This window comes from Nicotiana tabacum, chromosome 1 (assembly GCF_000715075.1).
Source record: "Nicotiana tabacum cultivar K326 chromosome 1, ASM71507v2, whole genome shotgun sequence".
In the NCBI taxonomy this organism is placed as follows: Eukaryota; Viridiplantae; Streptophyta; class Magnoliopsida; order Solanales; family Solanaceae; genus Nicotiana; species Nicotiana tabacum.
The window spans coordinates 82019617-82091705 of NC_134080.1; the positions used below are offsets into that span (position 1 = coordinate 82019617).

At 37.1% G+C, this 72089-nt stretch overlaps 2 protein-coding genes and 1 long non-coding RNA gene across 23 annotated transcripts; 1 reads left to right on the plus strand and 2 right to left on the minus strand.

The window, feature by feature from the left end:
- Positions 1–5952: 5952 nt before the first annotated feature.
- Positions 5953–20369, plus strand: LOC107823741 (pentatricopeptide repeat-containing protein At5g10690). 2 transcript variants are annotated; one of them, XM_016650429.2, is made up of 12 exons: positions 5953–6486; positions 6770–6952; positions 7777–7909; positions 8475–8572; positions 8691–8852; positions 8960–9028; positions 9340–9475; positions 12955–13187; positions 15628–15705; positions 16822–16890; positions 17275–17451; positions 19770–20369. In XM_016650429.2, the coding sequence occupies exons 1-12, from the start codon at positions 6199–6201 to the stop codon at positions 20043–20045; spliced, it is 1902 nt and encodes a 633-aa protein (XP_016505915.2). In that variant the 5' UTR covers positions 5953–6198; the 3' UTR covers positions 20046–20369. The 2 variants fall into 2 exon arrangements, with proteins under 2 accessions (XP_016505915.2, XP_016505916.2); XM_016650430.2 differs by having other exon boundaries at positions 8475–8551.
- Positions 20370–25026: 4657 nt separating this feature from the next.
- On the minus strand, positions 25027–32749 carry LOC107823744 (uncharacterized). The gene is made up of 2 exons (XM_016650452.2): positions 32630–32749; positions 25027–26441 (listed from the first exon to the last, which is right to left on the minus strand). The coding sequence occupies exon 2, from the start codon at positions 26410–26412 to the stop codon at positions 25162–25164; it is 1251 nt and encodes a 416-aa protein (XP_016505938.2). The 5' UTR covers positions 26413–26441; positions 32630–32749; the 3' UTR covers positions 25027–25161.
- Positions 32750–39319: 6570 nt separating this feature from the next.
- On the minus strand, positions 39320–59724 carry LOC107823742 (uncharacterized). 20 transcript variants are annotated; one of them, XR_012708776.1, is made up of 9 exons: positions 59540–59724; positions 57936–58191; positions 55608–55840; positions 53356–53435; positions 45914–45982; positions 43165–43253; positions 40124–42697; positions 39952–40032; positions 39320–39576 (listed from the first exon to the last, which is right to left on the minus strand). It is a non-coding gene; the product is annotated as an uncharacterized LOC107823742 (long non-coding RNA). The 20 variants fall into 20 exon arrangements; XR_012708774.1 differs by having other exon boundaries at positions 40124–40445; positions 42627–42697; positions 43165–45982; XR_012708780.1 differs by having other exon boundaries at positions 40124–40158; positions 40380–40445; positions 42627–45982.
- Between the last annotated feature and the right edge of the window lie 12365 nt (positions 59725–72089).

Below are 72089 nucleotides of genomic sequence, written 5' to 3' on the forward strand. Positions count from 1 at the left end.
GATCCCTTTTCTCTAGCTCCTCCCCAAGAGATTGATTGCCAGTGCTTGCTCTGAGCCACTCATGCATCTCACGGCATTTGTTGCGATAGCGCCGATACTTTTCAAGCATCATCAGAAAAATCTTGGACCGAGTCTCGGCCCTGCGCGCACTCTCGATCTCCCGCATGTAAGACTTAAAATAAAGAAAAAAGTTAGTGAAGGCCAAGGCCGCAAAAAGGGGGGAGAAAAAGCAAAGAGAAGAAACCCTCAGGCCCATCGTGGCCACCTCCTGCGATAATTCGATTTCACTGACGTCCTGAAGAGCCTCACACTCTGCGGCAGAGCATGGAAGATCGAACTGCGGCACTAGATCCACTGTGTCTCGCAGAAGATTGAGGTCCGATGGAATCTCAATTATTCAGGAAGGACCTTCCGCTCTTAACCACAGTCCGAGTAAAGCCTTCCTCGAACATCCTAACATCATCAGGATCAAGATCAGAGTCAGACTCATAATCATCAACCACGACACCTTTTCCCCTCTCTGTGGACAAAGAAGAGGCACAATTCAGTCCGGATGACGAAAGGCCACCCAAGATGGCAACGACAACCTTGGGACTCCGTCCTTCTGCCACAATAGTCTGTTGACCACTCACAATGGGCGTAGCCTCTGCTCCCGGGTTAGCGCCGCTGTCAATGTCGGACACCGCCAAAGGAGGGTCGCCCCCCAAAGATGCTTCGACTGGAAGAGCCACTTCTAACACCACTCTCCATCTCTTCGAAGGGCCCTTTCCACTATTATCACCGGAAGATTTGCCCGTTGAACAGATGGTAGGAGCCGGGGTCTCAAGTTGAGGAGTTGCCTCTGTGCTCACGGCCCCAGCCACAAGAGCAGATTGGATAGTAGATCTCGATGTAGGACGGATGGCAGCCCTCAGTGCAGGACGAGTAGGAGGCGCCGATTGACAGAACGCAAGTGGAGGAGCCCTCGCCCTTCGCACCCTCCCTGTTAGTAAAGAAAGAGATTCATACAACGACGAGATCGAACAATAAGGCAAAGAAAAAAGAACTGTAGTGGGCAGACTCACTAGTAAGAGGCTTATGCCCATATCTCTCGTAGAAGGACGCCCACTCGCGAACCCTCACTATACAGGGAAGAATGGCGTTTACCCACTCACGGATGTCGTCGACTGGAAGCGGAGGTAGTCTCTCAGCTACGAAAGTGAACAAAAATTATCAATGCCACCTAAAGAAGAATGATTGGCCACCGCCTCAAGAGGAATCACGAAATAAACAAAGGAAAACTTACATGCGAAGTTCCACATCTCAGGGAACCCTGCCGAGTCCACCACAAGGTGTGCCATCCGCACGTAAAAATAGCTTTCCCAAAAGTGGCGATTAGCCTTATCGTCCATCTTCACCACCAAACTCTTTGTTCCTCGATGGCGCATATGGATCATCATGCCTCGAATAAATTGAGGGGAAAAAATATTAAGCATGTGCCCCAAAGTGATCCCTAGACCGACAAGCTCCATGTACTTGAGAAGCATGAGGAAGAGCTTATACACGTATGGTGAAAAGCTGAGCCGGGCACACTTCGTAGAAGCAGCAGAAGTCTATTACCAAAGAGGGGAGAGGAAGCGTATACCTGACAACAAAAGGATACGCGAAAATGCGCAGTACCCTGGGCGGTGCAAATGTATAATGTCCATTCCCGTTGCCAGCACCATTTCAATATGGTTTGGAATTCCCCACTTGGTCTTGAGCGCCACTATCGCCATTTCATCCATAATAGAGAGTACAGGTTTCAGTTCTTCTCCGGCAAGGCTGTTGAAGTCAGTCCATAATTTCCCCGGACGGGGCAGTATCTCAGCCACTGTTGGAACTCCCTCATCTTCCGTCGCCTCCACCCCCTCTCCGAGAGGAGGTGTATCATTTTCTGGCACCGGAGCTTCGACAAACCTATCAGTCTAGGAAGAAGTACCAGCCATTTGTCTGAATTGATTGGAATAAACAGGTATGCTGAAGGAAAAGAGAGGATAGTAGCGTCAAACTTTGACAAGAGCAGAAATATGAAATCAGAAGTATGAAATACTGAAGAAGGCGGAGGTTTGAAAAATTCCTCAGATGAATCGAAAAGCATAACAATCGAATGGGGGATTCCCCTATTAATAGGAACACAAATGTCCTGAGCGGGAAACCCAAGAGCCACCAATCAAAAAACTGAAAGGGCGCGGAAACAATACGGTGCCTGGGAAATGTGCGCCATAATGATGCATAATGGGTATTCATGATGTCTCGAAGCAATGCAACGATTCAGCTCCGAACTGATATAACGGTCCGATGGTACCATTGAAGCGTCATGTCGCCACCTCGACCTAGGGATCTCGTTCAACGCATAACGATCAGATTTATCCTAACTTTTGAATCAACAAAGTCCATCCGTTGAGCCCGCCAAGAGGCAACCCCGACGGACGGAGGCACTAACTGTATGGGTCAAAATCTGACTAGGATAGTTGTCCTAAAGAGGAACGATAAGGGGTCGACCAAGCCCTAATCATGCCCACGGGGCGAGATAGCAAAGAGCACCTCAGCCATCGCCGGGGTCAAATCATCAGAAAGCTCACATCACTGAACAAACGTAATGTTCGAGCAAACGACAAAAGATACAATCGTAAGAAAGTACACTGGTCAAAGACCATTAGATAAAAAGGGAAGATTGTTAATATATATAGGGGGAGCTGAACCTAGAGAAATAGGATTGTTTTTTGAGAGCTTCCACTACAGAGCCAACAAGAGGAATTTCTTCGTCATCAACAGTTCCCTCTTTTCCCCTTCCTAGCTTCCACGATTATGACGCAAACCTGTCTTAGATGTAAGCTTATCATTCATGTTTTGATGTATGATTCTTACATTAAGAAACATTACACATTTTTGTTCTTTTTTGATTTTCGTACTCTGTACATTTGGATCTAGGATTAATTATGTTTGGCTAAAATTTATCTTCTATACTTCTAATAATTAGTTCGATAAAAGGGTTTTATACTTTTTGGTCGAACAATCACCTGTTTCATTGTCTTTCACACATAACTTCGCTTGAATTTAGTAAACGTTACTCTGAAACTCAATCATTCTCTATTAAGCTTGTTTGGTTAAGCTTTTAAAATCTGTTTATTTTAAAAAGTATTTTTTTTTGTCAGAACAATTTTCCAAAAAAGTACTTTTGGAGAAAAATTATTATATTTGTATTTGAAAACACTTTTTCCAATATTGAAGTCGCAATTTGTGCTTGGCCAAGGTTCCAAAAGTGTTTTTAGGAAAAAACTATTTTTTTACTTTTGAAAAATGTGTACTGCTACTCAAAAGTACTTATTTTTGTCTTAAAAACTTGGCCAAAAAACTTAATTCTCCAAAATAAGCACTTCTTTTGGTTAAAAAAATTAGTATTTTTAACTTCCCATAAGCTTAACCAAACATGCTGCAAGTCTAAAATGATCCCTATCTTACAGTCGCCAAAGATTAGATATGTTAGATTGGGCACATATGCTTGTCGGAGCATGCGCCGATGCTTAAGTTAGTGCAGTCCTTAATTAGATCGCACGATAATAGTAGAGGCAATGGAAATCCAAGGAAATAAAACAAGTAACAAAGAGAAGAACAATGTCACGGCATGCCCAAGTTATGTCTAAGAGGAATTAATGGAATGTTTGATTGTTCTTCTGCCCAAATTATGTCCTGGAGGAATTAATGGAATGTTTGATTATTCTTCCCATGATGTTGCTTGACATTAGTTCCTACATTCTCTTAGTAATGCTTTGTATGTCGCTATGTAACTAAATCTTTTAAATATATGGTCATCTAGATGAGATACTTAGATACCTAACCTCTTATGTCAATATGTTACTGTTGGGATTAAAGATTGCTGAATGGGAAATGGAGGAAAGAAAGTGGAGAAAAAGTGAGCTCTCTTTTGCTTTGGAGGGAGCAAGTGTCCCTCATTGATGGTGGAAAGAAAAGTGAATGTGCTTATATTGAAAAAACACTTCTCTTGGTGTTAAATGAGTCGGAAAGAAAGTAAGCCTCGCGTCGTCGTTGCTCGACTCAACTTGATCAATCTTTTAGGACAATTTTTTTTAATTATTTAATTAATTAACGAAAATTTAACGTTGAATAAGCCAGGACACGCGACGCGATCCAGTCCGTTTTCTTTTCTGGATTATTTTAAATCCTTTTTCCCCAAATATTTCAAATGTGATGTTCTCACCTGTTCCAACAGCCATGACTGTTCTTGAAAGATTCAAACCTTTTCAGAAACAGTGCCAGAAAATGACTATAAATATACCTTGATCACAGATTTTTTTCTTACGAAATTTTTTAATCTTCTTCTTTTTCTGCACAAAATTTTCCAGTATGTTTTACAACCATTGAGTGGTTCGAAGTTCATCAGAGTTTTTGGTACCAATACACTGATGAGTTAAATCGTTCTATCCTGAGAGGATAATTTTCCAGCACATCGGATACTTGAGGGGAATAATTTCCTTAAGAATACACTGTGCATTCATTGGGCTTTTCAGATATTATTTCGACATTCTGTTGCTGCTAACTTTCAGTTTCTGTTTCAGAAAGTTTACTGTTTTATTATTCATTACAGTAACACAGATTGGCTAACAGTTACTTCATCCACTTTTTATGACATATGATCTCTATTGCTATTATACGTTCTTCTCTTTTGCTATTTCATTTTGAAGGTATTTTACTGTATGTGATATATATATATATATATATATATATATATATATATATATATATATATATATATATATATATATATATATAATCTTGAGCATAATTATTCGAACTACATCTTAGAATTCACAAATTGACAAGTTGGTGTGGTCCTCTGTAACCATGTAATTGATGGTAACAGTTCTTTGATGATAACAAGTGCTCAGGTATCCATTTCACATTTGGTGATGGATTAACCAATTGACATCCCTCGAGCTATCCATTATTTATTATTTCTGAACTTCTTCTCTGATTGTTGGTAGTCGTTGAACGTTAATTTCTGGTATTCGCGCGTCCAGATTTTCCAATCATTCTCTAGGACAAGCTATACACCAAAATGTGCATACAATCTAACTTGGCTTTGAGGAACTTTTGATAATCATATTAACATGAAACAAAGCATTAAATGAGAAGTTTTGTGCCCCTCCTTTGCAGCGGAGAAACACAGAACTAATTGTCACCAAGAAATTGATCACAAGTTGAATACTTTTTTTTAATACCGGAAATAAAGTTTTCCTACAAGTATATTGAGTTGCAAACATGGGCAAGAAACTTGAAGAGGAGTATTTAATGTACGTGCAAGCTAACCCCAATATCATTATTAAAAAAAGGTTTTTCAAGAACCTTGTCACTCAAATTGTAAACTCTAACTTTTTAAATCGAATTAGGAAATATATGTTAAAATTTCTCTCAATTACTCATAAGAAGTAATTACAATGTTTAACCGCCTTAAATTGAAAAAAGAAAAGACTTACTCTTTTTTCTTTCGAATGGACGGATTTTGATCATTCTTTTTGTATCACTTATTTCAATCAACGGGTAAAAACTTTATCGGTAACATTTGATATTTAAATTTATCAAAAGAACTGCACGATCTCTACGGAAGTATAAGTTACCTAACTAATTAAGTGTACCAACAAAGAAAAAGTTACGTAACTTAACTACCCAACAAAATCTAGACAATTGATCTGTTTGTTTTCCAAAGTATAAATTTTTCCACAAAAAAAAAAAGGAATCATAAAAAATTGATACTGCACCAAATATCTACTAGTATTAGTTTTCCAATTTTTAAAAATTTCCACCATAAAAATCACAAAAAATTGATGCCATACTAGACGGTACATCCTAATTTAATGATATCCATGCAAAATAACGGTTAAAAGATCGAGTGCGGGCAGAGTTTACCAAAGAAAATACTTGTCAAAAAAAGAAAAGAAAAAAAGAAAGAAGAAGCAGCAGCAAAAACAAAAGAAACCAAAAAGTAATGGGTATTATATGTTGGCGATAAAACGCATAGAATCTTTCATTTAGTTACCCGCCAATTGTCCAATTCTGTGTTCCACATTATCCATTGGTGTGCTCCATTCACAGCTCTTAGAAGCCAACTGAACCTTCAATTCCCCCCAGAAATTGCAGCCACCGATCAAATGTGGAGCAATGGTTAGTTTTTCTATCAACCAAATCAATGCAAATATGCATCAGTTTCACGCCTTGCCTGCTCACGATATTCATGTGCTGTTTCCTACAAGAAGATGCAGCTGGAAACAAAATTACTCTTTTTATATACCCGCTTTATCGTCGTCGTCTTGTTGCTTGCCAGTGTCTCGCCGTCAGTCGAGTAGGTATTATTTGGGCAGATTCAAAAGACGCTTCCGTTCTGAACCTAATCTTAAAGCCCTCACTTCCCGCATCGTTGAGCTCACTCGCCGAAGACAACTCCACCAGGTACAATTCAATATAGGGTTTATTTTCCTCAATTTCTGCTCTCATTGCTTTTATTGAACAACTGCTTTTTAACTTCTAGTAGGACTCTAAGAGCTCGTATGAGAATGCTAGGACGAAGCTTAAGAGATATACCTAAATTGGATAAAACATGAAAAATTATATATGGTGACCAAGAGAATGTCAAACATTGCAGTAGTATACAACTAAATCGAACTGTTAACCTTGGAACATTTGATTTTCTTACAACTTGTTTTAACTCTCAAAATTGTTAACTCGTCTGTAGATATTTGAGGAAATTGAGATTGCGAAGAAACGACATGGGCAGTTGAACACCATTGTGATGAATGCGGTGATGCAGGCTTGTGTTCACTGTGCTGATATAGAATCGGCCTTAAGGGTATTTGATAAAATGTCAGGCACAGAGGGTTGTGGTGTTGATTATATCACTTATGCTACGCTTCTAAAGGTATTTGGTGCACAGTGAATTCCCTATAATACTACATGAAAAATTATACCCGATGAATAGGTTTAGGGGTGTGCATCCGAATCAGTTTATCGATAAATCGAATCGATTATTTGTTATCGGTTTATCGATTTATCGATTTCGATTTCGAAATTTTTCTTATCGAGTTATCGATTTCGATTTCGATTTTGTCCTCTTCGATTATCGGTTTATCGATAAACCGATAAGATATACTTAATTTTTTTTTTCTTTTTACCCTTATTCTATAATACCCTTTCCTTTACCCTAAGTCCCTAACCCTATTATTTTATCTACCACATTTAAGAAATGATCATATTTAAAGCTCAAGGGAATGAAGTTCAAATTAATGGAAAATAGAATTAGTGATGATGTATTTTTATTTTTTTTATACCGTTGGAGTGTTGGTGGCATACATTTGATCCCTTACTTTAGTTTCGTTGCATGTGCTTGTTGACACAGCTTTTATGTTATAAACGGTGTTCGTCTTATTTTAGCTTATTTTTGTCCATATTAGCTAGGCGTGTTTATAGCAATATACTTTCCGTGGAATCCCGCAAATTTTCTTATTGGTGTAATCGATAACCGAATCGATAAGCCCCAAAAATCGATAAATCGAAATCGAAAAAATCGAAACCTTATTGAAACGATAACGATAAGCATATGTACAAATCGATAATCGATAAGTAATTATCGATAAGGGTCAAAATCGAATTGATAAATCGAATGCACACCCCTAAATAGGTTATAGTCTGGAAGCAATTGAAGTATTGAACATATCTAAGCATGCTTACTATTTTTCCTGGAAGGGTTTGGGTGATGCCCGAAGAATTGATCAAGCATTTGAATTACTTGAAGCTATTGAGCAAGGTACTGCTGTTGGAAGCCCAAACCTTTCGCCACCCCTTATTAGTGGTCTGCTGAATTCCCTAATTGAAGCAGGTAAGTTTTTTCTTGGAGTAAATGGAATTTCATTACATGCTTTTACTGTTCTCCAAGATCTATATTGCTGGCGCAAAGTTTGGAGGCTGTAGGACTAACCCGTTTTCCGTATTGCACATGTACGAGGTAAAGCTGGATGTGTGCGCGCACACACACACACACACATAAACAGACATGAATACGTACAATATAGTAATGCCTCCAAGCGTAACCATTTAACATAGCTATATGCCTTGTTTATTGGTATATTTTTGATAACAAAGGCAACAGCGCGAGATAGTTTTTCTACACTAGCCTTGTTGTAGCATCATGTATCATGCAGTGGCCTTTTCAAGAATGAGATGGCTGACGAGTTTGTGGAAGAAATAAAACAAGAGGGAAAACACTTCTTTCATTTTTCTTTACTTTCTCTACTAACTACTCTTTTTATTTCCCTTCCTTTTCTTTTGAATGCTTCTACACAAAATGTCAGGTGGTGATTTATTATTGGATATAGTTGCTTGTGTCAAGATTAATGTCTTGGCTTTCTGAATATACCTCCTTTACTTCTGCCTTTCTAGTGCAGGGGATCTACGCCGTGCTAATGGTCTTCTTGCACGATACGGCTTTGTACTTAACGAGAGCGGATATCCATCCGTCTTGGTATACAATTTATTGATGAAGGTCTTCTGCCTACCCACGAGTTTAACTTCCCAATTTGTTAGATCTCCTGTTTTTATCATTCTTTTTAAAAAAAAATCATACATCGAATTATTTCTCAGAGCCATTTCCAAAATTTCAGGGGTACATAAGCACAGGTTGTCCTGGGGCAGCATTAAGTTTGCATGATGAAATACTAAGACATGGACTGAACCTGGATAAGCTCACATATAATAAACTAATCCTTGCATGTGTGGAGACTGGAAAGTTGGATGTTGCAATGCAGTTCTTTGAGGACATGAAGGTTTCATCTTTGATACTTGAAAGGCCAATTTAGAGCCTCATTATTTGCTCAAATGATTTAGCGCACATTATTGTTTACCTGAAAAAGTGTATATCTAACTGGTGCAGGACAGAGGAAAAACTGTTGGTAATGATGACATTTTTCCGGATGTAGTCACCTACACTACGTTGCTAAAGGTCCGTGGGCATGATACTCTTTATACACAGTTAAAAACCATTGCTTTGGTCTCCTTCTATGGAAATGAGATAAACACGTGACGGATAAAGTGAATAATCGTTAAGAATCTGAGATGTGGTGCTAGGTTTTTTAATTAGATTCACAATGTAGTAATTCTTTCACAATATAAGTATATTGTTTTAACGTAAAGACTAAATTGAAGCTCTGTCGGGAAACCTACATATACTCTTACATTAATATAGATGAAATTAGGTTTTCTGCTATCATTACTTGTTAGCGTTTAGGAGTTTTGCTTCTTTTTTTTGTGTAGGGTTTTGGTCATGCCCAGGATCCTCTTTCAGTTCAAAAGATTGTCATAGAAATGAAATCATCCAACAACTTGCGTATTGATCGAGTTGCTTACACTGCAATCATTGATGCCTTTTTGAACTGTGGGACAATAAAAGGTATGCTCTATGCACAGATATTACTGAAACTTCTATAACTCATGGTTATGAAAGTATACTTGAATAACTCATGCCAATTCCAAATGATAATAAGAGTGAGGTGGCTATCACTGGTGAAATGGAAATAACATTTAACACACAATTGTAAATATTGAATCTTAGTATCTGCGATGAAAACAAAAATCTTAGTATCTGCAGAACAAAGTCTAGAAGGCATGGAATTGAGACAAATTGCTACCACGAGAAATTTATTGTGTATATCATGTGGCGTCTTCTATGTGCAACTGCATCTGCTTGCTTTGAGTTCCTCCACTCACAATTTGATAAACTGATTCAGGTCACACACGAGAAATTTACTGTGTATATCATGTGACGTCTTCTTTCTATGTGCAACTGCATCTGCATGCTTTGAGTTCCTACACTCACAATTTGATAAACTGATTCAGGTCACAAAGACCAAACTGATCAGTTTGGAAAGCAACTTTAGATGTTGACTGGTATGTCTTTCTGAAACAAAATTTATAGATTTAGAAGTGACATATAAACTTATTTGGGACTGTGTGCCTATGAAGTGATAAGTGTGAGATTTATTGAACATCCTTTTTCGAATTCCGTAACCCCAACTTTCTTGGGATTGAGGTGTAGTAATTTTTATAGAGAACATGTACAAAGTTCTATTACCACAAGTTTTCGCATTAAGAAATTTTCAAAAGATTATTTGAAAAATTCGTGGCAGAAGAGAATTAACTTTTCGGATTGTAAGTAGGTCAATTAAAATAGGATACAGTGAGCACCTCTTAAGTTGTCATCAAAAGTACATTTGTCTCTATGAAATAAATAAGAAAAAAAAAAATGTAAAACTCCAGCTGATAAAAGAAAGAAGAGTAGCGTTCCTTTTTGACCTTTATCAGTTTACCTCCTCCTATCACTGCCTTATTTTCCAAGCATAATCAGTAATCTGTTGTGAGGAGTCCATTATTTGAGTTCAGTTCTTCCCCGGTCTATGCCTAAGTCTTTATAAACTGGTTTCAAAACAGAATAAGTCCTTAAAAACTGGAACCTTTTCAGCATTGTCAAACTATTTGATTTTCCCACAAGCAGACTGCGTTTAAGTTTTGAAGTTTCTAAAATTCAAACCCTGAGAGGTTTAGTGGTTCAGATTTCAGATTTATGTGTCAGTATGGAAAAGTAAGTTAAATGACGAGCTTTCAGTTTAAGAAGCAAGGTTTTTAAATTAAGTAGCTAGAAGATGCAGATCAGGAAACAGGAAACCGGATCTTAAGAACCTTCAGAAGAAAGGTTAGACAAATTCCAATGTTCCATTAAAAATGTAACTTCATATGACATATGCCACTAAAGAAATACAGCTAGACAAAAGATCTACTGTTTGTTTGGTAAAATCAGCAGGAGATTTCACACTTTTAGTTCGTTCAGTAATCGAGTAAAAGCAACTGTGTTAAGGTTTTGACAAGAACGAAAAACTTGCTAGAGTGCAGAAAACATTGGTAAGTGTTGTTGGCAAGCTTCTTTCCACAATGATGAGCTTCTTGACAAGTCTAAAGCTTTTATGTAACTATGTCGCACTGGCTCTTCATTTTCGGCACCACACCAGTGTCGACACGACACTAGTAGTGTGGGTTTTGTACCTGATGTGGTCAACCCGACATCTGATACTTTGACCACAATCCATGGACAAGTTTGAGGAAAAAATTGATACTTTACTTTCTCAAGATAAAAGCTAGTACAGATTTGAAGACATGGGAAATGGCATTCCTTCAATATTAGCTACTTCCCGGTAGCAATTTATTCTAGTCCTTTTGTCTCCTTTTCAGATATTCCTCTTTGTCACCATGTTTCGGCCGAACAGAAAGTAACCAAGAGCTCAAGGCGCTGTTCTAGAAGGTGTGAGATCTGTACCAAGAGTTAGTGGATGGAGCTTGTGGTTGTGGGTACGCCACCGCTGGGAATGCCTTGAATGTGTTCTGTATTTCTTGCCATTTTTTCTTTTTTGGGGGAAAGAACAGAGAACTTTAAAGAGGCAAGTTGGGGAAGACGACTCAGATGTGAATGGGAGAAGTTCAATTCTTAAATGACACTGTAATTGTGAATTGGAGAGTTTGTGTGTTAAAGTATTCCACCCCTTATATCTCCACTATATGCAATGTGGTGACACGTTTACACATTGCATTACTGAAGACACATAGTATTACTTATTATAGTGCGGCTTAGAGAGTTTAATTTTTATACTAATTAGAGTTTTAATCTAAGGGAAAAATCAAAAATTAATTACAAATAAAATATAATTATACAGATATTATTTCTTATAAGTATTGACTTAAATTACAAGTAAGTTTTCCACAAAACATCTCTCGTAGTTTAGGATATCTTTATTAATCTATTTTTAGAATTTTAAATTTTTTTTTCCAGATCCCTGCACTGCTATCCGTATCTGGATCTCATATCCCCGAATCTTAAAATTTAGATTACGAAGGATCCGCCCTTTGGATCTGCACCCGGATGGGATACCCACACCCGAGTCCAAGCAACATTTTAGGTAAGTGAGGCTTCCTCCTGCTTCAGAGTTGTTCTCAAAGAACAAAACCGCTAGCCCAACTGGGATTTGGGCTGAAATTGAGAGTATCACCTCTCCCACAATAATATATCAGGCATAGTAAGTGGTGCTTGTTGCTAGGCCTCCTGGCTTTCACAGATCAACCAGTACTATATACAACAGGAGGTCATTAAGCTTTGACAAAAGTTCGTTTCGTTGAAAGGCTGATATCTTGGGACAGTCCCACATTACTAAGGTAACTGAAGTTTAATTAACACCTTCATAAGGGTGAGGTGCATGTTAGTCCATAGAAGTGCCTTATATAAAATGGAAAAAGTGAGTGACTCCGGTAATACCTCTCATGCTGCAAACAGATGTAGTCTATTAAGATCTGTCGTCATTTATAAATATGAGTATTATTCTTTTTGAAAGAATTAGTAATCACTTAGTTGTTTATTGTTATCGGTATTATGGGTTCATGCAAATGAATTTTGGAATATTTGCCAGGTTCGTATGTACAATATTCTGAAATTCCTATATTTCTAGACTAATGACCTTTATCGGTATTAATTGGTTTATGTGTTTAGATTGCTAAACAAATTGATGCACAAAATTATTCGATGAGGTGAATTAATCTCTTAATGAAGCATGTTTCCTATAGCATGAATATGCATCACCATCTCTTAAGGAGTTGAAGTTCTCCATATTGTGGAGATTCTTGCTTAAATGCTAAATTCAATGTGCACTCTCTTGTTGTTTATTCTGTTTCAGTAGCTTATAGTGTGTAAAATTATCTAATTAAAGAAAAGGAGTATGTAAGTTATAATTTTGTTGATCATTCTCAAGAAAAAGTTATAATTACGTTGATGGTTTTTCTGCTACCTCCATTGTCACTTTGCATATTGAATATTTGTACTCAATATAATAGGCGCTCTGATTGTATATGGGGAACTAGTAAAGAGAGCTGGAGAAGATTCTTGCTTGAGGCCAAAGCCTCATCTCTTCCTTGCTCTGATGCGCGCTTTTGCTGTTAGAGGAGAGTATGAAATGGTTAAAAAGCTGCATGGACGCATGTGGCTGGATTCATCTGGAACAATCACCTCTAAAGTTCATGAAGAGGCTGATCATCTCCTTATGGAGGCAGCATTGAACAATGCGCAGGTACTTCCTGCATACAATTGGTCTTGATTTTGAAGTTCTTATACACCATCTCAAGTAAGTCTAGATTGTTATATATGTACCACTTCCCATGGAAATCAGCTTGCAATGGTACACTCTTTCATGGACATTGTTCTTGATTTAGGTAAAGAAGAGGTTACGCTTGGTGTTGCGGATGAAATTACTTTATAAAGTAAAAGCAACGCTAAATAAGTTGGAGAAATCGAATGCGCTGGAGGTGAAAGGTGGATATCCCCTCCTAGTAGAGACAATTCATATTTGCAACTTGCAAAAAGTCTAAGATGAATTAAATGAAAACTTTTTCACTGATATTATTGTCACCACCCAAACCCAACTACCAAGGTATTATCTGATTTGACCCGACCTCTCTTGGCAGTTCAAGGCTTTTGAGCCTCATGGTTTAGTCCCCTTGGGGTTTAACCCAAAAGGTGCCTCGACAGTTAATTCCTGAACTCGCCTTTATATGGTCACTAAACTTTTCCTTCATTCTAATGTAGGATCTGCCTAAGGCAAGTTTCATAGTTAACACCCTTTCGAGTTCAACCACAAATGATCGGGGCGTTGTTACACTCTACCCTCTTAGGGACTCAGCAGCCAGCATACTTTTTGAGGTTTGCCCACCACCGTACTAGGGCAGATACCGGCTCTGGTACCACCTGTCACGGCCCAAACCCAACAACAAGGTATTGTCCTCTTTGGTCCGGCGCTGTAGGCCACCTCACGGCTTTTAGGCCTCACAGTTTTGTTTCCTTGGATTTTAACTCAAAAGGCGTCTTAACGGTTGAATCATGAACTCGCCCTTGTATGACCATTAGCTTTTCACTCATTCCGATATGGGCTTTGCCTAAGGCAAGTTTTACAACGAAGCCCCCTATCAAGCTCAACCGCCAGCGGTCCGTGGACTATTACAATTATGATGATCTCTATTGTTTAATATTGATTTCTTTAAGGTTCAACTGCCAAGATCTCAGCTATAGGAAAAATTGTTCCTATGAGAAAATTTGGACCATAACAAGTTCATGAAAATACCTTCCACTATGATCGACTCATCTACAACTCATCTTTGAAAACAAGATGTGCTCCTACACAGGAGTGGGGAAATGAAAGAAAGTGTCATGCACATGGATGGAAGAATGCACTTTCAGGTCCTACTATGTTGAGGCAAAGCACCCAATCTGCTTGCTTGTTGGCACGTTATGAGGTGGCAGGATTGACCTAGAGTCTTATGGGAATGATGGTTGGTCTTACTACTTCAAATTCCTTATACGCTTAGCATAAAAAAGAGGCGCTTCTACAGCTAAGGTGGTAAAGAAGATGTTCTTCAAGTTTCCAAACCCACTTCATCTTTCTAAGATTGGGTTGGTGTTCTGGTAGGCAAGAGGTATAAGCACTGGGAAGTGTGAAGGCAGATTGAGAACAGACTGCTATTGACGCTTCACCTATCTTTTCTGGAGATATCAGTAGAAGACCATCATCTCTATCCGTGTACAAGCAGATTAGGATCTTATGCCGCCACCCATTAGTCACCAGCCTGTCTATTTAGTATCTAGTACTAGGACTATCTCAATGGTTTAAGTTTCTTTAATCCTTTGGCCTTTGTTTTTCTTGGGTTAAAAGCAAGTTCTTGTTAAGATAGTGGTAATATCTTTGTTGTCCCAACTTTCAAGATAGTTTGAGAAAGTAACTAAAGAAACAATGATTTATTTCTCCTTCTTTCTGACACAAAATCAGTTTTAGCATTTGTTTGAACTTTGATCATCATCTGGACATTTTCTACTGTGTAAGCTGAGCAGATATTGGAACCTATTATCTGGTTATTTCTCTTACTGTTTTATCTCTTTTTGTCACTAAATAATCCATCTTTTATTTCAAAATCATGAGTGGTAACAACAACAGTTGCTATATGAAGTGTTACGCACAACTCTTTTAATGGTTTCAACATGAAACTATCGCTGTTCTTCCTCTATTATGCTTTCTGATTTTTCATTGAATGAAACTCTGCTTGGTTGCTCAAAACTGGATTAGAAACACCATGCTTCTACTTCGTAAGCCATTTGTTTTTTGTTGAATTATGTGAACCGTCTCATCCGGTTAAACCATTAAAAGATGATCAATTTGTATATTTTATTTAGGTCTGCAACGTGCCCCTTCATGTGACCTATTCTTTTTCCTTGACGATGATCAGTTTTATACAGTTATTTTGGGTCTGCAACGCTGTATTTCCACCCATTTGACATGCAACAACCTTGCGTCAATTTAGTTGTTTTTATTAAATCAATCAGCTCATGGACTTGTTATATCTTATCTTTAACGTTTAATTATGTTCCAAAAGCGCACTTCTCAAGTTTTGGATCCACCCTGTTGTACATAATTTATGGACATAATTACCTGTGCTAACTGTTGCTCAACTGTCCTTTCTCAGTTGGATTTGGCCCTACAGTACATGAAAGGCATTATTGGGAAATGGAAGCAAATACCATGGGCTAGTCGAGGTGGAATGGTAAGCCCTAGTCTCTAATGATTTCATCTATTTGAGCTCCAAATAATAAAATTACTTGTCACATATTTTTAATAACCCCATTACTTTGCTCCTTTATGATATGCTAGATTTAATTGGTGCTTAAGCTTAGCGTTTTTCAACTTCATGGGCCACATGTTAGTGCCGACCTTTCAAAAATAAGGGCTCTAGAAATTGCACCGAGTATTTATCCATGTTATAAAGTGGTAGATCGTATCATGTTATCCTTGACACCTCTCCACATGGAAAAAAGAAACTAAAATTAAAAAAACCACAGTAAATCTGTCTGGAACTGGAACTTTATTCCCTTGGAAATCCTTTTGGCTGTCACCAGTTCCTCTTTAGAGAACAAACTCAAGGCTTATCAAGGAAGAAGTGTCCATCCTTTGGTCATTGTTTCTCTTGTACTTTGTGAAATTGATAGAACCGACTGAGCAATGCTTTTAACAATCTTCCAATCATGTCTAAGAAAACTGTCAATGGTCTGAAGCTGTTTGATGCTACCATATCTCTGAGTATCCAATTTTTGTGGAAGATTCAGGAATGTACTCCTGATTCCTTATCGTTCCTGGCAGTATTCCTCATCAGAGAGATTATATTGTTGTCCAGTTAGTCTGACTCTTTGATTTTTGGTTTCTTTCTAACGTTGGCGACTTGTGCCCTTCTATATGTCCCAGAACATGATTTCTTTCATTCTCTGGAGTCTAGATTCTCCAACTAATCTATGCCTTGGGTCAGTATGAAAGTGGGGCTCCCAGCAATTAATTCTCCTCTCATTCCTAGGTATAGAAATGTATCAATTGAACCCAAAATGAGTTTCTTGTAGTCTTTAAATCTTATGCAGTAACTTAGAATCCATAAGAGTAATTCATGAAAACTAGGGTAAGAAAGTGTATAGATTTCAAGTTTTCAGGCAAACAGAAGCTTAGACATGGGATAGTTTTCTCTTGTTCCCTTTTTCTTTTCCTTTAGTTTCTGGTTTTCCTTCTCTTTGGTGTTTCACGTGGTATTTTTGCTGATTCTAGGACTTCCTATTGATATCTATTTTCATATTATTTCACACCACCTACGTTATATTACAGTTTAGTACTGTTGCAGGTTGCTCTGCGAATTGAGGCATTGCTTGGTTCCAGTGTTTCTATACTTAGCCCTTGCATATTGCCAGAGGTATGCTATCTCATTTTGCACTCGCAGATACATTAATGTCAACCAATTCCTTTCTTTGCCAGGCAACCACTGTATCTGTACTTATGGTAGAGATGAGCTTTCATTACCTTTTCTATTTCAAGCACCCATCATTGTGATATCTGTAATATTTGCGTTTCTCCTCTGAAACTGAGCTGATACACTCCCCCTTAAGTCTCAAATTCAAACTGAAGAATTTGTGTAGAGAATTAGGTAAATGCAGTAGAAGTTGAGTTTGTGCTATAGATTGCTCTAAAGATAATATAAGTTGGCCATCTTCAGTCTGTTGGTAGTAATTTTTTGGTTTTGTTTAGTTTATATGTATATAAACTGTTGATACATTAATTTCCTCTTTTTGTGGTCCAGCTGTCAGTACGTGATACTATCGAGCATATCATGGTGCCATTTTCTGAAGCACGGCCACTGCAAGCTACCCTGAAACTGACGCAAGTGGTCATGCGTTTCTTTAAGGATTTGACTGTTCCAGTCGTAGATGATTGGGGAAGTTGTGTTGGCATACTTCATCGTGAAGACTGCAATGAGGTACTTTATCTATGACCTGTATGATCTATTTGGCTATATTGGTTCACTGCATGACATTATTCTCTAGTTCGTCTCCATGTGCTTCTGAAACATTACACACTCTTGTACAGTTACAATCTTAATATCTTTGGCATTCGGCTACATGGACACTGTATGTTTAGGTGCTTGCAGAGACTGTTCATCTATTAGCAGCTTGCGAATTTTATCCCTGACCTGGCAATCTAATCACTACCACTCTTCATGCGTGACAAAAAGTTCATACATCCTTGAGAATATAGAGTTTTAATGGTGAATGACTGAATTAGCTGTGGGCCTGTCACCTGTGGGTTGAATATTGGTGTGATAGTTTCTATGATGTTGGGTCTAATAGGTTTTTGACTTGAATCACACGGGGGGGGGGGGGGGGAAGGGAAGTCCCAAGCATGAAAAGACAGGCTGCTTATATAAACTGGCCATCCAAAAAATTCACTTGTGTGAGGACTGTAAACTTAAACATTACAGATACTCTCTCAATCAGCAAGTCATAGGACATTTTTTCAAGATGATGTAAGGGATTCAGTTACTGCTTCAGTCAGCCCTTCCTAAATATCTCCATCCAGTCAATGGCATCCATGTCACAGAGAAAGCAAAAGAACGAGAGCTTTTCACTGGATACTAATAGAACACAAGCCAAGGAACATTTATCATTTGTTAACCCCAAGGAAATAAGCAGGAAAACAGAAGCAGCTCTTATTAATTCTGCATTTTTCACCCTTCCATTTTTTCCAACTTCATGGAGAGGAAATTTATGATCATTCCTGATGGAAAAAGTCAACCTCCTTGAAGGTATGCTGGTTGTTCTTATCCAGATAGTTTGAAAAAAATACAATCGACTAAGGTGGGAAGTATTGTCTTCATTTTAAGCAATCATCATCCTACCTTCTCATAGGGTGGAGTTATCTGCTTCTGCATTGGTTATAAAAAATTTATAGAAAATATCAAGCTCCAGAAGACTAGTGAGTGAGAGAGTTCATCAGTGGATCAGACGACAAAAGCTGCTTAAGATTGTGACATGTAAGAACAGATACTTACTGCTCTATTTAAAGGTCTTTGAAGAGGTGCAGCTGGTTCAATGTGAAGAAGAAATGCAGAAGCATCATAATGAGTGAGTCCATAGTTGTTCTAGGATTGAAGGAGGATTTTAGAAGGAAACAAACAAGTCTGGAACTGGAAGATAGTTATGAATTTGAAGACAAAAGATAACTAAGGTAGTGCCATAAATAAACTTGTGAAAAAGATCTTTTATGTTTTTGGGAAAAAGATCATGTAGATTGTGGAATAAAATGGAAAGAAGCATCTTTTTGTCCGGTGGTAGTTAGGCCAATAGTGGGACTATGTTATGTCACATGGAAGTTGGACTAGATGTATATACTGAGGTAGGCCTTTGAAATGAATTCCTGTTATTACCTAGTACCTACCTAATGCCAATCTGAACAAGCCAAGTATGTGTATCTTTTGAGGGTATGAAGAGCATCATGACCACATATTTTGGTAAAGTAATAAAAAGCATAATTGGCTGCACATTTTTGAGCTATAGCGCCCAAGAAACAGCTTCCCAACCAAGTGGCTTTCTACACCATACTTGTTAATATCTGGATGCTTGGTAACAACTCTTGGAACTGTTAGGAAGAAGACTGTAGTAGGCTGATTTCTGTTTCCTTGTTGCTCTGTTCCTTTTCCGTACCATCTTGGTACCATTCAATAAAATCCTTACCTTATCAAAAAAAGGGGTTAGATACTGCTGAAAGAGAAAAAGAGTGAAAGATATGGTTGATGACTTCTTGTCCTCTGTCAAGTTGCTTTAGAACCTGTTCATAGTCATGTTAGTAGTAGTATCCTTGCTGGTGCCATAGAGACGATTGTGAAGATAATAAGAGTGCTAGTATGCTTTGGTGGAATCAAAGGGAGGAAGGAAAGCCATCAATGAACATCAGACTACTAGAAGTTCAGTAGAAAGACGGCGATCCTAGAGCAAAGACACAGCTAAGTGGTTGGCGTATTCTAATCTCCACGCCTTCACTAATATAGGGCTGTGCGGACTATTTCTCATCCTTTATTCTGTTTATCATTTGCATGAACTTGACTTTGAACTTTGGTCTCAGAAAAATTTTCTTGAGTTCATTGTGGAATATTAAAGAAGTTAAATAAAAACAGTAACCAACATCCTAGGTTCATGCTTTGATTGCCTTACTGAGTAGTTAATTTGGTTGTCTACTAAACCACTGATAACCCTGGGCTGTGGAGTTAATTCTAATGCTTTTTGATGCCTAATATGGCAGCTGGATGCGCCACTTTCAGCAATGATGAGAAGTCCACCTCCTTCTGTAACAACCTCAACATCCATCGGTCGTGTTATTGATCTAATGCTAGAGAAGAGGTACAAAATGGTTATTGTAGCAAAATATGAAAATGTGCGCGGAATGTTTTACAGCTCCAGTGTAAGGGCTGTCGGAGTTTTTACATCTGAACAGCTATATAAGCTTGCTCCAACTTCATCAGAGCTAGCCGTTCAAAATTCTTCTGCCTGTAGGGAACCTATTGAAATTTATAGATAGTATACCTCAACAAAGGAAATTTGCATGAGCGTATTCTTTTTCAGTTTAGAGTAGGCTATCATTTCTTTCAGGCTGCTGAGTTCTTCATGTGTCTTTTATCGCATTCTAGATTGCAATACTATCGGCTTTGAGTGGTTCGATTATCTTCTCAACTATATATAATGTTGGTGCTGGGTTGGTGATAGAAATATTCATGTATATGCGAACTTTGGAGTTGTTAAGGCATGATTAAATAAGTAAATTGTTCCGGGCAGGCATGGTTGAGCCTCGACTGGACCAGCATTAAGGTTCTCTTTCACGTGATTATCAATCAAGTTTTTAGATGATTCAGGAAATTTAATATGGTGTCAAACCAGGTAGAGTTTAAGAGCCTATTTGGCCAAGCTTTTGGGAGGTCAAAAATATTTTTTCTTACAAAAAAAAGTACATTTGGAAAATTTGAAGTGTTTGGCCAAAATGGAAAGTGCTTTCAAGTTGCAGCGGAAGCAATTTTTTTTTTTTGCTTTTGGGGAGAAGCTACAAATTCTGGTTTCTTCCAAGAAGCAGAAGCAGAAAATTAATTTATTCAAGATAAAAATAACTTACAATAAATTTATATATTTCAAATTATCCCTCATTATTTAACCTTTTTCTTTTCCTTTTTATTTCTCCCATACTTTTCTTCTCTTTTTTATTTCAATCATATTTTTATTCTTTTTCTCTTATTCCTCTTTGGAATAGTCTCGCACGAACAATTTTTTATTTATATTGAATGGTGTATTTTAATATATTTAAATTATTATGTAAACAATAAGCGATACTACATACTAAATGTTGTTACTTTGGAATAACTATATTGATTTGAATCTTTAATTTATGTTTTTACTTTATGTTTTATATTTTAATTGAATTCCTTTATAGCAAAAAACTAATGTCTTTTTCTAAATAATACTAATTGCAAATTGAACCTTTACTGTCCTTTTTAATTTGTTACTTAAAAGTACTTTTTGGAAAGATTGACCAAAGACAATGTGCTTGCAAGAAGTACTACTCAAACGAATTGGTCAAACACATTATTATTTTGCGGAAGTACTTTTTCAGAAAGGACTTTTAATTAAAATCACATTTAAAAATAAGCAGATTTTGACGGCTTGACAAACGGAATCTAAGTACCTTCACATAGTTACGAAAAAGAGGGCGTGTCATGACATAATCAATTAAATAAATGTGTCATTTTCAACAATTTAGACTTTAGATAAAAAGATGACACAATTGAATATGTATATTGATCATTATGTGACTTAGGCTTCCTCAAATAAATTTGGTTTGATTGAACTATTGGAAACTAGAAAAGTGGTGCCCCAAGAATTTAGACTTTGGATAAAAAGGTTACTTTTTAATTTTTTTCCTTTTCATTTTTATTTATTTTCTTTATAACTTATTTATTATTTCCATTATTTTCTTTTTATTTTTTATTTTATTTTATTTACTTTTTAATTTTAAAACATATTTTGCTTTGTACATTATTCATCTTTTATTCCTTTACTTTTACTTTTTGTGATTCCATGTAATGCTTGTATATTTTTATTTTCTTTATTTAGCGTAACTGCGTTATTATTCTAGTTTTTGAAACTACACCTAATATTAGAAATAATGAGTCACTAACAAACTTGGCAATACAATGAGTGATGTCATTAAAGTATAATTTTATTGTTGAATGAGGTTATAAACTTATTATGTTTGCTAATATTAAGTTGTATTGGAACTTATTTTTATTATGTTGGAATTTGACATATATATGTTAAACTTTTTTTTTTTTGGATTTTGATTTTGAAATTGTGTTATATTTATGGTTCCAGTTTATTTCTTTTAGTAGTATTGGCTTGTTATTTCACATTGCATGTTGTTCATTTTTTAGTTAGAATTGATAAATTCGTTTTGTCAAACATTTGAATAATGTTATGACATTATATTTATAGATATTAATTTATTTTATCAAATATGCATTCCATGATGTTCTTAGAATACGTATGTTTTTAGTTTTTATAATTAATTAAACTAAATATTATTAATTTGAAAAATATATATTAGTTATTTTTACAATATTAGTTATAAATATATGATTACTAATTGATGTATATTAGAAAAAAAAAATGCATCTTAAATACCAAATCTAATATCATTTATACTTATACAAAATCATTTATAGGAATATATTTATTATATTAACTTTTAAATTTTGATAATTGCTTCATTTATAATTTAATCTAGTTATGTAATTACACTTGTGCAATCAAACAATATACTTGTAATTACACTGTAATTACATTATGACAAACAAACAAATCGTCGTAATTACTATATTGTGTAATTACTAGGCTGTGTAATTACACCAATTTCAATTACCGGGTTGTTAGGATTTGCCCTAAATTTTTAATCTATTAGGACTCTCTTTCTTGAAGGACTGGAAAAAGACTCCTAAAAAGATTAAATTTCCTTAATATGGCTTATCCTTTTCTTGGAGGACAAGTTTTGCATATCTATAAATTAAGGATCTCTACTTCTCACAAGAGGACAACAAAAAATATCTACAATGTAATCATTAAAGAGCTTTGTTTAGGGGGAGATTTTTCTCTCGATAGTTTTCTTCTTTTATATTAGTTTTATCATACGTAGATCCATTGACCAAAGCATTATAAACTATTATGCTTAGTTTAGTATATTTTTCTTTTGTCGTCTGATTTATCGTCCACCAAGCTTTGTATTGTTAGTTTCCGCATGCACCATGTTATTTCGATCCCAACAAGTGGCATCAGAGCCAATGATTCAGAGTCAACGGTTGAACGAGGTTGAAGACAGATTCAATGCGTGTTTAGATCAGGACGATAATGAAGATTTATTCAACATACTACATGTGGAGATAAATTTACAATCACAATTGTATTCAAAACGCCTGCTGCTACATCTCTCTTTTTAACCCATATTTTGGCACTTTTAACCAATGCCAGTTTTAAATCATGCCTACTTGTAACGCATGAGTTCCAATTAGGGGTGGACGTTCGGTATTTCGGTTCGGTATTTAAGAATTTCGGTTCGGTATTTCGGTATTCGATTTATCAATTATATATACCAAATACCGTACCATAATATTTCGGTACGGTTCGGTATTTCTTATTTTGGTTCGGTACTATTTCAGTACGGTTTCGGTTTAAACCAAATCTTCATTGTCTCCCCCTCCATTAACTAGCAAAATCTGGCGCCAACATTATTTTACCTTCAATTACTTTAATATTGTGCTTTCTTTTTCTTGATCCTCTAAAGTTGTTCACAGAATCTTTTGCCATTTGTTTGATACCTACATTTATGTGCTTGAGCCTTCCACAAAATATATGGTTTTAAAAAACACAATAGTAAATAACAGTAGCAGCTAGCAAGGAAAAGGTACTAAATAAAATCATGCCCCTCAAAACTTTATCAACCTTTTGAAAAACGTTAAAAAAAAGGGGGAATCACCACTATGCAGAATTAATTTCCTGGAAACATCATAACTTAATAAACAAAATCAAAATTTTGTCGTGCAATTTGCAAAGCAACAGGAGAATCTTTTTGGAGCCTAGTGCCATTTTAGCAATTTCATTTATAGTGCTTGTACAGCAGCACTACCTCTATAAAACCCAACACAATTCAAGATTTTTATTTCAGCTATAACACAGTTTCAACATATATATAGAGAGAGAGCTGAGAAAATTATAATAATGAGGGTTGTAGCCACAAACTCAACCTCCATCTCTAATGGTAGTACTATGGGCTCAAATGGTAGTACTTCATTGTTGCATTGGAAATCTCCACTTCCTTACCTTTTCGGAAGTTTAGCATTAACGTTAACACTCATCGCCGTGCCACTTCTCTTCCTCGTTTGTTCCTATCGTAAACGGTCGTCTTCTACGGCAACTGACGAGGAAAAACCTGCATATTCTGATCACAAAACAAGTGCAAGTGTGGAGATGACCGAAATATTGATCTCACCTCATTAAACTATTTCGGTATTTCAGTATACCGAAATACCGAAATATCAATAATCCAATACCGTATACCGTACCGAATTACCGAAATACCGAAATTTTTGTACCGAAATAAACCGAAATACCGAAAAAACCGAAACCAAAATACCAAATTAATTCGGTTCGGTTCGGAATTCGGTTTTTCGGATTTTATGCCCACCCCTAGTTCCAATGTCAGTTTTAACGCACGCTTCTTTTTAATGCATGAGCTTCTTTTACCCCATGTTTATTCTTAACACGTGGGATCCTTTTAACCCATACTTGGGCTTCTTTTAATCAATACCAAGATTTTCAACCTTTATCGATTTTTAATCATGGCAAGCAGCAGTGATGAAGATTATGTGAAGAAGGTGAATAAACTTTGTCAAGAAAATTCAGACCAAGGGGAGATTGTTAGGATTTGCCCTGAATTTCTAATCTATTAGGACTCACTTTCTTGAAGGACTGGAAAAAGACTCCTAAAAGGATTAAATTTCCTTAATATGTCTTATCCTTTTCTTGGAGGACAAGTTTTGCATATCTATAAATTAAGGATCTCTACTTCTCACAAGAGGACAACAAAAAATATCTACAATGTAATCATTAAAGAGCTTTGTTTAGGGAGAGATTTTTCTCTCGATAGTTTTCTTCTTTTATTTTAGTTTTATCATACGTAGATCAATTGACCAAACCATTATAAACTATTATGCTTAGTTTAGTATATTTTTCTTTTGTCGTCTGATTTATCGTCCACCAAGCTTTGTATTGTTAGTTTCCGTATGCACCATGTTATTTCGATCCCAACACGGGTGACTTTCCAAACATACCCTAAATGAAAAAGACAACCAATCATCAAACTGTAAATGCATGACTTAATATTGGGACAAAAGACCCCTAGTTGACCTTCGGGAGCTTATAGCGTCAAAGAGTGATAATAGTAACCATGACATTTATAAGTAGCATTAAAATTAACCACCTTTTCACATTATGTATGAAAATAAATACTACAATTCCCACTTAAAGAATTTAAAGTACATAATTCCGAAAACTATAAGCACACAACAAGGGATGATTCCCAAGCTTAATAATAGAAATACTCATTTTGGTTCTTGCAAGGAGATGACAGTTTCAAAGGCACCAGCCAATGCTCTTACTTTGTTCTTCCTTTGCTCCCTAAGTTTGCTTGCAGTCTCTTCAATCACATTATTTGAAACCACAGATTCCTTATTCTTGCCTTGCACCACTTGAAGTTGAGATTTTGATGATGCCACTGTCGTTTTTTTCTCCGGCACTGCTTCAGTTTCTTCAATGTCAACTTCAACTTGCTTGGGATTTTGGCATAATTCTTCTTCTTGCACTGCTTCAGTTTCTTCTACCATAGGAGTTTCTTTTCCTTCATCTTCCTCTTTCAATTCTTGATTCTCCTCTGATGATGTATTTATAACCATTTCTTCCTTTTCCTTCTCTGTTGAATCATGTTTATTAGGCTCATTTCTGATTTTTTCTTGTTCTTCAACTTGTACTTTTTTATCTTCTGCTTCTTCATATATGAATTCTTGCTCTTCCTCAACTAAAGTTGATGATTCAGCTGCAGCCTTGATATCCTCCAATTCAGCATTGTTTATATTTCCATTATTCTCTTCATGATCATCCATGGCTGAATCATTGTCCCCTGCATCAGAATTAGAAGCCATTTCGCTATCACTCATGATCATTTCCTTTGCGCTCTCATGGATTGTTACTTCTTCATGAACTTCTTCTGGCTCTGACTGTTCACCTTGAGAATTTGTTATTATTGATGCTTTTGTATTTGAACCATTAGTACTATCATGTTTCCTTATCGTGGTTGTGGTCATGATCGTCTTCTTTTTGGTCACTGGCCTAGAATTTAGGCCAGCGCTACGTTGTTTCCCAATGGCATCCTTGCTAGTATTCGAGAATTTATCCAAAAGGGGTTTCTGTGAAGTGGAAGTCTTGGACGATAAAGATGACGATGAACGAGGAATTCTCTCCCTAGGATTAGGGGAAATTCGAGTTTTTGGGGAGGAAGAAGGAAGTGGAGGCTTATTATCAAATGATCTTCTTCGAGTTAGAAGAGAAGATTTGTTATTATTATTGTGAATGTTGTGAAGGTCACTTGAGGAAGCAGACTTCTTGGATTGAGCAATTGTTGGTTTGAGGTAGCTGGGAATGTTATTGTTTAAGGTAGTTGTTGGATCAGCTTGTTTTCGGACAGGAGAAGTTGTCTTTGATGTGTTGGTGGTGCTTCTCTGGTTATGTATTGGAGATGGAGATGTCCCTCTCTTCTCCTTTCCAGGAGGAGCAGTGTCCCTTGACCTTGTTGCCATTGTTTTTTGCTTTTGGAAAGATTTTACACCTGCAGTTTGTTGCGAAAACAGATAAAAAGGTGAGGTGGAATTTTCAAAAAGAGTCTAAATTGTATGCACTAGTAGGAATAAGATATGTACATAACTAAGTCACTATAAGATAAGTACAAGCATGCTTGTACGATAAGCGTTATTTTAATCACCTGCACCTGCAGTATGGTGGAGGTAAACATTCATTCAGCTTTAACTAGAACGGTCGAATTGGAGTTTAGGAATGAAGTTATATTTTATTGGGACTTGGGAGCTCGAAGTGCACTTAGCGGCGAAGCTAAAAATTTATTCAAAGGTATCCAAATTTGAAAGAAGTGAAAAAAATTCTGATAAATGGTGTTCAATATATGTTATATACCTCTAAAACGTAATATTTTATTTATATACACAATATAATTTTTCGACGAACTGACCACCTTTGTAACCATGTGGCTTTGCCACTGAGTGAACTAGTAGCTACATTTAAGCCCGCTATTTAAAATATATTCACAATTTACAATGCATTTAAAAATTAGCCAATTTATCTAAACTTCAGGATTAAATATCCATTGTATCCTAAATTTTTGAGCATGCTAATTTGAAATTTGGGACTAAATATCTTGAATTTTTGAATTGCTAATTTGAAATTCAACACTAAGTATCCTGAATTTTTGAATAGCTAATTTTAAATTCGGGACATAAATTTTAATTTCTCGGCACAATATTCGAACTTTAGGACACGATGTCCTGAAGTTTGAACCTCGAGGTTTAAACCTCAGGACGCTATGTTCTGAAGTTTGAGCATTGACTAATCTTTAAATACATAGTAAATTGTGAATATATTTAAACCAATATGCTTAAAAGTGACTATACTTTATCATCTCCACCGCTAAAACCGAACATAGTGGGCTTCCCAATCGAATCCAAGTTAGTCAAGCTAGTGAGGTTCAAACTTCAGTATGTTGTGTTATGAAGTTGGAGCAAGTTGGCCAATCTTTAAGTACATTATAAATTTTGTATATATTTTAAACAACATGCTTAAAAATGACTACCTGACCGCTAAAAACCAACACAGTGGGCTTTCCGGCCGAATTCAAGTTAGTCAAGCTAGTGCATTCCAAAATCGGATGGTTAAAAAAATATAATCATTACTTCCTCCATTTCATTTATATGAAGACGTTTGACTAAATATAGAATTTAAGAGATAAAGAAAGTTTTTAATACATACCAAAAGTACTGTTACAATTTGTAATCTATGTCATAATATTCTTATAGTTGAACATGTTATTATGGTAACTGAGAAGTCCAAAGTTAAAACTACATAAAAATAATACTTCCTCCGTTCCAGTTTACGTGAACCTATTTTCTTTTTGGTCCGTTCCAAAAAGAATGAACCATTTCTAAATTTGGAAACAATTTAGCTTAAACTTACAATTCTACCCTTAATGAGAAGCTTTTACAACCACACAAATATTTTGGGCCCCTTTTTGACTTGTTTAGGACCACAAATTCCAAAAGTCTTCATTTTTTCTTAAACTTTTTGCTCAGTCAAACAAGTTCACATAAATTGAAACGGAGGGAGTAGTTAATTAACATGATATCACAAGGGTAAAACACCTTTGCGTTATCAGTATATATTGAGTATGGCCGTTCTTACTGTCCAAGCAACTAATATCACGTTTAAGTGCATTAAAAAGTCAAATTTCTTTCATTACTTTTCTATATAAAGCACCACAAATTATGTACGTACTAGTAAATTTGTCCGCGCTTCGTGCGGTTAAATTATTGATATATTCCTTTTTGAAAATAACTGAATAAAAACAATGCTATTGAAATAGCCATGTTATTATAGAAATTATTTTTATCTAACAAACAGTTAAGTCAAAAAATATTCTTGGTCTACTTCTTTGTATCAAAATTCTATGCATTTCTAGTTAAAAGGGACAGTTGCAGAAATTTAAACATAACCCTCCCATCTCACTTTTGTTGTTAAGATTTCTAGTATTTCTAAAAACTTCTATTCGATTTTATATATTTTATAAAGGAAAAGCAAAAAGAATGCTTTTCATTTGATCGTATTCTCATTATCTCCTTGATAATTTTTAAATTTCCTTTTTCCTTTTTTGATATTTTTTCTCTTTATCAGGCCTTACTTTCCTTATATTTTTCATATTTTTTCTTGATAATAATCCTTTCACTTCCATATGTATATTCATTCAAAATACTATTTATCGATTCCTATCCTTCCTCACTCTCTTTTTCATTTCATTACCTTTTCTAATCCTCTTATTTTATTCTTTTCTTTATCATATTCATGTCTTTCTATTCCTGGAAACAGCCTCTCTACCCTTCGGGATAGGGGTAAGGTCTGCGTACATATTACCCTCCCCAGACCCCACTTGTGGGATTATACTGGGTCGTTGTTGTTGTCGTTGTTGTATTCATGTCTTTCTATTCTTCTGTAAATTAGGAACTACTATTATCCTTCCCAAATATAATCAACTCAATTCTCATTTTTACTTCTACCGATCTTATGAAAAATTACAAAACTCGACTTCTTCCCTCTTGATTAACTTTTCATCGCAATGTTCACAATTTTTGTGATACATTAAGAGATCCAATAGTCATTTCTTCAATAATCTTAGTTATAATTCTTTATCTTTCTCTTCTTTAACTGACATCTCTTTTTTAATTTATAAAAATCACATGCTAATAAAATGCATAATTGAATGCTCGAATATTTCTCAAGTGTTATTTTCTTTTTCTTTGTTCTTCTTTTCTTTTCTTTCTCATTTTTTTCAAAACCTCAAGCAAATGAGAAATTGTTATCCTTTCTTGAATAATCAAATTAATTACCTTTTTTTTTACTAATCTTACAAAAGTTCTAAAAATCAATCTTGATTAATCACTTATGGCACTACAACACGTCTATCTTATATATTAATAGAGAGGAGTCAAGAAATATATATATATATTTTGAAGAAATTGGCGAGATAGTCTCTTTAAAACTGTCAAAGTGCCACCAAAAGGTACCATAACACAAATCATGTCATTTATTTTCGGATGAGAAAAATAATCTTATTGTCGCAAATTATCATTTGTTTTGAGCATTTTGTAGTCATACTTTATCAATTCTTTCTAAAATAATGAAAAAATATTAAAAAATTCAACGTAAATCTATCATAATCATTCCTAAATATTTTTAAATAAGTATAGCATTTTACTGCAAGACAAAAAAGCAAATTTATTACTTATTACATGTATATTCATACTATAACTATAAGCAACATACTAAACGAGTAATAATAATGGTAGTGTACTTATCAAGGTTAAAGTTGAATACCTACAATATTATCCACAAATAATACGATATGTTCTTTTCTTCCTCACTTCCTAAATAATAAAAGTTATGCACCAATATCATGTATGATCAAATAATCGTGACAGAAATACCAACAATGAGAAGAAAAAGTAAAAAAAACGATATGTTCTTTTCTTCCTCACTTCCTAAACAATTAAAGTTAACTGTGGTAAAAACACCAACAATGAGAAGAAAAAGTTATGCGCCAATATTGTGTATAAACAAATAACTGTGGCAAAAACAACAAAAATGAGTTTTTTTTTTAAAAACGATATATTCTTTTCTTCCTCACTTCCTAAACAATGAAAGTTATGCACCAATATCGTGTATGAACATACAACTGTGGCGAAAACACTAACAATGAGAAGAAAAAGTCCAAAAAAAAAATACGTAGAAAGAATTTCTTATGAAAATGAGAAGAATGGTCAATGAAGAAGAGGTCAATGAAGAAGAGACAAAAGTGGCAAAAAGGAGAAGATGTGCTTTAATATTTATAGTAACCAAAATACAAATAGTAACTTACATTGAGTAATAGAAAAAGAAAGTGTAACGGATATTGAGTAATTATAATAGAATGGGTATTAAATTTACTAATAATCGTAATAAATGTATTTATTAAGAATGGGCAGAATGGTTAAATCAACTAAATATTTAGGAATTCTTTGAGATCTTATATGAACTGGTGGTATGCATAATGGAACCCTTTATGGACGAAGGGAAGTTATATGTGGTATAAATGGTAACGGTTAAGTGAGAAAACGATTATGAACAGAGAGTGGCTAATTAAATGGACTAAAAGGCGCAAGTTTTGGTTTTTATGCCATTAAAACATGATGTTTGCTTAATTTAGTAATGATAGAGCAATTTCCAATTACTAACAATTTAATTTAAATGAAAAGAATGAAAGGGAAAAGGCAAAAAAAAAAAATGAGAAAAAAGATAAATAGGATCCTTGGCTAAAGAGAGGTGCCAAGTCACCTTTTTAATTCTCTCCTTTATATATATAGATATATAGATTAGAGAATAAGAACTTTTCTTAAGGTATAGATTTGTATATATTGCAGCCTAAATTCGAAATTGAACTTTATGTGTAAACAAATACGTGGGAATGTAAGAATAAAGAGAATCACACTACAATTAAAAGAGCAAAACGTATATGGCTCTGCCCTCTCATTTTATTAAGAAATTCAGCTTTCTTTATTAGTTTAAGGGCGGAAGGTTTTCTTTCAAACTTTGCCAATGGATTGCGTATATCACCTAGCAGCTCAAGCGATGACACTATTTTCACTAAGAAAAGGAGAGATAAGTTATTTATGATGTTAACTAAAGAATATTAACTCCTTAACCTTTCGAGGTTGGAAAATAACACTCCCGAGAATAAAACCCCTTTGACCAAACACTAATTCCTCAAAGATAAATTTGAAACTCTAGAGAAAAAGGTCCCACAAAACACAAATTATTTTTGGTACTTAGAACATCTCATAATCCATAATAGGGGTATTACTAAGGGTTGTTTCTTACCTTTTGAATAGTTTACAACTATTATCACCTTTTTTATGAACATAATGTCCAGATCAATTTGTGCACATCTCAGTTAATTCTACGGAGACAACCATCATTTCATTTTGCTTGTTGACTTTAGATGCAGTGTCGTTTTCCACCCCATTATATTAGTGAATGGAGTATTCAATAGGGTTGTTCCTTCGGATCGGATATCCGAAATTCGAACCGATCCATTCAATTTTGAATTTCGAATTGGATCGGATTTCGTATTATGTTTATTAAAATTTCGGATTTCGGATCGGATTTCGGATTAGTATATTTTAATCCAATCCAATCCGAAATTATTAGGACATGTATAAATACTACACTTTAATTTACATCAACCTCCAAGTTATTACCTTTACAATTGCTTTGCTAGATTTAACTATATTGGCATCATAGTACTCTCATAATTGCATAAACATGAATTTTTTTTAATGTATTGCCTCTTTTACAAAGAAAATATACATATTAGTTTAACTTTGAGGCATAATAATACGATCCGATATCCGATCCGATCCAAACTTTAAAATCCGATCCGATCCGATATAATTCGGATCGGATTCGGATTGTATTTTCTAGAATCCGAAATATGTTAAATCCGATCCGTGCACAGCCCTAGTATTCAACATGTGAATGAAGTATTTTTTCCAAACCTCAAAAAATTAAAGGGGTTCGCTACGCCAAAAAAAAGAAAAAGAAAAAAGAATTCTTATATCAAATATAATTCTTTTCCATTCTTTCTCTTTTTTTTCCCCAATTCATAACATGACTCGTGAGAAGAAACTTTGCACGTACTTTAGTCCCAACCAAATTTACAAAAGAGGACAACTACTTCTCTGACCAAATTTCCAGCCAAATTCACTTGTGCACATTACAAATATAGGTATCAAGTTCAGCACACTGGAAATACACTTTAAATTAAATATCAATATTCTCAATAATTGATGGCGAAAAGATTTTTATTAAATATTCCTTTTTCTCATCCTAATTAAACCATTTCCTTTTTATTCATCTACCGCTGAGGTGAATACTTTTCCGAAAAGGCTGTTTCCAAAATGTAGATTAGCCATTCCCACCACTAACCAACCCATAAATGAAAAATGTAAAGATATCAAATCAATTTTCTTTTAAGACATACACTTTCAAGAAAAGTTGTATGAATTAAAGAATGTAAAAGACGATTCATCTGAGTGTTCATATCTAAAGCAATATCACAAATTTTTGAAACAAAATGCATAAATTCCAAAAACAAGGAGAGGGAGGAAATTAAAGGAGAAACTGAAAGATAAGAGGAAAGCGCACCTTTTTTAATGAAAGGAGATTATGAAAATCCCTCATCATTAGAGATAGTTGATTGTTAGGGAAGAAAATAAATTAGGTATTTAGGAGCAAAGGAGCTTAAAAGAAGGAAGAAAAGGAAAGCAAAATATTGATTTGAAAAAAATTACAGCATTTTTGGTATTTTGGTTGTTATATTTCACGCGTAAATTATGGACATCCCAAGGTTGTGAGAAACACATAAAGCACAGAGATGGGATCCTATCCAGATAAGAGACAATACAGTATTGAATTGTTTTGGTTTGATCATTTCAAAAAGTGTTATGAATAGAATTCTATTTACAGTGAATGTCTATCTTGTAGAGAGTTTCAAGGCTAAGTCATTTTTCCCCTATAAATAGAAGGGTCTTACCCCATTGTAAATCATCCCAAAATTCAATAAGAATTTCCTCTCTTTCTTTCTCTGCAATATTGTTCTTCTACTTTTATTGTTTTATCACACGTTATCAGCACGAGACTCTACCGTCTCAAGAAGATTAAGGCACAACTTTTCTCCTCTTTTAATTATGACTGATATTATGAAAAGAAAGTTCGTTGCCCTTGAAATTTCGGGCAAGAACTATATGACATGGGTGTTGGATGCTGAAATCCATTTAGATGCAATGAGTCTTGGAGACGCCATTAAATACAAAACTAAAGCATCCACCCAAGACTGTGCTAAAGCCTTGATTTTCTTGCGCCATCACCTTGATGAAGGGTTGAAAATAGAATATCTCACAGTCAAAGATCCACTTGTTTTGTGGAATGACTTAAAGGAAAGATATGACAACTTAAAGTTGGTCACTCTTCCACAAGCACGATATGATTGGGCTAATCTGAGGCTCCACGACTTTAAGTCTGTTTCTGAATATAATTCTGCGATGTTCAGAATTGCTTCTAAATTGAAACTCTGTGGAGATACTATCACTAATTATGATATGCTTGAAAAAACGTTCACAACGTTTCATGCCTCCAATATGGTCTTGCAACAGCAATATAGAGAGAAAAGTTTCAAAAAGTACTCTGAGTTGATTTATCTTCTCCGTGTGGCTGAGCGAAACAATGACTTGCTCATGAGAAATCACGAAAATCGGCTCACTGGGTCTATATCATTGCCTGAAGTGGATGAGGTGTATTCCCATTATGCTAAGCGTGGAAAAGGCCGTGGCCCTATTCGTGGTCGTGGCCGTGGCCGTGGCCGTGGACAAGGAAGAAATTTTCCTAGTGCTGATCAGCTCCCAAAGAAAAATAACCACCAAAAGTGGAAAGGGAAAGATGAGAAACCAAAGGCAAATGGTTCAAAAACCGAATGTTATCGTTGCAGTGGAAAAGGCCATTGAGCAAATATTTGTCGTGTACCAAGACATTTGGTTGAGCTTTATCAAGCATCTCTAAAGAACAAAGGCCCTGAAGCTAATTTTGCCTCGACAATGATTTTGACATCACCCACTTGGATGTGGCAGACTTCTTTGAGCGCCCTGATGGGAAAATAGATCACTTGATCGGTGATGAATCCGTGGTTAAAGATAATTGAGTAGTTTAATTTTTATTTTTCCTATTCGTAGTAGCTAGTGAATAAATATCATGTAATCATAATTTTTTTTACATGAGTAGTAGTCATTAGTATTATTTATTTTATAAAATAGTGTTAGTTCATTTTGATTAAATATAATTTTATGGGATAGTATCAGTTCGCTTTAAAATAATGTTTCGGCTTGCTTAGTCTTCTCAAAACAAAGTATCCAAATTGATCAGTTTGCTTAATATCCGTTTTAAAACAATGTGTGTTAAATCACGTTACATGTAAAACTTACATTATTCATACTTCATTACATAATCTGTTATGATCCCTTGTTACTTTATCCTTACGTGTTCGTACTTCCGAGAACATACAGTTATGGTTTGCGAATGTTTATATTTTATACATTTATTATAACAACAAAATGATACTTCAAGTTACTAGTTTTGTACCAACAAATAAAGAAAAAAATGTGTTGTTATTCGTACTAATGTTTATCGTATATTTTTTTTTGTATGTCAAACAATGGGAAGCAAATATGGATATCTCACAAAACAAACTTGGATCAAAGTTCAATTGTAAAAATATTTGTTTAATTGATTCATGTACGGCACATACAATATTCAAAGAGAAGAAATATTTCTCTCATTTAAATATGTGTAAGGCAGATGTTACTACAATTTCTGGTAGTAGTAAATTAATTGAAGGCTCTGGAAGAGCTACTATAACTCTGCCTAAGGGAACAATACTTATCATAGAGAATGCAATGTTCTCCTCCAAGTCCAAGAGGAACTTGTTGAGTTTTAAAGATATCCGTCGAAATGGATATCATATTGAGACAATAGATGAGAATAATCTTGAATATCTCATCATTACCAAGAATGTCTCTGGCCAAAAGAGGGTTATTGAGAAGTTCTCATCTTTATCTTGTGGTCTGTATTAGACAAGAATTAGTGCAATTGAAGCACATTCTACCGTAAACCAAAAGGTTACTGATTCCAATACTTTTGTACTTTGGTATGATCGATTGGGACACCCTGGATCAATTATGATGAGACGAATTATAGAAAACTCAAATGGGCATCCATTAAAGAATTTAAAGATTCTTTTAAATGATGAATTTTCTTGTACTTCTTGTTATCAAGGCAAGTTAATTATTAGACCATCACCAACAAAAGTTGGAATTGAGTCCCCTGCGTTTTTGGAACGTATACAAGGGGACATTTGTGGACCTATTCACCCACCTAGTAGGTCGTTTAGATATTTTATGGTCTTAATAGACGCATCTTCTAGATGGTCTCATGTGTGCCTATTGTCATCTCGCAACCTCGCGTTTGCAAAATTAATGACACAAATAATTCGATTACGGGCACAACTTCCCGATAATCCAATTAAGTATATTAGACTTGATAATGCTGCTGAGTTTTCATCCCAAGCATTTAGCGATTATTGCTTATCAATTGGGATAAAAGTGGAACACCTTGTAGCTCATGTTCACGCTCAAAATGGTCTTGCAGAGTCTTTAATTAAACATCTGCAATTGATAGCAAGACCGTTACTCATGAAAATGAGGCTGCCCACTTCTGTTTGGGGTCACGCCATTTTGCATGCAGCAATGCTAGTTTGTCTTAGACCGATAAATTATCATAAATATTCCCCGTTGCAATTAGTTTTGGGTCATGAACTTAATATATCCCATTTAAGAATTTTGGATGCGCAGTATATGTGCCTGTAGCACTGCCATATCGCACCAAAATGGAGCAAAGAAGGTTAGGAATATACATAGGGTTTGAATCGCCTTCCATTATTCGCTATCTTGAAACATTAACGGGGGATTTATTCACTGCTCGATTTGCAGACTGTCGATTCGATGAGACACTTTTCCCAAAATTAGGGGGAGAAGTTGGTGAAACCAAACGGGAAATTTTGTGGAAAAATCCATCATTATCTCATCTTGATCCACGTGCCTCTATTTGTAAAAAAGAGGTGCAAAAGATTATCCATTTGCAGAGAATAACAAATCAAATGCCAGATGCATTTACGGATTTGAAAAGGATAACAAAATCACATATCCCTGTAGAGAATGTCCCAATCCGTATTGATGTCCCTGTTGGACAATCTTCTAGTGTCATAGCTAATGAGTCAAAAGTACCCCTAAAACGTGGTAGACCATTAGGTTCTAAGGATCGAAATCCTAGAAAAAGGAAAACAAATGATCAAAATGACACTACGAAAGAATCTCATGAAGAAATCCACAATTTAATAAATTCTGAGATTCATAAGGAATCCACTAAGCCCGAGACTCAAGAAAATAAGGAACTATCAATAAATCCAATCGATATTGAGACAAAGTTGAATCGAGTGGATATAGTGGTGGATTATTTCTTTGCATATAATGTTGCATCTAGCATTATGCAAGAAAGTGAGTATCTTGAACCTCAATCTGTTGGAGAATGTCGACAAAGACTTGATTGGCCAAAATGACAAGAAGCAATCCAATCAGAGTTGAACTCACTTGCAAAACATGAAGTTTTTGGGCCTGTAATCCAAACACCTAATGGTGTTAAGCCTGTTGGCTATAAGTGGGTTTTTGTACGCAAGAGAAATGAGAAAACCGAGGTACAAAGATATAAGGCACACCTTGTTGCACAAGGATTTTCACAAAGGCCTGGTGTCGATTATGAAGAGACATATTCACCCGTTATGGATGCTATAACTTTCCGCTATCTCATTAGTTTTGCTATCCATGAAAAGCTTGACATGCATTTAATGGATGTGGTTACCGCCTACCTTTATGGCTCACTTGATAATGAGATATATATGAAATTCCCGATGGATTTAAAATGCCAAACGCAAATAATTCAAAGTCCCGGGAAATGTTTTCAATCAAATTGAAAAGATCGTTGTATGGTCTAAAGCAATCATGACGAATGTGGTATAATAGTCTTAGTGAGTATTTATTAAAGGAAAGCTATATAAATGATGCCATTTGCCCATGTGTTTTTATAAGAAAACAACATCGGAATTTGTTGTACTTGCCGTATATGTTGATGACATAAACCTTATTGGAACTCCTATAGAACTCCAAAAGGCAATTGATTATTTAAAGAAGAAATTCGAGATGAAAGATCTCAGAAAGACAAAATTATGTCTTGGTTTGCAAATTGAACATTTGGCAAACGGAATTTTTGTTCATCAATCTGCCTACATAGAAAAGGTATTGAAACGGTTTTACATGGATGGAGCACATCCATTAAGTACTCCGATGGTTGTTCGATCACTTGATGTGAATAAGGATCCATTCCGGCCTCAAGAAGAGAATGAAGAGCTACTTGGTCCTGAAGTACCATATCTTAGTGCAATTGGTGCACTAATGTATCTTGCTAATACTACAAGGCCTGACATAACTTTTTCAGTTAATGTCTTAGCAAGATATAGCTCTGCTCCTACAAGGAGACATTGGAATGGAATCAAACACATATTGCGGTATCTAAAAAGGACTACCGATATGGGCTTATTTTATGACAATAATTGCAGTCCGATCTTGTTGGTTATGCTGATGCTGGGTATTTATCTGACCCACACAAGGCTCGATCTCAAATAGGTTATGTGTTTATCTGTGGAGGCACTGCCATATCTTAACGACCGACTAAGCAATCAATTGTGGCTACTTCATCTAATCATGCTGAGATAATTGCTATTCATGAAGCAAGTCGAGAGTGTGTGTAGTTGAGGTCTATAATACATCTTATTCGAGACAAATGTGGTTTGAAATGTGACAAGTTACCCACGATTTTGTATGAAGACAATGCAGCATGCATAGCTCAATTGAAGGGAGGATACATAAAAGGAGATAGGACAAAACACATTTCACCAAAGTTATTTTTCACACATAATCTTCAAAAGAATGGTGATATCAATGTGCAACAGATTCGTTCAAGTGATAATATGGCTGATTTGTTCACAAAATCTCTACCGACGTCAACTTTCAAGAAACTAGTGCACAAGATTGGGATGCGAAGGCTCAAGGATGTGAATTGATGCTCTCATCAGGGGGAGTTAATGCGCGTTGCACTCTTTTTTCCTTACAAGATTTTGTCCTACTGGGTTTTCCTTGCAAGGTTATTAATGAGGCAATCAAAAGGGGTATTGTTAGATATGTGTACTTTTTTTCCTTTACTAGATTTTTTTCCCATTGGGTTTTATTTTAATTAAGGTTTTAACGAGGCACATTACTTATCGAGTAGACATTCAAGGGGGAGTGTTATGAATAGAATTCTATTTAGAGTGAATATCTATCTTGTAGAGAGTTTTACTTTGTGGCTAAGTCATTTTTCCCTTATAAATAGAGGGGTCTTACCTCATTGTAAATCATCCCAAAATTCAATAAAAATTTCCTCTCTTTCTTTCTCTGCAATATTGTTCTTCTACTTTTATTGTTTTATCACAAAAAGGAATATTTGTTTCGTTTTAATTATTTGCTTGTTTCCATACTCATGTAACACTAGCGAACTTGTGAAAGACCTCATTATATTTAAAGAATAAATTTCTTCTAATATTTAAAAGGTTGATAAAAGAAAAAAATAGGCTGTGAATATCTTACTTCTGACTTTCTAGTTTTTATATGACTAGTCTTAGGGTATGCGCTTTGCGCGTGTACACCGTCTGAATAAGATTATTTTTTAAAAAAAATTACATAAATATTATATTATATTTTTAATTTCTTACTTAGAAATTATGGAGACAAAAAGCTGGCATGTTATGGTTCAAAGATGGCGATAGAAACACTTAGAAATAATTAGGGTTCCATTTTTTCTCTGTTTCTTACTTAGAAATAATTTTTAATTTATTTTATAAGTAAGTCTATAACATAGATTTTAAGGGGGGAGGGGGGGGGGGGGGATCGTGATATTAAAAAATTAAAATAAAGGTTGACACTTGATAACAATCTGAGCTTAAAGTTTTGAGATTGGAAGGAGAAATGTGTATCTATTATTCAAAATTGTTTGAGAACTTTGATTGTTAAAGTAAAAAATTGTAGAGGAAAAAAACATGATCACAAATGTTGAATCTATCTTATACCTTGAATAATGTATAAAAATTTGATTGTCAGACACTGTTACAGCTTATATGATAACTAGGTTAGCCCGGGCCCAAAAAATATTAAGTGTTATTTTAACATTATTTTCAAATGTGACGCACCTTTGCATATAGTTATGCTGTGTTAGTTTTGTCTATGACGATAGAATTATGACTTTGATGGCTACTTGTAGTCACATTCAAATTTGAATAAAATCCATCAAAAGCCAAACTAAAATGAAACAAATAAAAAATATATACAATGTGGGTGTCTGTCCCTAATAGTTTTCATGCTCTTAATCTTTTTGCCTTACACTCGAGACAATAAGCTGATCTGGAAAATGCAAAAGTTGAATAAGTATTAGTACATATGCATAATACAAATTATCAGACTGTGAAAAGTAGAAAGTAGCACCTACATCACATTCGGATATATTAGGTTAGACGATAGCTGCATTAACATGTCGTGATTTAATAAAATAGTAACAATAGCTTCACCATTAGTAGATTAAGATTTTTCTATATAATGGTAGATCAAAGGCATAAAAGGAACTGCATTGTAGCACAGAAAGGAGAAAACAGGACAGTGAGCAGATATCATTCAAAAAAGAACTTTAGATAACTGTAGAGTTCAAATGTGACATGACGCAGTTCAAGAATCACCTTATTCCCTCAATAAGTGAGATCTATGAGTAGCAAAAATGTATACCAATTTCAATTAATCCCAGACACGAAGTATGAGCTAGCCAATTTGGGAGCCTCTTCTTCTTTGTTTCTGGAAGGAAGCAGCCTAATATGATAACATGTAAGAAGTGACTTAGTCAATATCTTCTTTGCTAATTACTAATATTTCCTATTCTTCAAGTTATGTCTATACTAACCGTAAAAAGGAGCAACATGGGAAGCAATTCCACACCTGATAAAATAGTAATGGAACGTCATGCGTCTTTCTCGCAGGAGATGGTAGAAACTATATACAATATGCCACAACATGCTTGTAAGTGAAACAAGTTTTTCCAACATTCATGTTACTGCATAGTTATCTACACAAGATGTGAGATATTGTACTGCAGCGAACAACTGTGTTAAAATATGGTTTAAGCAGAAGCATAACTACTACTCTACGACTCTAGTTACCAAAAGTAGTCGCAGATGCCAAAGTTTTTACGCGAGCTTCATTGAACTTGGGTTGTGTCTCTTGGCCTAATAGTATAAACAATAGATTCAGTATGAGCGAAAAATAAGACTTCGAATAACTTTAGAAGCAGAGGAAACAAATATATATTGCCTTGATATGTGATTTCAAGAGTAAAAATGTTCCAAAAAGCTTGATGGTAAGAAAAGTTGGAGAAAATAAAAAATATACCATGAGCCTCAATCAGGACAGAAAATACAGAAATGAAAACATATAACAAAAACAGCTAGAGTGGATACAGTATTTTAGTCAAAAATGATTGAGAAGCCACTACTAAATGAATATCCTTTTTGTCACATATAATTGTTGATAGGCATTTGTAGGACAATTTTCAGATGTTCTTTAACTTTTTTCTACAATAAAAACTAAGGAAAAACTTAAAGGTAAATACTAATATGAATAGTCAGTTAACCATTTGCTCCAACCTAAAATTCATAAGGTTCTTACAGTAAGAAATTCACAGAGCTTATGTAGCAAGGCCAGTGAAGATAAAATTGTATATAATTTCACAAACATTTGCAACCAAATATTTATCCAATTTGAATAATTTCTAGCCAGCAGAAATTCCGAAAATTAGGAAAAGAAGAAACCAAAACTTATCTTATAACTATAAGCGAAGCATAAAGAGCAAAGACATATAATTTCAAGGAATTTTTGGTCAGGCAAATTAACTGGGAATAAGAGCTCCGTAAGTTTAACCTAATAAGTTATAGCCTGTTTTTCACTGTACTATTTAACACCATATTTCTTTTAAACCTTTGTCAAGAAAAAAAAACTCTCAAACTATTTGAAAAGGAATTCACAAAGTTAGTCTTTTCAGTTGGGAGGGGTAGATGGCATCTTATTTCAATATCGTAAAAGCTTAAAATCTTTTTAATAAAGTAAAGAATTTCAAAAACAAAAATATTCAAACACCTTTAGAAACAAACACCATCACATCCTCTGCATTGCAGAAATTGCTATTGAATCATTGGCAATAATGAAGAAGCTTATTAGCTGAACTATGGCTAGTAAACACAACATTCGAATACTAAATTTATTTCCAGAGATTATTTCTGGTAGAAAATGAAAATTTTAAGCTGTAGTAAAACGGCGGCAACCCAATTCAAACAATTTCTACGCAACAACTATTTCAAAAAGCAGGAAAATAAGAAAGCCGAGAAATTCAGCAATACAATTTGGAGGTTCACACAAGACATGCCAACCATCTCGAGTGACGTCTAAGTTTATCTTCCAGTGTTAACGATTTATTAACTTTCGTGTGTCGACTGTCCTCATATAAGAATGGAAAAAGACAGCTATTGAGCAAGTCTACTACTCCAGCAACGAAAAACGTAACCTTATTGTTATTCAGTGAAAGTCTGCTCTAGCAAAGAGTAGTAACTATACCATCAAAACTGAAAATTGACAAGCTATATATGAATGACTTTATTAATAATACACAACTTTAACAAAATAATCACAGTAATTCAATTTTCCCTTTCGGTCTTGGAATAACATGCATTCGAGAGTTTTATTATGAAAAACTTATCAGTGCATAAGCTACAAATGTTGTGCATTACCACCAAGCCTAAGATGACATATGAAGATATAATGAAAGGATAAAAATGTAATACTGAAATAAGGATTGCTTAAGGAAACAGATAACAGGGTAAACTTTTGATGTTCTACCAAGAAGAAACTTAGAAAGATAAAATTAGTAATCAAAAGCATAACAAGATCCAATAATGGTCAAGATGGCATTGTGAGGTACTCAAAGGAGGGCTGAAACATAGAAAAAATCAAGAATGGTGCGAATGCCATAACAGAAGTGATCAAAGAGGAGAAATACATCAGAAGAATATAACTGGTAAATGAGAAAAATGTGCTAGCAGTAGTCCAAAAGTAGATAACAGCAGGACATGGTCAACTACCATATCTAGACATCAGAGATAAAATAATTCATATTTTCACAGAGAATTCTATTGTTCCACCAATTGGAGTTATGATTCTTTACCTTGTAAGCACGGAGAATTTTTCCTTTTTCAGTTACATTGACAAAGATGTCTCACAAAATGATATAAAGCCACTCGTTAATAATATTATCAGAGGTCATGTATTAGATATTTGGAGATAACACTGTACCGTTTGCGATCTTATTAAATTGATTAATCTACGCTATAATTAAGAGAGAATGGAACATGATGTACCTTTATGATGCTATCCAGAGCAAACAATAAAAGCAACTTGCTTTTTCACTCCCAACACAATCATGAGGACCCTAAGAAAATAACATTTTGAGTAATCTGCTTGTTACAAGTTTTATATGTAAAATGATAGGTCAACGTAGTCACATTTAAGTATAAAGAAACACGAAATTCCGTGCTTCTTCAAGTTGAGCTATTTGCATTTGATCACATTGAATGGTAAGACTTGATTTTGGGACGTGGATAAATGATACATAATGTGAGTATGAATGCAAGCTTAATTATAATTTGGAGAAGAAATTTATATTATACATTACATATTTAAGATAATAGTTCATAGTAAAATTCAAAAATCAAACAACAGAGTGAAAAATAATTCTGACGAAGCAACCTCATTGCTCCAAGCAACCTAATTGGATGCAGTTTGAAAACAATGCATATATGAGAAGAAAACGTCGATGTATAGTCTATTTGAAAAACTTGTGTATAACAGCAAGTTACATTTCATCATCATATGTAGAAACTGCTAAATATGCTTTACCTGTGTGCGTCGACCTTATTTTGGGAATTCCGAAGTACATGTGCCACAAACAAGATCTGTATTCTTGTGCTAAAACATTATGTCCAACTCTGTAACGTGTGAAAGATTCACAAGAAAGCCTTTTGAATGATTTCATCATAAACTATGTTTATGTTATATGTAGAATGATCGTCATCACTATCTGGGTTTGGGGGTCGAATTAATAACTTGACACAATTGGAAGCTTTTGCTCTCTACAATGCAACATAAAGTTGACCATGTGAAAACACTTGTTCTCGTAAATATATTCCAACAAAATCTAATGTTTGACCTTGTGCTATATTTATAGTCATAGCAAAACAAAGTCTGTGATGACATCAATGGTATTCTCGGAATGAACACATGTGTATTTTTAAAGTCACCGCTTACAATTTTTGCACTTATAACATGTGTTTTAAAATCACAACATGTCAATCTTGTGCCATTGCATAAACCTTCACAAGGATTCAAATTTCGTAGTAATATAATTGGACAATTTTCTTTCAAAGTTAATCTGTAAGGAGGTAAACCAGCAGGATTTAAAGAATGCAAAAAATCTTCATACTGACTTTGATCATTCGATTCACATATTTCATCAATTGCAACAAATGTTTTATCTTCTTTTGGAAATTTGCCTATAAGCATATCATTTATTTCATCCACAAAATCATCTTTCGTCAAAATAACACGAGAAGTCATAGAAGATGCATCACAGAAGAAATCATGCATATTAGGAAATGTTATTTCAAATAATACATTCAAAGATTCCTGTTCAGTAGTATAAGGGACAATAAATGAATTTGGAATTTCAATTTTGTTTTCAGAACTAAGAGGTTCTTTTCCATTTCCTATTCTCATCAAATATTCACAAAAGACAGGATCAGTTTTCGCACGCATGTTTTCTGACAATTGCAATTTCTCAAGTCGGGGCCAAATATCATAATATAATAAACTCTCATGAATAAAATCTTTTTTTTTTTCCGTTTCGAACTACTGGTAGAGTTTGTTTAAAATCACCACCAAAGACAACAACTGTACCACCAAAAAGCACATTATTATTCAAGAGATCTTTCAAAAGTAGATCAAAAGTTTCAATTATTTTCTTTTTTGCCATTGATACTTCATCCCATACAATTAATTTTGCATCTCGAATCAAACAGGCAAGCGAACTTTGTTTTCTAATATTGAAACTAAAGTTTTCATCAATGTCAATGGGAATTTTAAAACGCGAATGAGCTGTACGGTCACCTGGAAGAATCGAAGCCGCAACTCTAGAGGTTGTTGTTGCTAGAGCAATAAATCCTTTAGATCGTACGGTAGCTAATAAGGCACACTATAAAAAAGTTTTACTTGTTCCTTTCGGACCGTCAACAAAAAAAACTCCTGCTCTGTTCGAAGATATTCTGTCTATAATCACATTGTATGCTATCTGTAATTCATGTTCAACTTTTGTCGCAATAATAGCTCTTCTTCAGTAACGATTATGTTTCTTTCAAAGAATATTTCTCTTGCTTTTGGCAGCCTTTGAAGCCTTGAAATTTTCAGGGATAAATTATGCTCATTAATGTTATGTCCCATTGAATGCAAGATGTCATTGAGACAGTCTAAAACTTTATATCGAACACTTTTTGTTTCGATGTCTGGTAAAGTTTTGAAGTCTTCACATATAGAGTTCTCGAATTTCTCCCATAATTCTCTTGGATTAGCAGGATCACAATACACTAATAATGTAGCAAACAAATGTCTCAAGATGTATGGTATTTGATAACTCTCAGCTTCTACCATACATTCAGCTAAATTATTGTCACAATGAAGTAGTCCTCTTGAGCAGATTCTCTAAATGTATTGCAACGTACTTCATTTACAGTTAATAGGTCTCCATATGATTTTGATCCTCTTATATTCATTAATAATAATCTCAAATAATATCTTTCACTTTTCGTTGGATGACATGTTACAACACATCCAATGACATTACCCTTTATTCGACGTGTCCACATTTTATATCGTACTGACCATACAAAATATTGTGAAAATTCTTTATATAGTAGATTGAGCTTTATTGCATCTTTATTTGTTTTGTTCATATCAAAAAATTTTGTTAACATTGTTTTTCTAACCAAAGGATTATTCATAATTGAGTTTACACTTGAAGCACTCCTAAAGGAAACAAATTGTTGTCCTTCAAGATGTAATTGCAAATGATAAACAATTGGTGTCATTTCATTAATAGGGAAACCAAATAAACGCCATGTAGCTTCAGGTGGTGATACTCATCGAGCAGATTGATATTCTTTTATTTCATCTACTTTAACATGTGCGCCATTGTCGTGTATATGAAATACAGTTTTATCATGTCCTTTGCAAATATATTTAAAAATATATTTAACAGCTTTAATATCTGAACAAATTTCCACATTTATGTGACAATTGAATTTTCCAAGTAAGAATGGATTATAAGGATGTCACGACCCTAACCCCGACCCCGGTCATGATGGCGCCTCTCGTAAAGACAAGGCCAGCCAGTTCAATCCAACTCAACTTTTAAAGCAGTTAATCAACATAAAAATAGTCTAAACATGATTTAATGATAATAAGTAGCAGAGATACAACCCGACACAGCCCTAACCGGGGTCTCACAAGTCACGAGCATCTACTAGGGTATAAATACAACTGAAAGTCTGAAGTGTACAAATACAGACTAATGAAATGAAGAGAGAGAAAAGTCTACCTTGCTAAACTCCGATGACTCTGCCTCAGATCAACCAAAACCCGATACCGGGTGTATAAATACCTGAATCTGCACACAATGTACAGGGAGTAAAGTGAGTACTCGAATTCAGTGAGTAACAAATATAAATAATGACTGAAAGTAAGAAATCACGTAAAACACAAGGCATTCCATACTGAAGCAGTAAAATCACTTAAAACAGTAAAACAGTGAAAATTCAAGTGAAAGTCCCTTTCTCAACAAGTAAAACAAGTAATTGACAGGTAAGTAAACAAATAGAAATTTGCCCCTCGGGCACAGTATCAACAAATCCACCCATCGGGCAATATCTCAGAATGGTACCAGCCCCTCGGGCTCAAATCTCAGAACAATACCAGCCCCTCGGGTTCAATCTCACATCACAATGGGTACCCGCGCTCACTGGGGGTGTACAAACTCCGGGAGGGCCCTTTACGGCCCAAGCGCAATATCAAGCCATCTCGTGGCATCAAATCTAGGCCCTCGACCTCATATCAATCAAGCCACCTCGTGACATATTTATGTATCTCAGACCCTCGGCCTCATATCAGTATCGATGTATCCTCACAACTAGGTCCTCGGCCTTACTCAGTCCAAAAATCATCACAAGCCCCTCGGACAATAGTAAAACAGTATTTCTCAGCCCAAAATATCATTTAAGTCTCAAAATTGAGTAGTAAAATAGTGGAAAATAACATGATTAAGTTCAAGTAATAAGTCAAAACAGTGAGGAAATAGTAATAAAAATCCCCGAAGGGTTCAAATAGTTGGCACAAAGCCCAAATATGGCAATCAACCCAAATCATGATGATAGCAAATACGTTTCAGTCAAATACGCGGTAAAATCATCAATCGAGACGGACCAAGTCACAATTCCCAATAACGCACGACCCCACGCTCGTCGTCAAGCATGTGTCTCACCTCAATATAGCACTACGATGTGCAAATCCGGGGTTTCAAACCCTCAGAGCATCATTTACAATCATTACTCACCTCGAACCGCCTAAATCTCTAACTCACGATGCCTTTGCCCCTCGAATCGGTCTTCACACGCGTCGAATCTATCCAAAATCATAACGAATACGTCACAATATGCTAAGGGAATAAAGCCCAAGCAAAAACAATCAACAAAGGGCACGATTCCCGAAATTACCAAAACCTGAGCCCCGGGTCCACGTCTCGGAATCGGGTAAAATTTACATTTTCAGAATCTTCATACCCTCACAAGTCTAACCATACCAAAATTATCCAATTCCGGTACCATTTGGTCCTTCAAATTATCATTTTATATTTTTGGAAGATTCCACAACTTTTCTTCCCAAATTCCATCCCAAATCACGAATTAAATGATGAATTCAATGATAAATTCATGTATTCTAGCCTAATCTCAGTTAGAATCACTTACCCCAATGTTCTTGAAAAACCTTCGAAAAATCGCCAAAATCCGAGTTCTCTAGGTCAAAATATTAAATAAAACCCAAAACCTCATATTTATAGAGTACCCCACAGATTTCCACCTTTGCGGACTGCACAAAAACGACCGCGGTCCGCACAAAAATGACTGCGGCCGCACAGGTTTTCATCTGCAGTGAAAGGCTTTAGTATTTTGGCCATAACCTTCGCTACAGATGTTCAAATTGCGATATCTTTACCTTACTTGAAACTAGACACGAAGGGCTACAACTTTTGTTTTTTAATCATCTCAACATTCCTTGTATATCAAAAGATATGAGCTTCCGAAATAGGACCAGTGAAATGTTCCCCACCGCGGCCGCACTTCATTTTGTGCGGACCGCACTGGTGGGTTCTGAGGCCTCCAACCCTTCTGGACCTGCTACAGCTATGATTTTCGGCCTAAAACATCCCAGAACCTACCCGGAACCCCTGGAACTTCAAACCAATTGTACCAACACATCCCATGACATCGTTCAAACTTGTTCAAAACTTCGAAACACACCAAACAACATCAAAATGCCAAATTTGCATCGGATTCAAGCCTAAGAATCCCGAAATCTTTTAGATTACGGTTTAGATCAAAAACCCAACCAAAACACGTCCGAATGTCCTGAAATTTTACACACACATCCCAAATGACACAACGAAGCTACTGCAATTCCGACCTCTATATCAAAATCTCACCTATCCACCGAAAAATGCCAAAATCTCAATTTCGCCAATTCAAGACTAAACCTTCCACGGACTTCCAAAATGTATTCCGATCACGCTCCTAAGTCCCAAATCACCTAACGGACCTAACCAAATCATAAAGATTCCAATCCGAGATCATATACAAACAAGTCAAATATTGGTCAACCCTTTCAAATCTCAAGCTTCAAACTAGGAACTGTTCTTTCAAGTTTATTCCGATTATCCTGAAAACCAAAACCAACGATTTATATAAGTCATATTTCATTACACGGGGCAAGTCATGCTCGAGAACTGGCGAGCAAAATGCAAAAGCTCAAAATGACCGGTCAGGTCGTTACATCCTCCCCCACTTAAACATGCGTTCGTCCTCGAACGTGCCTAGAGTTGTTCCCAAAGTCAACCAATTGCTGAATAACCTCACCATGCACATACCCGGGGGTGATCCCACATCACCCTATCTCACATAGGTTCGATAACACAATATAATTGAAATTTCACAATCCTTCCTAGTCCATAAACCATAGAACCACATTTCCACTTCTAAAATCATCAACACGATCAGAATCTCACATTTATACTATGAATAAATCCGAACAAGCTGTAACAAACCATATATACTATCTCCGGTACAATCACATGATATACCACATAACTCCACACTTGTAGTGATAACTTCTAACCACAACAACTGCACACAACATCTGCATACCGATAGAAAAACTCTTATCAACTAAAGTCTCATCCCAACACTTTCATATACTGCCAATGATCAATAAGACACGCGGTAAGCCATAACCATTTCCCAGATCAACCATTCATGAAGCCACTTATCCTTGGCAAATACCACATCAAATTTCTGAACCGAAGCTTGATACTATCCTTCCAACATGCTGAAATCGCATCCATTCGTATTTATTAATGATCCCCAACGATCTCCTCTAATCCAACACATTACTCTGGTGACATGACACATCCATACAGGCCTAAGCCACAACTTGCACAATACACGCACCAATACACAACAGTCCGAACATACTCAAATCATGAAAATGGCTCAAATAAAAGAGTTGTACCTCAGGTTCACCAGTACCACCACAACACAAGGCTGAGAACCCGTCTAACATTATAGGAACAAAACACACGAATCTAACCCGCAAGGTCATACCTCCACATAACTTCGTTGCGATTTGAGATCCTATCCAACACTGCTCCACATGAACCACCTTAAGTCATATTGCTCGAAATCGACAACCACGCACAATTCGATGTCTGGAACCAAAGAAAATCATCATACCTACGATGAAGCAAATAACATACACCACACTAACCCGAAAGGACATAACCGATACGCCATTCACTGAGCAACACCCAATCACTCTTCCTGCTCGACTTCCACTATGAAACCCCAATAGAACCGCACCATATGTGCCCATAACCAACAAATCATAACATCTCACAACATAGAAAGGTAACTCATGGATCTCCCCATATTACTAATAAGCTCAATAACAATCGAATCAACACATCCCTCAACAGTACAATTCGGAGCCAACCAAGCCGACTCAGGTTAGAACACGCATCCATATTGGCCTGCCAACGAACTCCTTATCAAGGAAATCCTGGAGCTGCTCCTTCCACCCCTTATCAAGGAAATCCTTGAACCACCTTAAGTCATATTGCTCGAAATCGACAACCACGCACAATTCGATGTCTGGAACCAAAGAAAATCATCATACCTACGATGAAGCAAATAACATACACCACACTAACCCGAAAGGACATAACCGATACGCCATTCACTGAGCAACACCCAATCACTCTTCCTGCTCGACTTCCACTATGAAACCCCAATAGAACCGCACCATATGTGCCCATAACCAACAAATCATAACATCTCACAACATAGAAAGGTAACTCATGGATCTCCCCATATTACTAATAAGCTCAATAACAATCGAATCAACACATCCCTCAACAGTACAATTCGGAGCCAACCAAGCCGACTCAGGTTAGAACACGCATCCATATTGGCCTGCCAACGAACTCCTTATCAAGGAAATCCTGGAGCTGCTCCTTCCACCCCTTTAACTCTACCGGTGCCATACGATATAGTGCCCGACATCAACTTAATACCGAAATCAACAACCTTGCCCAGCGACATGCCCGACCACAGGAAACACATCCGAAAAGTCCCTCACCACCGGAACTGAATCAATAGTAGAAGCCTCTACAGTAACATCCATCACGAAAGCCCAAATAAGAAAGACAATCCTTCCCAGCCGTCCGCTGGGTCTTCGAAATATAAAACCACTCCACTAGGACATAATCCATCGAACCTCGCCACTCAATTCGTGACATTTTCCAGCATAGCCAACAGCGTCACATTAGCGCAATAGTCCAGAATGACACCACACAGAGACAAACAATCTGAACCCAATATCACATCCAAAATCTAACATACCAAGCAACAAAAGATCCGCTCGGGTCTCCAAATCCCGATAGTCACTAAACAGTGCCGATACACACGACTCACAACCACCACATAGCCTAAATATGAGAACTTCCCGTCTCCAACTCTATATAGTCCATGAATCAACATATCTGGTCCTAATCCCGCCGTCCGAATGAATACCATACCTCAAATGCCCAATCATTCCACGAGAGATAATCTAGAATTCCTCTGTGCCACCAAGCAAACTCGAATATTAGCAGTCGAGCTAACAAGAAAAATGCCGCAAAACTACCGAAGTATTATCAACTTAATCTCATTGCCCTTTCTGAAACATATGCCCTCGTCAAATCACCCCAAATTATCAATACCATTTCCTTAATCATCCAAAGACCCTTTCTCTAATTATCTGAAGCTCGTTCCTCTAATTGTCTGAAACTTCCTGCCGCCTAAGAGTTTGTGACCTTCCTTTCAGAACCGAATCGCAACCTTACACACGCGATTCTCAATCCTTAACAACATACCGTATAACCCGAACTATCCTAGGATAACCATGAGAACTTCATATCCCTTCCAAACCATAAGCAACTATGCATTCCACTAGCCAAGAACTTCCTATTGATCCCATCTAGAAGAGAACCACTATACATCCCATGCTCCTCACGCCAATAGGAAAAATATACCTCTCTAACTGTGGTGGAAACTATCTAGAACTCCCCGAATTCCTTTTACACGACACTAACTCATCAGGACTGAATCCTTCTAACTCAACCGAGCTATACATGTCACTAAAACCCAAAAGAATTGCTGCGAAACACCTGCAGAGACTCGTTACCTCGTAATCACCCAAGGAACTAATCATATCCTTACCATACCGATCTGGCCTACTACCATGCTATCCCATCTATCCGAGTTTCCTTCTGATTTACGTTCAACTTGATATCCCCTCTTGCTGTGGCACCATAGTTCCTCAACCCAGACTTACCACACGAGACCCAAGCATAAAACCACACTGTCTAAGGCTCATAAGCCGCTGAGTACTCTCTTAAATGTTTCCAAAAGCACCACATTCAAAATACCTACCTCGAAGGGACTTCCTGCGAATTTGGAACCATTACCTTCCTAATACTGATATATAGAATCCCATAGTTAATATAGAAAGTACCACAAGTCCTGACATCTTCCAAATGAAAGCTCAGTTCCTAACCACATATATAACTTTAAAATACCCAATTGTTACATGTAGAATCTTGAACACATTAGAACTATTCTCGAGAGTCATTCACTCTATTCAAGATGCAATTAGTCTGATCAAATGAACCGAACAACCCGTGCCTCATTGGTACCCCGACACTGCAGAATGAAACCTCATCCCAATACAACCAAGCAACTTCCTGCTCTATGCAACGAGCATTCTTGCCAATAACAACTCAAGACATCACGTGATTCTCACACACCTATGAAGCATAATATAATCTTCGTCAAAATTTTCCTTTACCCGAGCCATCCTCGGTCTCAACCTCCGTAGGCCATAACCGATTCACCCGAACGTCTCAAACCGGAAGCACATAACCATGCAATCGCTTAATCAATAGCAGACTCCCCCACTTGGCTCAAAGGCATAGACCAAAACACACACAATAACTCATAACACATACTCTATTGCTGCCACAATACTTTAGTGAGATTAAACTCAAACTTTCACAAGCTCGTGAAACACAGACCATCTGGTACCTTGAATCTTCTGCAAATCTCACATTCATCCTTGCAACAGTCAAGCCCACTCTCTTAAGCGACTCAAAATTCAAATTTCAACAATTATATTTCACTTGACCTTCTAAAAGACACATAAGGATCACACAACCTCGGAACACTTCGCAGGAGATAACCCACCTGCCTTGTCTTCAACTAACATTTCTGTATACCTTCAACCGTCACAAACATTATGCAGTCACTTAGCCTTCCTGAGTCTGAACTCATACCGCAACATGAAATTTACTTCACTCCCAACTTGGACACATGAAAAGACTCTTCGCACACCCATAATTCGGGGCTATACCTCAAATCAAGATAAAAATCAAGCACCTAATAGTCCTTCTATCCTCCAGCAGACCCTCCTCATCGCCTCCAAATCATATGGATACATCTAGCAGTACTAACATACTCATCACATAGCCATGCAGCCGTCACTTCCACTAATAGGGACACTACCGAACATATCAGTTCGAAGACACTTGCTCACACAATCAGCACATCTGATAGAGATCATGTCTCGCCCCTTGATTAGGGAATCACAAGCCATCAATGCACATCTGATACTAAGCGCTCATGCGCGCATACGAACGCGTGGAAGGCATTCAAGAGTTACTTTTCAAGCTGATTCAAGGACGCACAATTAGAATTCAAGAATGTGAAGTTTTCCTAAAGGTTCTGCAGCCTCTCGAGGATAAATACAGATGTCTTTGTACCGATCTGCGAGACTCTACTAAACCTGCTCATGACTCGTGATACCTATGTAACCTAGGATCTGATACCAACTTGTGAGAACCCTAACCCCGAACCCGGTCGTGATGGTGCCTTTCATGAAGACAAGGCCAACCAGTTCAACCCAACTCAACTTTTAAAGCAGTTAATCAACATAAAAATAGTCAAAACATGATTTAATGATAATAAGTTGCAGAAATACAACCCAACACAGCCCTAACCGGGGTGTCACAAGTCACGAGCATCTACTAGGGTATAAATACAACTGAAAGTTTGAAGTGTACAAATATAGAATAATGAAATGAAGAGAGAGAAAATCAGTGTTGAGAACGCCGACAACTACCTTTCTAAACTCCGGTAACTCTGCCTCGGATCAACCAAAACCCGCTACTGGGTGTATAAATACCTGAATCTACACACAAGCTGCAGGGAGTAAAGTGAGTACTTGAACTCAGTGAGTAACAAATATAAATAATGACTGAAAGTAAGAAATCACGTAAAACACAAGGCATTCCATACTGAAGCAGTAAAATCACTTAAAACAGTAAAACAGTGAAAATTCAATTGAAAATCCCTTTCTTAACAAGTAAAACAAGTAATTGACAGGTAAGTAAACAAATAGAAATTTGCCCCTCGGGCACAGTATCAACAAATCCGCCCCTCGGGCGACATCTCAAAACGGTACCAGCCCCTCGGGCTCAAATCTCAGAACAATACCAGCCCCTCGGGCTCAATCTCACATCACAATGGGTACCCGCGCTCACTGGGGGTGTACAGACTCCGGGAGGGGCCCCTTACGGCCCAAAAGCAATATCAAACCATCTCGTGGCATCAGATCTAGGCCCTCGGCCTCATATCAATCAAGCCACCTTGTGGCATATTTATGTATCTCAGGCCCTCGGCCTCATATCAGTATCAATGTATCCTCACAACTAGGTCCTCGGCTTTACTCAGTCCAAAAATCATCACAAGCCCCTCGGGCAATAAAAAAATAGTATTTCTCAGCTCAAAACATCATTTAAAAAAATCATTTAAGTCAAAACTGAGTAAAAATGGTTGAGTAGTAAATTAGTGGAAAATAAGATGACTGAGTTCAAGTAATAAGTCAAAACAGTGAGGAAATAGCAACAAAAATCCCTGAAGGGTTCAAATAGTTGGCACAAAGCCCAAATATGGCAATCAGCCCAAATCTTGATGACAACAAATAAGTTTCAGTCAAATACGCGGTAAAATCATCAATCGGGATGGACCAAGTCATAATCCCCAATAGCGCACGACCCCATGCTCATCATCAAGCGTGTGTCTCACCTCAATATAGCACTACGATGCGCAAATTCGGGGTTTCAAACCCTCAGAGCATCATTTACAATCATTACTCACCTCGAACCGCCTAAATCTCTAACTCACGATGCCTTTGCCCCTCGAATCGGTCTTCACACGCGTCGAATCTATCCAAAATCATAACGAATACGTCACAATATGCTAAGGGAATAAAGCCCAAGCGAAACCAATCAACAAAGGGCACGATTCCCAAAATTACCAAACCCGAGCCCCGGGTCCACGTCTCGGAATCGGGTAAAATTTACGTTTTCAGAATCCTCATACCCTCACGAGTCTAACCATACCAAAATTATCCAATTCTGGTACCATTTGGTCCTTCAAATCATCATTTTATATTTTTGAAAGATTCCACAATTTTTCTTCCCAAATTCCATCCCAAATCACGAATTAAATGATGAATTCAATGATAGATTCATGTATTCTAGATCTGAGTTAGAATCACTTACCCCTATGTTCTTGAAAAACCTTCAAAAAATTGCCAAAATCCGAGCTCTCTAGGTCAAACTATTAAATAAAACCCAAAACCTCATATTTATAGAGTACCCCACAGATTTTCACCTCTGCGGACCGCACAAAAACGACCGTGGTCCGCACAAAACCAGTGCGGTCCACACAAAAAGGACTGCGGCCGCACATGTTTTCATCTGCAGTGACATGCTTTAGTTCTTTGGTCATACCTTTCGCTACATATGTCCAAATTGCGATATCTTTATCTTTCTAGAAACTAGACACGAAGAGCTACAACTTTCGTTTTTGAATCATCTCAAAATTCCTTGTATATCAAAAGATATAAGCTTCCGAAGTACGACCAGTGAAATGTTCCCCACCATGGCCGCACTGCATTTTGTGCGGTCCGCACAACACCTACCAAGGCCGCACTTCATTTTGTGCAGACCGCGCTGGTGGGTTCCGAGGCCTGCAACCCTTCTAGACCTGCTACAACTATGATTTCAGCCTAAAACATCTAGGAACCTACCCGGAACCCCCGAAACTTCAAACCAATTGTACCAACACATCCCATGATATCGTTCAAACTTGTTCAGAACTTCGAAACACACCAAACAACATCAAAATGTCAAATTTGCATCGGATTCAAGCCTAAGAATCCCGAAATCTTCTAGATTGCGCTTTAGATAAAAAACCCAACCAAACCACGTCCGAATGACCTGAAATTTTACACACACATCCCAAATGACACAACGAAGTTATTGCAACTCTCGGAATTCTATTGCGACGTCTATATCAAAATCTCACCTATCCACCGGAAAACGCCGAAATCTCAATTTCGCCATTTCAAGCCTAAACCTTCCACGGACTTCCAAAATGTATTCCGATCTCGCTCCTAAGTCCCAAATCACCTAACGGAGGTAACCAAATCATAAAGATTCCAATCCGAGATCATATACAAATAAGTCAAATATTGGTCAACCCTTTCAAATCTCAAGCTTCAAACTGGGAACTGTTCTTCCAAGTTTATTCCGGTTATCCTGAAAACCAAAACCAACGATTTACATAAGTCATATTACATTACATGGGGCAAGTCATGCCCGATAACTGGCAAACGAAATGCAAAAGCTCAAAATGACCGATCGGGTCGTTACAAAGGAACAACCCATGAGTTATCAAAATAGTGATCTTTAACTTTCACAAGTCCCATGTTTCATCTTTTATAAATTGGGTAAGAATTTTTTCCTTTTGATGTTTGATCAACAAAGCTTCTTGGATATTTGAATTTGCATCAACCTTTTTTCTTTTGCATGCATGAATTTATAGGATTTAACTTACCAAAAAGGTCCATGTATCATATGTTGGACAACAAGTTTATATAAGGTTTCTTCAGCGTTACAATCATGTAACTCAGCACGAACAATATTATCATAAGATTCTGGAGTAAGTAGTTTGTATTCATTAGTAAGTATAATAAGGAAATGAGCATGTGGTAAGCCACACTTTTGGAATTCTATAGTATGCATAAAAGTTGCAACTTTTCCAAAGATATTTCTTTTTAATATATCTGTTTTAGTTCTTCTATCTTTGGTCAAAAAACTCGACTAATTAAATCAGGTCTATTCTGTGCTTCATCAGTTGATAGCAAGTGCTCTTTTATCTCAGGCCAAGATGGGTTACAAGTCATCGTTATGAATAAATCAGGTTTTCCAAATTGTTGTACTAAAGAAATAGCATCCATGTAGCGTCGATGCATGTCTCTTGGTCCTCTTATAAAGGTAACCGGAAGGAATGTTTGCTTTCCTTTATTGGAAGCATCTCTTTCTCCAAGTCTTAAAACATCAATGAGTCCTTATAGCATTTCAATTCTAAAGAGATTTGGGTTGAATGAAAAAAAGTCTAATCTTTGTGTTTCTAGTTTTATGTGTTTATCTACTGAATATTGCTGAAATAATCTTCCAAAATGCAAAGTTACATTTGTTTCGTCTTCTCTCATTTGGAATTTGTAACAGTAATATTTACAAACAGAAATATTATCTCTTTTTTGTTTTCCTTTTTCAAAATTTTGAGCTTCCATGTCAAGGTATCCATCAAGAGAACACATATTTCTAATACTTGGTAATTCTTCATGTTCACAATAGGCTCGATGTTTAGAAGTATCTTTTGGTTGTATAATTATTTTGATGCCATAGTGCCATCCACTTTGACCATAAGGAAATAATAATGGGTACTATAATAGGTCATAACATCCGTAATAGTAGTTCTCTATTTGAGATCTATTGCTATGAGTGTAGATTCAGATATGAGGTGCAGAACTAACTTCAATGATTTCTTTTTCAATCCATATACCTGCAACTTCTGATGTAGTAGGAATATTGTATACACATTGATCCAAGCCTGAGTCAGATTTAAGTTCAATATTGTAGTTTGATAGATTTGGAACATCTATTAGGGATTTTAAGAAAGTAGAATATGGATTAATTCTCAGTATATTCATTAGTTTTTTGACTATTGATTCATGGATTTTGTCTGAGCAAGCCATTATGTTAGCTAATTCGTTATCGTTGTCGTAGAAGTATAGTTGTAGATTTCTTGCTATTCCACTCGGAGGGAGTAAATCATTGAAAAAATGGTACATCTTCCCTTGAACTGTAAATGTATAAATACCACGATTTTTTTTTTGCTAGTTCTTTGTCATAATTTGTGAGTTATAACCTGTATATTTAGGTATCATTGGCATAAAACTACCAATTAGGTAATATACAACACTATCATAATAAAATATTATGGCAAACCTTTTTTTCGAACCGTTCTTGAGCTCATACTATTGGCTTCATTAGATGCATGTGACGTTGAGCCTAATGCCAAAAAGTAATAAATTAACAATAATAAAGACGTTATGTATCATAGATATATAACTCAATGTTGGATCCCTTATACTTGCCTACTTCAAGTGAGTAGAAGGGATAAGTTATATTCTTTTGCTTGTCAATGGTAACTGCAAAAGCATCAACGTGAGGCTCGTTGGCTAATAGGGAAACATCACACATTTAGCATCATTTAATTAAACTCACATGCAAAGACCGTGAAGCAACACTTCTACAAAAAGTAAAACAACAAATGATGTATTCTAACCTGTTGCTCAAGAGCCCACCAGAGGAACAGTTTGTTGCTGAAACTCAAATGCAGCTTCAATAGTGCCGTGGAAACCAACATTGTCCGACAAACTACTTCTTTTTGACTCTTGTCTTTTTGTTCGTCGTTGTAGTAATAATGCTTCTTTTTTTTCCGGCAGATATTAATCTATACGCTTCATGTCGCCTAAGTTTCATCTCAGCTTCCGACTTTGCTGAGCAGGCATGTTTGTTCTTTTGGTCAGAAGTCATTAGTCCTATAGAAGCACAATTATAAGAATTAAAACACAAGAAATAAGTGGAAATAGCTTGCTGCAGAGGTACCAGCAAAAGCGAATAGTATCAAGATTAATCACTTGTTAATAAAGAGATCCTGGGTACAAGGTGCAATGACGATTTCAACATTAGCTATGTATTCCTAGGTCTATTAACATGTTCTATCTCTGAGAATGAGCTTAAAATCAGTTAAGTGTACCTCTGTGGGAAGAGGAAATTAACAGCCAATTAATGAAGCTATGAAAATTTTATTTTGGAATATAACAACAGATTATAGATATAAAGTATCAAACAAGATCAACATAAATTTAATATGTTACATGACAAGATAACTCTAGTACCCAAAGATAAAGAGAACCTAGAGAAGGCAAACATTTTCAGATTTTTTTTAAAAGATTCTGACCTATATCATTTTCCAAGTAGTAGTAATGATATAATTTAACTCCAGACAAATGACAACAAAACCTGTTGATATTCCTCAGAACAATAGAGATAGAAATGAATCACAAACACTTCAAAAATAGAGAATCTAATTACCAAAACAAAAGCTAAGTAAATTGATACTGGATGGCATATCAAGAGACAAAATCTTTAAACCTCTATTTCAGGTCAATTTGGTTCTAAGCAAACTAAAACTGAAAAATATCTTCAGAAACTTAGCAAAAATAAAAAATAAAAAAAGGGCATATATAAAGACATAATCTTTACATGGATTAAATCAAGAATTCAAGAAATAATCAAAACCATTAACTCAACATAGATGATTACTGTAAATGGATCTATTAATATTAGAGAACAAAAAAGAATCAGAATACTATGAATTGACATGGGATTAGCTCATATGTAAAAAAGAAGAAAACGTTACCTTTTCGAATTTAGATAGAAGTTTGATGAAATTCAAATGAAGTCACATTCAACAAATATAAGAAGTAGATGGGGCTTCTTCTTTATCTTCTATAACTGTAATTTCTGGGGGAATTAGAAAACAACTTAAGTCTATTTTAGAATTCCTAACAAGGGATTTGCCATAAGAACTTTTTCATACACTATTATACTTCAGAGGATTCTGATAACAAATCTCACTCCTTTTCTTTGTATATTAATTATGGTTAAACTTTCACTTTATAAAAGTTGCAAAGAGAATCAAATTACCCTTCGCTAAGGAGATTCGACGGTGAAGATCCTCTCCCAAATAAAGTCTATTGCAATAACCCTATCCATGATTTTGTTGGTTTAGCCAACAGGTTTGTCACTTTTTTTTGTCTTCTACAAAGTCTTAATTGCAAATTAAATAAATTACTAAAAACAGAGAAAAAATCAGAATCCAACCTTAGTTTGTTTTTATCTTTATGGAAGAAAAGGCTAATCAAGCGAAAACCCCGAATATCTTTTTGCAGAAGATCTGAAGCTTTGAACAGAGGAAAACACAATAAAGCTGAAAGAGGAATTTATGAAGAGGGTAAAGAAGAGCACAAAGGAAAACTTGGTACTAAACAAAAGCAGACCAAAGAATAAAAAATTTGAAAGCGATGCTTTCTACCTGGCATTTTAGGGTGTCAAGAAAAGAGAAAATGACAAAGACACCCTTATGATGAAGCATACATGTTGACCATCAAAGGCCTGCTTATTCTCTCTTATATTATAGTAGTAAATATGAGGAAATATCTAAATTAACATAAGAAAAAGCTAAATCAAACAATAGTAAGATGAAATCCTAAACCTATATACATAATTCATAAATATTGCATAATTCTTTCATATTATTTATTTTTGGCTAAATTTTATTTTGGAATTGCTACGACCCGGCCAGTCGTCTCATGAGTTACCGCTACGTTTCTCCCATTTCAGCTTCTTTATGCTTCGTTATCCATGTTTTTGTGGTATCGGATTGGTCGGATCGAGTCCGGAATGAGTTTGGTGAAGTTTGAGACACTTAGTCTCTTTTAAGAAGGCTTAAGTTGGAAAAGTTAATCGGATGTGGACTTATGTGTTAGAAGGCTCAGAAGTGAGTTCCGATGGTTCGGTTAGCTTCGGGAGGTGATTTGTAACTTAGGAGCGCGATCGGAATGAGTTTTGGAGTTGTAGAGAAGATTTAGGCTTAAATTGGCGAAGTTGATATTTTGGCGATTTCCTGTTGATAGGCGAGATTTTGATATAGGGGTCCGAACGGAATTTCGAGAGTTATAGTATCTTCGTTGTTTCATTTGGGATATGTGTGAAAAATTTCAGGTCATTCGGACGAGATTTGATACACTTTTTTATCGAACCTATAATTTAAGAATTCTTGGAGTTCTTAGGCTTGAATCTTATGTTAAATTGGTGACTTGATGTTGTTGTGAGCGTTCTGAAGTTTTGAACAAGTTTGAACTATGTCATGGGATGTGTTGGTACAATTGGTTTGAAGTTCCGGGGGTTCCGGGATGTTTTAGGCCGAAAATCAAAGCTGTAGCAGGTCCGGAAGGGTTGCAGGCCTAGAAACCCACCAGAACGGTCCGCACAAAATGAAGTGCGTCCGCGGTAGGTGTTGTGCGGACCGCACAAAATGCAGTGCGGCCGCGGTAGGTGCTGTGCGGACCGCACAAAATACAGTGCGGCCGCGGTGGGGAACATTTCACTGGTCCTAATTCGGAAGCTCATATCGTTTGATCTACAAGGAATTTTGAGATGATTCAAAAACGAAAGTTGTAGCCCTTCGTGTCTAGTTTCCTTAAAGGTAATGATATTGCAATTTGGACATTGGACATCTGTAGCGAAAGTTATGGACAAAATACTGAAGCATGTCACTGCAGATGAAAACATGTGCGGCCGCAGTCGTTTTTGTGCGAACCGCACTGGTTTTGTGCGGACCGCGGTCGTTTTTGTGCGGTCCGCAGAGGTGGAAATCTGTGGGGTACTCTATAAATATGAAGTTTTGGGTTTTATTTAATATTTTGACCTAGAGGGCTCGGATTTTGGCATTTTTCAAAGGTTTTTCAAGAAATTCATCGGGGTAAGTGATTCTAACTCAGATTTGGCTAGAGTACATGAATCTATCATTGAATTCATCATTTAATTCGTGATTTGGGATGGAATTTGGGAAGAAAATTTGTGAAATCTTCCAAAAATATAAAATGATGGTTTGAAGGACCAAATGGTACCGGAATTGGATAATTTTGGTATGGTTAGACTCGTGAGGTATGAGGATTCTGAAAATGTAAATTTTACCCGATTTCGAGATGTGGGCCCAGGGCTCAGGTTTTGGTAATTTCGAGAATTGTGTCATATTTTGATTGTTTTCGCTTGGGCTTTGTTCCCTTAGCATATTTTTACGTCCACGTTCTGATTTTGGATAGATTTGACGCGCGTGGAGGCCGATTTGAGGGGCAAAGACATTGCGAGCTAGAGATTTAGCCGGTTCGAGGTGAGTAATGATTCTTAATGATGCTCTGAGGGATTGAAACCCAGGATTTGTACATCGTAGTGCCATATTGAGGTGAGACACACGCTCGATAACGAGCGTTGGGTCGTGCACTATTGGGGATTGTGACTTGGTCCGTCCCGATTGATGATTTTACCGCGTAATTGACTGTAACTTATCTGCTATCATCATGATTTGGGCTGATTGCCATATTTGGGCTTTGTGCTAACTATTTAAACCCTTCGGGAATTTTTATTACTATTTCCTCACTGTTTTTGACTTATTACTTGAACTCAGTCATGTTATTTTCCATTGTTTTACTACTCAGCCATCTTTACTCAGTTTTGAGACTTAAATGATATTTTGGGCTGAGAAATACCGTTTTACTATTGCCCGAGGGGCTTGTGATGATTTTTGGACTGAGTAAGGCTGAGGTCCAAGTTGTAAGGATACATTGATACTGATATGAGGTCGAGAGCCTGAGATACATAAATATGCCACGAGATGGCTTGATTGATATGAGGCCGAGGGCCTAGATTTGATGCCACAAGATGACTTGATATTGCGGTTAGGCCGTAAGGGGCCCTTCCCGGAGTCTGTACACCCCCAATGAGTGCGGGTACCCATTGTGATATGAGATTGAGCCCGAGGGGCTGATATTGTTCTAAGATTGAGCCCAAGGGGCTGGTAGTCTTCTGAGATGTTGCCTGAGGGACAGATTCGTTGATACTGTGCCCGAGGGGTGAACTTCTATTTATTTACTTACCTGTCAATTACTTGTTTTACTTGTTAAAAAGGGAGTTTACTTGACTCTTCACTGTTTTACTATTTTAAGTGATTTTTACTGCTTCAGTATAGAATGCCTTTTGTTTTACGTGTTTTCTTACTTTCAGTCGTTATTTACATTTCTTACTCATTGAGTTGGAGTACTCACTTTACTCCCTGCCCCCTGTGTGCAGATTCAGGCGTAGCTGGTATCGCTCCAAAGTGCAGATTCCTCCAGTTCCAGGCAGTTTTTCGGAGACTGTGAGGTATTTGTTGACGTCCGCAGCCTCGTGTCTCTACTTCTCTATCATTTATGTTTCCTTTCAAACACTTGTAGTAGTTTATGACTTTAGCAGACTAGTATTATGGTTTAGAGATGCTCGTGACTTGTGATACCCCGGTTAGGGCTGTGTCGGGTTGGACGTTCCGCATTGTTATCAATATTTCCGCTATTTAGTATTGTTAAATCATGTTTAGACTATTTTTATGTTGATTAACTGCTTTAAACGTTGAGTTGGGTTGAACTGGCTGGCCTTGTCTTCACGAGAGGCGCCATCACGATCGGGTTCGGGGTTAGGGTCGTGACAAGTTGGTATTAGAGCCTAGGTTACATAGTTCTCACAAGTCATGAGCAGGTTTAGTAGAGTCTCGCAGATCGGTATGGAGACGTCTGTATTTATACTCTAGAGGCTGCAGAACCTTTAGGAAAACCTCAGATTCTTGAAATTCTTGTCACTCTAACTTGTTGATCCGAGTACTAAACTTCTGTTATTCCATTCTCTCACAGATGGTAAGGACACGCGCTACCGGGCGGGGTGGATGACCACCAGTGCCACCAGTTGAGACCACCAGAGGCCGAGGATGCGGTCGTGGTCGTGGCAGAGGCAGATCAGCGAGGGCAACACCTGTTGATCTACCAGCTGCCCCATCTCAGGATCAGACTCCAGCTATGGATGCTCCAGCAGCACCAGTTCAGGCACCAGCTGTGCCCATCGTGATTCCAGGTCTTTAGGAGGCCTTGGCACAGATCTTATTAGTTTGCACTAGCCTGGCTTAGGCGGTTTCAACCACTACAACCGCAACTATTTCACAGGCCTGGGGAGGCACTCAGACTCCTACCGCTCGTACACCTGAGCAGGTAGTGCAAGGACTTCAGATGCTGGGGGCACATCCAGCCTAGCCGGTCACAGCTGCTTAGGACTATGTGGTTCCTATCATGTCGGAGGATGAGCAACTTATATTGGATAGGTTTGGTAGATTACAGTCTCCGACATTCAGTAGCATAGAGGGCGAGGATGCCAGGGCTTTTTGCATAAGTGTCAGAGGATGCTTCGTACTGCCGGTATTCTGGAGACCAGCGTGGTCACTTTTACCACCTATCAGTTTTCAGGAGCTACATTTACTTGGTGGGAGGATTTTGAGAGGTGTAGGCCTGTTGGTGTTGTGCCCCTTACTTGGCATCAGTTCTCCATTCTCTTCTTGGAGAAGTATGTGCCGCAGTCCCGCAGAGAGGAGCTACGTAGACAGTTTGAGTGGTTGCGACAGGGGGATATGATGGTGTCACAGTATGAGTTGAGGTTTTTTGAGTTGGCTCGTCATGACATCTGGATGGTTCCGACAAATCGAGAGAGGATCAGGAGATTTGTTGATGGTCTTACTTACCACCTCTGTATTCTTATGACCAGAGAGAAGGTGACTGGCGCTACTATCGAGGAGGTTGTTGATATCTACCATGAGATTGAGACTGTTCGCCGTCAGGAGCAAAGAGGAGAGGGAGGCCAAAAGGCCTTGAGGATCTGCAGCTATAGCGGTGCTCCTTCGAGGGGCCAGCTCCAGCACAGCAGAGGTCATTCACTCAGGCCTACTTAGTCAGCTCGCCCAAGTTATCGGGGGGCATCTTCAGGTCATGGTTATCATGGATCTCAGTAGGGCCAGTCTTCACTCAGCGCCCTTCTAGATCAGAGTTCATCTCATGCCCCATCAGTTCAGGGTTCTTCTAGGCCGAGTGCATCAGCTAGTCACTCCGGTACGAGGGGTTCCCTTCAGTCCCATTTTCCAGCATCTGGGTGTTGTTATGAGTATGGCGAGATGGGCCACATGTGGAGGCAGTGTCCTCGTCGTGTTGTTAGTTCATCCCAGCAGAGGGGTCAGTCTTTGGCTTTAGTGTTGTCGGAACTGAGACTCCCAATATTGATTCTGTTCTAGTTGTGAGGGATTTTCCCGATGTGTTTCCTGCAGTCCTACCGGGCATGCCACCAAACAGGGATATTGATTTTGGTATTGACCTGGTGCTGGGCACTCAGCCCATTTCTATTCCGCCGTATCGTATGGCATCAGCGGAGTTGAAGGAATTGAAGGAGCAACTTTAGGAGCTCCTAGATAAGAGGTTTATTCGGCCTAGTGTGTCACCTTGTGGTGTGCCAGTTTTGTTTATGAAGAAGAAGGATGACACAATGAGAATGTGCATTGATTATAGGCAATTGAACAAGGTAACAATTAAGATCAAATATCCTTTGCCTCACATTGATGATTTATTTGACCAGCTTTAGGGAGCGAGGGTGTTCTCCAAGATTGATCTCCGTTCAAGTTATCACCAGTTAAAGATCAGGGACTCGAATATTCATAAGACGACCTTCAGGACCCGATATAGTCATTATGAGTTCTTGGTGATGTCTTTTGGGCTGACCAACGCCCCAACAGCGTTCATGCATTTGATGAATAGCGTGTTCTGGCCTTATCTGGATTCATTCGTCATTGTCTTCATTGATGATATTCTGGTGTATTCGCATAGTCAAGGGGAGCACGCGGAGCATTTGAGAGTTGTATTGCAGAGATTGAGGAAGGAGAAACTTTATGCAAAATTCTCCAAGTGTGAGTTTTGGCTTGGTTCAGTAGCTTTCTTGGGGCACGTGGTGTCCAATGAGGGAATTCAAGTTGATCCGAAGAAGATAGAGGCGGTTCAGAGTTGGCCCAGACCGTCCTCAGCCACACAGATTAGCAATTTTCTTGGTTTGGCAGGCTATTATCGATGGTTTGTTCAGGGATTCTCCTCTATCGCATCGCCTTTGACCAAGTTGACTCAGAAGAGTGCTACATTTGTATGGTCGGATAGGTGTGAGGAGAGCTTTCAGAAGCTCAAGACAGCTTTGACCACAATTTCAGTGTTGGTTTTACCATCAGCTTCAGGTTCATATACCATGTATTGTGATGCTTCGAGAGTTGGGATTGGTTGTATATTGATGCAGGAGGGTAGAGTTATAGCTTATGATTCTCGTCAGTTGAAGTCCCATGAGAAGAACTACCCCGTTCATGATTTGGAGTTGGCTGCCATAGTTCACGCATTGAAGAATTGGAGGAATTACTTGTATGGTGTATCTTGTGAGGTGTTCATTGATCATCGCAGTCTTCAGCATTTGTTCAAGCAAAAGGATCTTAATTTGAGGCAGCAGAGATGGTTGGAGTTGCTTAAGAATTATGATATCACTATATTGTACCATCTGGGAAAGGCCAATGCGGTGGCCGATGCTTTGAGCCGAAAGGCAGTGAGTATGGGGAGTTTGGCATATATCCCAGCTGGGGAGAGACCTCTTGCAGTTGATGTTCAGGCCTTGGCCAATCGGTTTGTGTGATTAGACATTTCGGAGCCCAGTCAGGTATTGGCTTGTGTGGTATCTCGGTCTTCCTTATATGATCGTATCAGAGAGTACCAGTACAATGATCCGCATTTGCTAGTCCTTAAGGACAGAGTTCAGCATGATGACGCCAGAGATGTGACCATCAACGATGATGGGGTGTTGAGCATGCAGGGCCGGATTTGCATGCCCAATGTGGATGGGCTTCAGGAGTTGATTCTGGAGGAGGCCCATAGTTCGCGGTATTCCATTCATCCGGGTGCTGCGAAGATGTATCAGGATTTGAGGCAGCACTATTGGTGGAGAAGAATTAAGAAAGATATTGTGGCATTTGTAGCTCGGTGTCTTAATTGTCAGCAAGTGAAATATGAGCATCAGAGACCGGGTGGCTTGCTACAGTAGATGGATATTCTTGAGTGGAAGTGGGAGAGAATCACTATGGACTTTGTTGTTAGACTTCCACGGATTTTGAGGAAGTTCGATGCTATTTGGGTGATTGTGGATCGGCTGACCAAGTCCACACACTTCATTCATGTTTGTACTACCTATTCTTCACAGCGGTTGGCAGGGATCTATATGCGAGAGATTGTTCGCTTGTATGGTGTCCCAGTTTCCATCATTTCAGATATAGGTACTCAGTTTATTTCGCAATTTTGGAGGGCCGTGCAGAGAGAGTTGGGTACTTAGGTAGAGTTGAGCACAACTTTTCATCCTCAGACGGACGGGCAGTCCGAGTGTACTATTCAGATATTGGAGGACATGTTGCGTGCATGTGCCATTGATTTCGGAGGATCATGGGATGAGTTTCTACCGCTTGCAGAGTTTGCTTATAACAACAGCTACCAGTCGAGTATTCAAATGGCTCCATATGAGGCTTTGTATGGGAGGCGGTGTAGATCTCCAGTTGGTTGGTTTGAGCCCGGTGAGGCTAGGCTATTGGGGACTGATTTGGTGCAGGATGCCTTGGAGAAAGTGAAGGTGATTCAGGAGAGGCTTTGTACAGTGCAGTCGAGGCAAAAGAGTTATGCTGATAGGAAGGTTCGAGATGTGTCTTACATGGTTGGCGAGAAGCTTCTATTGAAGGTTTCACCCATGAAGGGTGTTATGAGATTTGGGAAGAAAGGGAAATTGAGTCCTCGGTTCATTGGACCTTTTGAGGTGCTTAGGAGGATTGGGGAGGTGGCTTATGAGCTTGTTTTGCCACCCAGCTTGTCGAGTGTGCATCCGGTATTTCATATTTCTATGCTTTGGAAGTATATTGGGGATCCGTCTCATGTTTTGGATTTTAGCACGGTTCAGTTAGATGATGATCTGACCTATGATGTGGAGCCAGTAGCTATTTTGGGTCGTTAGGTTCGGAAGTTGAGGTCAAAGAATATAGCTTCAGTAAAAGTGCAGTGGAGAGGTCAGCCCGTGGAGGAGGCTATCTGGGAGACCGAGCGGGAGATGCGGAGTAGATATCCTCACCTATTTGAGGCTTCAGGTATGTTTCTTGACTCTTTCAAGGACGGACATTTGTTTAAGCTAGGGAGGATGTGACAACCCAGCCAGTCATCTCAAGAGTTACCACTTCGTTTCCCCCATTTCAGCTTCTTTATGCTTCGTTATCCCTGTTTTTGTAGTATCGGGTTGGTCGGATCGAGTACAGAATGAGTTTTGTGAAGTTTGAGACACTCAGTCACTTTTAAGAAGGCTTAAGCTGGAACAGTCAACCGTATGTTGACATATGTGTTAGAAGGCTCGTAAGTGAGTTCCGATGGTTCGGTTAGCTTTGGGAGGTGATTTGAGACTTAGGAGCGCGATCGAAATGGGTTTTGGAGTTGTAGAGAAGATTTAGGCTTAAATTGGCGAAGTTGATATTTTGGCGATTTCCGGTTGATAGGCGATATTTTGATATAGGGGTTGGAATGGAATTCCGAGAGTTGCAGTAGTTTCGTTGTGTCATTTGGGACGTGTGTGCAGAATTTCAGGTCATTCGAACGAGATTTGATAGACTTTTTGATCGAAAGAATAATTTAAGAGTTGTTGGAATTCTTAGGCTTGAATCCTATGTTAAATTGGTGATTTAATGTTGTTGTGAGCGTTTCGAAGTTTTGAACAAGTTTGAACGATGTCATGGGATGTGTTGGTACAACTGGTTTGAAGTTCCGGGGGTTCCGGGTAGGTTCAAGGATGTTTTAGGCTGAAAATCATAGCTGTAGCAGGTCGAGAAGGGTTGCAGGCCTCGGAACCCACCAGCACGGTCCACACAAAATGAAGTGCGTCCGCGGTAGTTGCTGTGCGGACTGCACAAAATGCAGTGCGGCCGCGGTGGGGAACATTTCACTGGTCCTACTTCGGAAGCTCATATCTTTTGATCTATAAGGAATTTTGGGATGATTCAAAAACGAAAGTTGTAGTCCTTCATGTATAGTTTCCTTAAAGGTAAATATATTGCAATTTGGACATGTTTAGAGAAAGTTATGGCCAAAATACTAAATCCTATCACTGTAGATGAAAACCTATGCGGCCGCAGGTTTTTGTGATTTTTGTGCGGTGCGCAGAGGTGGAAATCCGTGGAGTACTCTAAAAATACAAGGTTTTAGATTTTATTTAATATTTTGACCTAGAGGGCTCGGATTTTGGCAATATTTCAAAGGTTTTTCAAGAAATTCATCGGGGTAAGTGATTCTAACTCAGATTTGGCTAGAGTACATGAATCTATCATTGAATTCATCATTTAATTCGTGATTTGGGATGGAATTTGGGAAGAAAATTTGTGGAATCTTCCAAAAATATAAAATGATGATTTGAAGGACCAAATGGTACCGGAATTGGATAATTTTGGTATGGTTAGACTCGTGAGGGTATGGGGATTCTAAAAATGTAAATTTTACCCGATTCCGAGACGTGGGACCAGGGCTCGGGTTTTGTTAATTTCGAGAATTGTGTCATATTTTAATTGTTTTCGCTTGGGCTTTGTTCCCTTAGCATATTTTTACGTCCACGTTCTGATTTTGGATAGATTCGACGCACGTGGAGGCCGATTTGAAGGGCAAAGGTGTCACGAGCTAGAGATTTTACCGGTTTGAGGTGAGTAATGATTGTAAATGATGTTCTGAGGGTTTGAAACTCTGGATTTGCACATCGTAGTGCTATATTGAGGTGAGACACAGGCTCGATGATGAGCGTGGGGTCGTGCACTATTTGGGATTGTGACTTGGTCCATCCCGATTGTTGATTTTACCGCATATATGACTGAAACTTATTTGCTATCATCATGATTTGGGCTGATTGCCATATTTGGGCTTTATGCCAACTATTTGAACCCTCCGAGGATTTGTATTACTATTTCCTCACTGTTTTGACTTGTTACTTGAACTCAGTCATGTTATTTTACACTGTTTTACTACTCAACCATCTTTACTCAGTTTTGAGACTTAATGATATTTTTAAATGATGTTTTGGGCTGAGAAATACTGTTTTACTATTGCTCGAGGGGCTTGTGATGATTTTTGGACCGAGTAAGGCCGAGGGCCTAGTTGTGAGGATACATTGATACTGATATGAGGCCGAGAGAATGAGATACATAAATATGCCACGAGGTGGCTTGATTGATATGAGGCCGAGTGCCTAGATTTGATGCCACGAGATGGCTTGATATTGTGCTTGGGCCGTAAGGGCCCCCTCCCATAGTCTATACACCCCTAGTGAGCGCGGGTACCCATTGTGATGTGAGATTGAGCCGAGGGGATGATGTTGTTCTGAGATTGAGCCCGAGGGGCGGATTCGTTGATACTATGTCCGAGGGGTGAACTTCTATTTGTTTACTTACCTGTCAATTACTTGTTTTACTTGTTGAAAAGGGATTTTACTTGACTCTTCACTGTTTTACTGTTTTAAGTGATTTTTACTGCTTCAGTATAGAATGCCTTGTGTTTTACGTGTTTTCTTACTTTCAGGCGTTATTTACATTTGTTACTCACTGAGTTGGAGTACTCACTTTTCTCCCTGCCCCCTGTGTACAGATTCAGGCGTAGCTGGTACCGCTGCTGAGTGCTGATTCCTCTAGTTCCAGGCAATTTTTCAGAGACTACGAGGTAGCTGTTGACGTTCGCAGCCCCGTGTCTCTACTTCTCTATCATTTCTATTTCCTTTCAAACACTTGTAGTAGTTTATGAATTTAGCAGACTAGTATTATGGTTTAGAGATGCTCGTGACTTGTGATACCCCGGTTAGGGCTGTGTCGGGTTGGACGTTCCGCATTGTTATCAATATTTCCGCTATTTAGTATTGCTTAAATCATGTTTAGACCATTTTTCTGTTGATTAACTGCTTTAAAAGTTGAGTTGGGTTGAACTGGCTGGCCTTGTCTTCAAGAGAGGCGCCATCACGATCGGGTTCGGGGTTAGGGTCATGACAGGAATGTCAGACCTAGGTCCAATTATCTTGTAAGAGTAGTGAAATTATTTCAAATTTGATATTATTGAAACTAAATCAAATTTCGTAGAGCTATACTATCATGTACGATAGTAGTGTTAGATTATAAATAAAAATTAGAATAGAAATAGAAATAAAAAATATTAAACGAATTAAGGAACAATCTTATAATACTTTGGGGGGAAAAGGATAAAATGAAAATTATAAAAGGAGCGAGGAACCAAAGGACAACAATACAGGTTTTAGGTGGTGGAAGAAAGGCACATTTGCATCTATACCGCTTTTTGGGTCATGTTTTAACTTGTGACCGCTTTGAAAAAAAATTGCAAACGTGCCCACTTTTTCGCGTAACTTCAGCATACATGGCTGAAGTAGCAAAGGCAATCACGCAAAACTTCAGCATCCTAGTAGACGGGCCTGAAGTAGCAAGTGTGCTGAACCAAAGTGTTCTGAAGTTTTTGTTTGTAATTGCTAAACTTAAGCATTGTAGCAGAAGTTTTTTTCTCTATTTGCTAAAGTTTTTGTTTGTAATTGGTGAACTTAAGCATAGTAGCTGATGTTTTGTTCTCTATTTGTTGAAGTGTTTTGTTTGTAAGCACTAAATAAGCTGAAGTTTTTTTTGTCCTACATTCATTAGTTGTCATTATGCTTTTTCAAAAACTTCAACAGAAGATGCTGAAATTATTTAGTTCATTTATAAAAACTTCAGCACTAAATAAGCTGAAGTTTTTTTGTCCTGGATAAGCTTTTTCAAAAACTTTAGTAGAAGATGCTGAAGTTATTTAGTTCATTTGTAAAAACATCAGCACTAAAAGCTGAGGTTTTTTTGTCCTGGATTCATTAGTTTTGTCATAAATTTTTTTCAAAAACTTCAGCAGAAGATGTTGAAGTTATTTAGTTCATTTGTAAAATTTCAGCACTATATAAGCTGAAGTTTTTGAAAAAGCTTTCTCACATACTAGATAAATAATCAGGTTGCCAACAGTATCTAAATCATAAATTTTGGAAACAATAAATATGAAAAGAACAGAATTATCATTGTCTGCTAAATTATGTATGTGAAAATATTCACAAATTTGTCACGACCCTAAAATCGACCTGGTCGTGATGGCGCCTATCGTGAAACTAGGCCAGCCGACACAACTCCCGAATTAATCATTAATCAACAAAAGCCATTTTTAAGTCTTTAATTTTCAGATGTTTCATAATGTAATTCTAAATGAACAGTGCAGAAATAATACATAAACCCAACATCGGGGTGTCACAAGTCACGAGCATCTGCTAAGGTCTGAATACAACGAAGTGTGTGAAAATATACTAAAATTAATCTAAGAAAGACAAGAGGGAGAATAGTAGAGCTGTGAACGTTGGACAACTACCTTGCTAACTCCGATGACTTTGCCACTAAGCAATCAACACCCGCTACCGGGTTTAGAAATACCTGAATCTGCACACAAGGTGCAGGGATTAATGTGAGTATGCCAAATTAGTAAGTAATAAAAGTAAATGAAAGCTGATTAGTAAGAAAACACGAAAGCCACGTCATAACGCTACAACAACTGCAGTACATTCAAAAATAGTACATAAATCATTTTCGTCGTAAATCAAGTTCAGTTTCAGTAAAATCTTTTAAAACAACCTTTAATTGTTTCAAACGAGTGATGAA

Coding starts and splice junctions, on each gene's coding strand:
- LOC107823741 (XM_016650429.2), top strand. CDS start 6,199: ATGGTTAGTTTTTCTATCAACCAAATCAATGCAAATATGCATCAGTTT. Junction 6,487..6,769: donor GCCGAAGACAACTCCACCAG/GTACAATTCAAT, acceptor ACTCGTCTGTAG/ATATTTGAGGAAATTGAGAT. Junction 9,029..9,339: donor CCTACACTACGTTGCTAAAG/GTCCGTGGGCAT, acceptor TTTTTTGTGTAG/GGTTTTGGTCATGCCCAGGA.
- LOC107823744 (XM_016650452.2), bottom strand. CDS start 26,412: ATGGCAACAAGGTCAAGGGACACTGCTCCTCCTGGAAAGGAGAAGAGA.